Raw genomic sequence first — 72,089 nt, forward strand, 5'->3', positions numbered from 1 at the left:
TATCATAATTAACAAGCCACAGAAAACGTTTTGGTGATGATGAAAGGTCATCAGGTCATTCAAATGTTAGGCTCCTCCAGGGAGCATGAGAACTGTGGTGCAGAGATATCTTTATTATAAAAATGGCTAAGAGAGAGAGAGAGAGAGAGAGAGAGAGAGAGAGAGAGAGAGAGAGAGAGAGAGAGAGAGAGAGAGAGAGAGTACTGTATGTATTGTACCTGTCTTGTTTTCTCTCTCTAATCAGTTATTTGGTACATAAAATGTGTGTGTTTGGAAACACAAGGGAAGGTATTAAACTTATGTGGCTATTCTTTGTGTAAAATCAATACAAGGTGCTAAACTTTATTCAGTATTATTAACAATAAAATGCTTCTATCTGTTAACAGACCATCAGGCTTCAAACCATGTCAACATCACCATGTGGACAATCGCGCCATCATAGAATGAACGGTGTGCACTATAAGCACACTGAACACACACTGCAGGAAGAGAAACTCCTGTAGGATAACACACCTGACTAAGTATGAAAGGCCAATAAAATGCAGAATACACTCAAGAGGAATTTGAGATTTAGTCCTGAAATCAGTAGCCAAAGAATGTTATCCATTATTTTGTGTAGCCTAATGTCCAGGCAATGTCTAATGTTAAACATAGCTCTGTTACTCTGAGTGAGAGACACTCAGAAATGGATGTTCTATACAATGTCCAGCTGGTTGGAAATACTGTAGTAGTCAGCAGGACTTGGGAGGGTGCAGGGAAATATGAAGGGTGGGTGGGCAGACTGGTAGTCTTCCATAATGGCTAAAATGGTGTATCAAACACTTTCTGACTTTATTCTTGAAATGTGTAGCCAAATACCTACTAGTGTCACGGTCACTTTTCTGCCACTCCCTTCTCCCCAGCCTTATTGGTTCCTCTGAGATGATTCATGGGTTAAGTTCACCTGTGCCTGATCTTCTTAACGATCCTCAGACACTATTTATGCCCATGCTGACTGTATTTAGATGCTGGTCTATAGATTGTGTGTCAGGTTCGTTTTCAGATGTTTGTATGTATATTCAAATTGTTCTTGTGTTGTGTCCTACCTGGGTTTGAGTACTGAAAACTAGGGCAAATACAGTAGCCTTTTTTCCATTATACTGTAGTTCTCATTGCTCATTCTGTTGTAGTAACAGCAAATCAGTGAGATGAAAAATCAGCATAAAATAATTAGACCTAATTGCATGAATGTGTCTTTGAATTCTATTGAATTGAAGTATGACTGATGTGACACACTCAACAGTAACATTACAGCTATTTTTCTTCCCCTCTGAGTAGACAGTTGTAACCGGCAATCAGCGTGAGAAGATGGAAGAATACAGTACTGCACACATGAACCTAACATGTTAAGCACAATGTAACCTGGGTCACTGATTTGCTCTCATGGTGACATCATTGCAAGGCAAAGCAGAAATCTGTTTGACAAATCACACACAGCCACACCTCCTGGTCTACGTGGTCTACGTCCATAAACTCTTTCCACTCAAGAGACAAACTTGAAGATGATGGCCGCATCAAAGCTCATCCTGCATTTCATGTGGTTACTTATATTGGAAAAAGGTAAAATACCACAATTATTTTCCCTACAACCTTAACAATCAGCATTTATTCTTAAAATAATTTATTATACTGTATATTTCTGTTTGCAGCTGCTTTTGCTCAGTTATCAACCCTAGAACAGCAGAAGAATTTCATAATGGCCAATGTTGGGGACAACGTGACTTTGACCTGCTTGGACAAAAGGGACATCATGAGTCACTTCTACTGGTACAAGCAACGTCTTGGAGATAAACCTGAGATGTTAGTCTTATGGGACACGTTATCAAAGACAACTACTTTATCAGATAAAATTAAGAACAATCATCGCTTCTCCGTGGCCACAGAAGGAAGAACTCAACTCAACATCTCGATCTCGGATGTGCAATTGTCAGACTCTGCATGGTATTTCTGTGGGATAATGCTGCAATCTGATATTCAGTTCAAAGAAGGAATCGCGCTCCATGTTAATGGTTCCACGTCCAGCCCCCTCCTCAATGCTGCTAATTATTCCTGTGCCGTGGCAGAGACACTGCATGAGGGTAGGTAACATCACTTAATCTTATACTCACCACTTATGGTACTATTTCATACACTACTGTACGTTCTTTTTCATCGTAACCTGTACTTTTGCTAATATCCCCAGATTGAGACTAAACTCTTAAAGCTTTCAACTGGCAAACAACTTACAAATGTAAAATAAAATCTAAATCTCTACAGACAGGACAATGGTGTATTGCCTGGCCGTGGCCCTGGTCATTTCCATCATCCTGGTGATTGTCTTGTCTTCCATCCTCTACATGTGGAAACTGGAAACTTGTATTCATGGTGGTGGTAAGTGAGTTACATGACAGGAATGTTAAAGGAGTAGTTTATGCAAAACATTACTTATTTTCTATCAATTTCACACCCCATCAAGCCTTGAATTCATGGAGATTTTTTAGTTTTTGTCGCTTTCCTGAGCCAATAATTTGATGACTGAAGGAGTCTCCAGTAAGAGACTCAAAAAGTCTCCTACTGGAGGCTCCTATTGACCGATGACCCGGTCATCAAATTATTGGCTCAGGAGTGCGACAAAAGCAAAACAATCTCCATGAATTCAAGGCTTAAAGGAGAGATCCGGACATTTTAAGTGTTATCTTTGATGTGTCGCTAATCACTCACCATCATTGAAATGGACGTTGAGTTATTCCAGAGAGTGCCCTGTCGTGCAGTCTGGCGACCCCCTCCGTGGCATAACGGCAGCCCGTGTAAGAGTGAAAATCGTCTATTATAAGTTAGTTATTTCTCTACTACTGCTCATCGTGGAGTCTCATGATACTCGAACATGCACTGAAAGTCGCGCACGAGCTATCGTTCGTGCAGAACGAGACGACGCTGGTTGCTTGTTTCTCTCACAGAACCTGGCGTCTGTGGAAGAAACAAGCAACCAGCGTCGTCTAGTTCTGCACGAACGATAGCTCGTGCGCGACTTTCAGTGCATGTTTCAGAGTATCATGAGACTCCACAATGAGCAATAGTAGAGAAAAAACTAACTTTGCATCGGTTATAATAGACGATTTTCACTCTTACACGGGCTCCCATTATGCCACGGAGGGGGTCGCCAGACTGCACGACAGGGGACTCTCTGGAATAACTCAACGTCCATTTCAATGATGGTGAGTGATTAGCGACACATCAACACTTAAAATGTCCGGATCTCTCCTTTAATGGGGTGTGTAATTGATAGAAAGTAAGTCCGGTTTTGGGTGAACTACTCCTTTAATCGATTTATTCATTTTAGAGTGTCGATCAAATTATATTTTCTCGTTGTATTTGTGAATAAATAAAGGTATGGATATGTGATGAACAAATTATCACCTAGCAGTCGTTATCTAACCTCGGCATAGGCTGCATGCATAAGCCTGCCCTCGACACTTTATTATGAATGCCTGGGTCATAACAATCTATATGTATGTTTTGTTTTTAGGACAGTCAGTTGGCTCCTCAGTGTCTCCTACAAACACAGTGGTAGGTTTTATTTGTTTGTTTGTTTAACCCAATTTCTCTTCAAAAGCAGTCCCTGCCACAAAGTCCGCACCGGGCTCATGTTCTTGTCGTTTTCTTCCAGAACCAGGATGAAGACAACCTCCATTACGCTGCTCTGAGTCTGAAGAAGAAGAAGAGCAGACCAAGACCACAGAGGAACAACATGCAGGAGGAGACTGTGTATGCTGGAGTTAGAGTTAAATAGTGCTTCTATCTGCTATATGCTACTCTCTACTTTGCGGTCTCAGCATCTATACACTTATGACTGAGTTCCATAAAAAAGCAATTAAGATGTGCTTCTTCTATTAGGGGCCGTGTCCACAGAGAGTGTTTTTTGAGCGGAGGGGCGCTTTGTTGGATATCTAGTCATCTGCGTTATTAGCACAATTAGCTTAGCTGAAACAACGGTAGATAAGGGTTTCTCATGGTTGTGATAATGATTTAATGTCGGGTCGTAAATTGTCAGACCCGGTATTTTATATTATTTTTTTATCCAAGAGGATCAAAAGAGCAGTGTTCATCTTCAAAAGTTTAACTGTTTCCAGCTTGAGTGCCCAGTGTGCTCGGCGCTGGGAAGAGGAGCGCACCAGCGTGTCTTTACCATAGAAATGCATGGCAGACTGGCACTGACCGCTCAAAATGCGGTCTCTGTGGACACAGCCCCTAGAGCTTCACCTTGTGATAAAAATATCTTAATTTCTAAGTTTAAACAATGCATGCATTAATTTAGTAATTAATATACTGTATGGCTACACAAAATGAAAAATAAATTGATACCTTGATTTTGAGATCAACCTTTTATGTGTTGAATTAATTATTGTAAATGTTGATGCAGAGATGCAAGAATATTAGCTAAATGCACCTATAGTACGTGTGTGTGTGTGTGTGTGTGTGTGCGTGTGCGTGTGCGTGTGCGTGTGTGTGTGTGTGTGTGTGTGTCACTGGTATAATAGAATTTGTGAAAAAGACATTGTGTGTAGTCTGTGTACAATTGTCCTGGTGCTCACAAATAAATGGTTGTTTTATGTTTAATTATGTTTTTAGAGTTAGGCTTAAAAAGTAAGATTTTAAGCATAACGTTAATTAATCATTTGACGTGTCTAGGCTATACTGTTATATACCTTTATCATCATTCAGTCTGCGTTCCAGCTGGTACTCAGTCTTTACATCAGGAGAGTGGAGTCATAACAGCAATGGGTGGGGAGTCAGTGACTTATAACAGAGTGGTTCACTACCTCAGCCTGATGGCCTGAAAGTCTAATATCTCCCCCGAGCAATAGGGATATATATCCCTTTGGCTTTCCATGCGGGAGACTCGGGTTCGAAACCCTGGCGTTACACTTACAATGAGTTCTAAAATTATAACAAATTCTGGATATAATGGAGGTCACAATCGATGACCTTCACCTCTCGCATTCAAATGCATATTTCTGTGGGATGATAGACACCAGCATGGTTGTCAATGCATTTTAAATTTGAAGTGGTGGTTAATTATGGGTTATCACTGATTCTGCCTGTTGATCTACATTATAATATGAAAGTGCTGTTTTTGGAAGCTATAAAGGTCTTCAGTGCATGGCGTGAGCAGGTTATGTGTGAATGCACACATGATGCTGATAGCCTGCATGTTTCCTGCTTTAAAAAAAAGACACCACAAAGTGTGCTGCAGTGGTATTCAGTTGTTCATCACACGCAGGGAGGAACAAACGTGACAGACAAACCTTCCTTGTGAGGTGAAACACCTTGTATTGCACACCTTAGAAGTGTGCAATACATTGTGTGCGGTTTTCTCTTCTTCAAACAATTTCTACATCCACAATAAACCACATAAGTAGTACTGAACGGGCTACTAAGTGACGGCTAGGTGGTCAGTGACTTGTTGCATGGATGTTTCAGTATATCACATTTACCATGATAAATCAGCCTCACTAATTTGAAAACATTTAATCTTAAATGTCAGACGCAGTCAGATGCTGCAGACCAGGCTTCCTCTCCTGGCTGCACCTTAGTTTCCACCAACAGAAACTAAACCACTGTGACCACACAGAAGTCAGAACATAGAAGCTGGAGGCTCGGCTGGGGGCTCGCTGAGTTTGAAAGGTGTGAACTTTATTCGCATGCACATCCTACATATTCGATGTCTGCTGCTATGTCTTTATTGCAGTACAGAGTTGGTGATACTCAGCCTTTTTTCTTCTTTTTTTGAGTACACACTTTATGTTTAAATGTGATACTATGTTTTGATGTTTGATATGTTTCTCCTCTATTCTTCTTAATCATGTAATTTCCATTTGGGTAGCTTGCACAAAAATAAATTCACACACTCTTATACACCTGTAAACTTGTGATGTGACAAATTACATGAAATTGAAGTTGAACATTAATGACCAGGATAATATATGTATTGACACCGGAGATCTTAAGGTTGTTTTTTCTATCCTGTATCTGTGGGGGATATAATGGCTATAGTCTCCTATGGCTGTGACCTTTGTACACAGTCAGAACATACCTGATGCACAAACATTGTGAGCACACCACACTCTAATTATTAATCAACACTTTTATTAAATTATATTGCACTTTGGCCATATATTATTTATTATGAGAATTGTAAAATGATCTTGTCATTTATGTCCTTTGGATTTCATGCCTGCAATTAAGCATAAATCGAATGATGGGTAAACTGTAAAGACTCTTTTTATTGTATTCTTATTTTTATTTTAGAAGACATCTCTTTTACAAGAGAGGCTTGGCCAAGGTAGCAAATAAAAATCACCACATATTAAAATAAAACATATGCAACATGAAAATTGCGCACCACATCCTGTATGATACTGCCTGTAGTGACAAAGTCCTAATACTATAAGCATTATGGTGGCTGCTGATATGATCCATTGTTTAGACGTGTGCTCTTAAGAAACAATGTCAGTCATTTTCATACAGTTTATAATAACGTATAGCCTATTGTCCGTCACTCTCAATAACTTGAATATGAAGAATATTCAAACAAAATTCAGCCCAAAAACGTGAGCACAGTCAAAAATTGTTTGCTTCTACACCATCAGTATCACTTGCGCTTGATTGGCCTGTGGCATAATATGCCCTTTATAGTGACAAATACTGTAGATATATGCAGTACATTTAACATGGACCAAGGCCATGATCGACTTACTTTAGAGCTGAAATAAGAGCAACTGACAGTATTCTCATTAGCTGTCCAGAGCAGACTCACAGTCGACAGAAATTAACACAGAATAGTGCGATTGCTTACAGATATCACGTGTCTTTGTGTTGAGTATTTACTGTAATAAAAGGTGCTGTGATGTTTTAGACACTCTTAAAAAGTCACAGGAAAGTAAAGAAAAGGAAGTAATGTGTTTCAATCCCTGATCATAATGTACAAACATCTGCAGATTGAGAGGTTGCTGAGTGCAAGACTACAAAATGTCAAAAAGGAATGAGAGGATTAGAAAATGTTATATCACAGAAATGGTGAGCTGGTGTCTCTTGATCATTTTGGCCTCTGACTGATACACTGTAGCAAAAACAACTTCTGTGGCCATCATACATACATCTCCTTACACTAAACCAGGCCAAACTTTGACCTGACCAACAGTGTAATTGTTAAAGCCTGCGATCACACTATTGATGATTTGTTTCAAAATTAAGTGTGTCTGTGTGTGTATGTAGGCTACTGTATGTGTGTGTGTGTGTGTGTGTGTGTGTGTGTGTGTGTGTGTGTGTGTGTGTGTGTGTGTGTGTGTGTATGTGTATGTAGGCTACTGTATGTGTGTGTGTGTGTGTGTGTGTGTGTGTGTGTGTGTGTGTGTGTGTGTGTGTGTGTGCGTGATATTTTATTTAAATCAAATAAAATATCATAATTAACAAGCCACAGAAAGCCTTTAACACAGAAAACTTTTTGGTGATGATGAAAGGTCTTGAGGTCATTCAAATGTTGTCTCCTCCAAGGAGCATGAGCACTGTCAGTGGTGCAGAGCTGGGTCCTGTCATTATGGTTATTTTGGTAATGATAATGTAATGTGCTTGTTATTAAAAAAACATTGTAACGTTATTGCAAAATCAGAAATCGTCGCTGTCCGGCGAGAACCAGCTAACTCCAGTTTTCCGCTTTTGCATTTTTTTCCATACATCAGGGCCATTGAACACCCTGTGTGTTGATTAAAAAATGATTGAACCAATGAAAAGTATTAAAAAGTGCTTCTGACAAAACCAGCTAACTCCATTGGATCCTCAAACTTTCTGCTAAACCAGCTAAGTTCACCAAAGGGGGGTGGAGTTAGCTGGTTTAGCTAACTCCAGGCTCCACCCCCTTTTGACCTCAAACCTCATTGTGAGCTTGGAGGTCCATTCAGTTGTTCTTATCAATGATGAACAAAACCTCCTAACTCATTTCCTGAAAAATGAACATTTTGGAGTTAGCTGGTTGCTGCCGGACAGCAGAGAAATCTGCAGTCACTTTGATGCATGAACGGATTAAAGTGAAAATGGGCCCTGTGCACAAAATCTGTGACTGTGTGCAGATTGTGTACAGTAGTTTTGAGCACAAGTCTAGGCTCTAGTGTACTGTAAGTTAGCCAGATGAGATAATTAGACTCACCTGCTGCCACGGAGAGGCAGTCGAAAAAGAGAACGCACTTCCAAAGTGTCTACATTGTGACAAGCACGTGGCTTTCTTATCGTAAATATGAAGTTTTGCCAAATTATTGCGTTTAATCCAGGTCCGTTGTAACTTATTTTACTTGTCAAATGGCTTTTAACCTGTACCTGATCTTCTTAACGATCCCCAGACACTATTTATGCCCATGCTGACTGTATTTAGTTGGTGGTCTATAGTTTGTGTGTCAGGTTCGTTTTCAGATTTTTGTATGTATATTCAGGTTGTTCTTGTGATGTGTCCTAGCTGGGTTTGAGTACTGAAAACTAGGGAAAATACAGTAGCCTTATTTCCATTATACTGTAGTTCTCATTCTGTTGTAGTAACAGCAAATCCCAATATCAGTGAGATGAGAAATCAGCATAAAATAATTAGACCTAATTGCATGAATGTGTCTTTGAATTCTATTGAATTGAAGTATGACTGATGTGACACACTCAACAGTAACATTACAGATATTTTTCTTCCCTCTGAGTACACAGTTCTAACCGGCAATCAGCATGAGAAGATGGAAAAATACAGCAGCACACATGAACCTAACATCTTAAGCACAATGTAACCTGGGTCACTGAATTGTTGTTGATCTCTCATGATGACATCATTGCAAGGCAAAGCAAAAATCTGTTTGGCAAATCACACACAGCCACACCTCCTGGTCTACGTGGTCTACGTCCATAAACTCTTTCCACTCAAGAGACAAACTTGAAGATGATGGCCGCATCAAAGCTCATCCTGCATTTCATGTGGTTACTTCTAATGGAAAAAGGTAAAATACCACAATTATTTTCCCTACAAACATCCATTCTTAAAAGAAATGTATAATTTTTATATATTTATACTGTATATTTCTGTTTGCAGTTGCTTTTGCTCAGTTATCAATGCTGGAACAGCAGAAGAGTTTCATAATGGCTAATGTTGGACACCCCGTGACTTTGACCTGCTTGGACAAAAGTGACACCATGAATTACTTGTACTGGTTCAAGCAACGTCTTGGAGATAAACCTGAGATGTTAGTCTTATGGGAGACGTTATCAGATCAAACTATTTTGTCAGATAAAATTAAGGACGATCCTCGCTTCTCCGTGGCCACAGAAGGAAGAAGTCAACTCAACATCTCGATCTCCGATGTGCGATTGTCAGACTCTGCAATATATAACTGTGGGATGATGCTGAAATCTGATATTCAGTTCAAAGAATCAATCATGCTCCATGTTAATGGTTCCTCATCCAGCATCCAAGCGATTGTCCAGCAGCCGCCAAAGAAGTCGGTCCATCCAGGAGACTCTGTGACTCTGAACTGTACCGTCCTCAATGCTGCTAATTATTCCTGTGCCGTGGCAGATGAGGGTAGGTAATATCGCTTCATCTTATACTCGCCTCCTATGGTACTATTTAATCTATACTATTAGGTGTTTTCAATCGTAATCTCTACTTTTTCAAATATCTCCAGATTATTGATTATTGAAAATCATTTTTTCCTTACAATTACACACCCCATGAAGCCTTGAATTCATGGAGATTTCTTTGTTTTTGTCGCATTCCTAAGCCAATAATTTGATGATCGGTCAATAGGAGACTTTTTCAGTCTCCAACCAATCGAGACTCCGCCGGTCATCAAATTATTGGCTCATGCGACAAAAAACGTGAAAACAAAACCCCAAATCTCCATGAATTCAAGTCTTCATGGGGTGTGTAATTGATAGAAAATAAGATTGTTTTTGGTGAACTACTCCTTTAAAGCTTTCAAATGGCAAACAACTTAATATACTTAAAAAAGACATATATATATATATATATATATATATGTATATGTATAACAATAAGAGCTATAAATATAAATATTTTCTCATGCTAAATGTCTACAGACAGGACAATGGTGTATTGCCTGGCCGTGGCCCTGGTTATTTCCATCATCCTGGTGATTGTCTTGTCTTCCATCATCTTGTGGAAACTGGAACTATTTCATCATGGTGGTGAGTTATAGGTTTTATTCAATTAGAGTGTTGATCAAAAGCTATTTTATTGTTGTATTTGTGAATAAATAAGGCTATGGATATGTGATGAACAAACAGCGGTTGTTGTTGTGCTCGATATCTAACCTCGGCATAGGATGCATGCATAAGCCTGCCCGTGAGAAAGACACTCAATGATGAATGCATGGGTCATAATCTATGTGTATGTTTTGTTTTTAGGACAGTCAGTTGGCTCCTCAATGTCTCCTACAAACACAGTGGTAGGTTTTATTTATTTGTTTGTTTGTTGTCTCCGCCAGACCGAAAGGCATGGCGAGAGAGTATGTTTTACCCCCTGTCCGTCCGTACGTCTGTACGTCCGTCCGTCCGTGTGTCCTGTCCGTCCGTTAGCAGCTAATCTCCGGCACCGTTGGCCCGGTCGCTGCGAAACTGTGCACACACACTCCCTGGATGCCAATTCAGAACCTCTGCCCCTAATTTTTCACCTGTTTTTTTTTGGCCTGTTATAGCGCCACCAGGAGGCCGATTTGTGCAAAACATTTTTTTTTACATTACTCCTACAGATTTTATCCAAACGTCATGCAAATCGGTACACAGTATCTCTATAGTCATGTTATCAACCCGGATCTGTCCAATTTCCCATATTCCATCCTCATTGGCTAAGGTTGGCTTCCAAAGTTTGCAGGATTGGTCCGTTTTGAACAAAAGGCCTCAAATTATGCACGCAGCTTGCAATTTCCGTGAAATTTCACACGCACATTTCCACTAGGCCGAGGAAGAAATGGCACCCTTTTCACATTGGCCTGTTATAGCGCCACCAGCAGGTCTAATTTAGCAAAAGACATTTTTGGAACAAAATGCCTCAAATCATGAATGCAGTGTCCGATTGCCGTGAAAGGCCTAAGAATAAATGGCAGTCTTTTTCACATTGGCCTATTATAGCGCCACCAGGAGGCCACAATAACGTACCTGACATGGAAGAGACCTGTGCTCCGAGGAGCACTTTTTTCTAGTTTAACCTCATTTCTCTTCTAAAGAATTCTTCCCACCACGAAGTCCGCACTGGGGTCATGTTCTTGTCATTTTCCTCCAGAACCAGGATGAAGACAACCTCCATTACGCTGCTCTGAGTCTCAAGAAGAAGAGCAGACCAAGACCCCAGAGGAACAACATGCAGGAGGAGACTGTGTATGCTGGAGTTAGAGTTAAATAGTGCCTCTATCTACTATCTGTTACTCTCTTTGCTATCTCAGCATCTATACACTTTTGACTGAGATTCATAAAAAAGCTCTGACAAGTTAAGATCAGCTTCTTCTATTAGGGGCCGTGTCCACAGAGAGTGTATTTTGAGCGGACGGGCGTTTGGATAAAGATATCATGACGTCCATAGCGTACGCACACAGCCTCACAGCCTTAAATTGGCACGTTGTGTGTTCGAACCGATCAACTGTTGCTGTGCTCGGATATCTAGTCATCTGCGTTATTAGCACAAATAGTTTAGCTGAAACAACAGTAAATACTATTGGTATCAAAAAACGCTGGGCGTTGGGAGCATTGGGAGCACTGAAGCGCGATGCCCGGCGCTAGGAAGAGGAACGTTCCAGCTCATCTTTACCATAGTAATGCATGGTAGACTGCCACTGCCTGCTCAAAATGTGCTCTCTGTGGACACGGCCCCTTTGCTTAGAGCTTCACCTTGTGATAAAAAGAATGTCTAAGTTTAAACAATGCATTTAATAATTTAGCAATTAACTTTATGGCTGTTATATACTGTTATATACCTTTATCATCATTCAGTCTGCGTTCCAGCTGGCACTCAGTCAGTGTACAGTCCTACATCAGGACAGTGGAGTCATAACTACAGTACTTGTATCTCTTTCTGTCTCTCCTCTGTCTCTCCCTCTCTCTCTCTCTCTCTTCTTTCCCCCCGACACGGTCGAGGCAGAAGGCCGCCACCCTAGAGCCTAGGGTCTGCCTGACGTTTCTTCCAGTTAAGCGGGAATTTTTCGTTGCCACTGTCGCAAATTGCTTGCTCAGGGTGGGACTGTCGGGTCTCTGCTCTACATGTAAAGTGTCTTGAGACAACTTGTTGTGATTTGACACTTTAATAAAAATTTAATTGAATTGAAAATAACATGGGTGGGGAGTCAGTGACTTACCATGAGTTCCAAAATAAAAATTGTCTGGATAAAATGGAGGTCACAATCAATGACCTCCACCTGTCAGATTCAAAAGCATATTTCTGTAGAATGATGGTTGTCAATGCATTTTAAATTTGAAGTTGTGGTAACGTATGGGTTATCACTGGTTCTGCCTGTTGATCTACATTATAATGTGAAAGTGCTGTTTTTGGAAGCTATAAAGGTCTTCAGTGCATGGCGTGAGCAGGCTACTGTATGTGTGAATGCACACATGATGCTGATAGCCTGTTTCCTGCTTTAAAAAAAGACACCACAAAGTCTGCTGCAGTGGTATTCAGTTGTTCATCACACGCAGGGAAGAACAAACGTGACAAACCCTCCTTGTGAGGTGAAACACTGTTTTTGGTGAGGTGAAAAGTGCGGTTTTCTCTTCTTTTTTTATAAGGTCAAACAATTTCTACATCCACAATAAACCACATAAGTAGTACTGAACAAGCTACTAAGTGACGGCTAGGTGGTCAGTGACTTGTTGCATGGATGTTTCAGTATATCACATTTACCATGATAAATCAGCCTCACTAATTTGAAAACATTTCATCTTAAATGTCAGACGCAGTCAGATGCTGCAGACCAGGCTTCCTCTCCTGGCTGCACCTTAGTTTCCACCAACAGAAACTAAACCACTGTGACCACACAGAAGTCAGAACATAGAAGTTGGAGGCTGGGGGCTCGCTGAGTTTGAAAGGTGTGAACACTATTCGCATGCACATCCTACATATTCGATGTCTGCTGCTATGATGTCTTTATTGCAGTACAGAGTTGGTGGTACTCTGCCTTTTTTCTTCTTTTTTTGAGTACACACTTCATGTTTAAATTTGATACTACTCTGCTTCGATGTTTGATATGTTTCTCCGCTATTCTTCTTATTTATGTAATTTCTATTTGGGTAGCTTGCACAAAAATAAATTCACACACTCTTATATACCTGTAAACTTGTGATGTGACAAATAACATGACATTGAAGGATAACATATTTATAGACACCTGAGAGTCTTAAGGTAGTTTTTTTTATCCTGTATCTGTGGGGGATATAATGATTTTTATTGTATTTTTCTCTTTTACAAGAGAGGCTTGGCCAAGGTAGCAAATAAAAATCACCACATATTAAAATACAACATTATGCAACATGAAAATACTGCCTGTAGTGACAAAGTCCTAATACTATAAGCATTATGGTGGCTGCTGATAAGATCCATTGTTTAGACGTGTGCTCTTAAAAAACAATGTCAGTCATTTTCATACAGTTTATAATAACGCATAGCCTAAAATTGTCCGTCGCTCTCAATAACTTGAATTTGAAGAACATTCAAAGAAAATACAGCCCAGAAACGTGAACACAGTCAAAAATGGTTTGCTTCCTTCTACACCAGTATCACCTGTGCTGTGCTTGATTGGCCTGTGGCATAATATACCTATGTCCAGCCTTGGCCTTGACCAAATGCCCTTTATAGTGACAGAGTAAAATAATAGGACCAACATCAGTATAACTCTTACACTGGGTAAGGTACACATTATGTTTGAATGTTGTCTGAATCTTCTGTAGTGTACAGTATATTCTCAACAACAATCTGGGGATTGGACCTGAGAATGTACTTTCACTAGATAGTCATGTGTGAAGGTGATTGAAGTGCATCTGACATTAGTCCTGCACATCACCTCTATTATTATCAACTTCATGGTCATGTACAACCTCCCATCATTTACAGTTTTTAAGAATGGGGAAAAGAGTAGACATACATAGAAAGAAACAAAGGAAAACAGGCCAGAAGTGTCAAATATTCCTAATAGTTAATATAGGTTGGTGCATGGTTAAAAGAAGAGAATGGAAATGGGATGAGACTTAAAATAGTAGATATAGTAACTGATATACATTATCAGTGATGGAAGAAGTACTCACATGTTTTACTTAAGTAAAAGTATAAATACTGCAATGTAGAAATACTCTGTTGCAAGTAAAATTCCAGTATTCAAAATGTACTTGAGTAAAAGTACAAAAGTATTGGCCTCAAAATATACTTAAAGTACCTAAAATAAAAGTACTCATTGTGCAGAATGTTCCATTTCACAAGTTCAAAGTGTATAAAAGTCTTTTGAAAATACAAGCTCACAATGCGTTGCATCGCAACCCATTGTGAGCTTGTAGATCGAGCTTGTAGATCGCTTGTAGATCGTCTATAAGTAACTATAGTGACTAAAGTTTTCAAATAATTATAGTGGAGTAAAAGTATAATATTTGCCTCTAAGATGCAGTTGAGTAGAAGTAAAATACTGAAGAAATACTGAAGAAAGTTAAAAAAAAACCTCAAAATTGTACTTAAGTAAAGTAGGCTACTTGAGTAAATGTACTTAGTTACTTTACACCCCTGTAGTGTACATATGTCTCATAGTTTAAAGAGCAATATGAAGCTGTATCTGATATAGTAATATATCCTGCAGATCAAGTCTATGAAGCTGTACAAGTGGAGTCACTGCTACCTGCAGGTCTATTCTAAAAATAACCTGGACAGGAAGTGTACGGATGCCACAGCAGAGGCCAGTTACCATGCAGCACTTCTTCCTCATCATGCTCACCAACCTGCACAATGGGTGCTGCAATGGTGTAAAGTAACTAAGTACATTTACTTCAAGTGCTGTATTTTTACTTCACTGGATTATTTCCAGTTTTCAGTACTTTTACTTCTACTCCACTACATCACAGAGGCAAATATTTTTCTCCACTACAATCATTTGAAAACTTTAGTTACTAGTTACTTTGTAGATTTAGATTTTGATTACAAAACATACATTAACCACTTCAGCCCTATATACATTTCAGCCATTTGAATATAGCAGATCTACAAGCTCACAATGTGTCACCATGCGAAGCATTGTGAGCTTGTAGATCTGCTATATTCAAAAGATGTTTTATACATTAGAAAACTGAAATGGGTTCTCCTGCATGAGTATGACTTTTAGTACTTTAAGAATATTTTGACGCCAATATTTTTTTACTTTTACTCAAGTAAATATTGAATTATTGTAACAGAGTATTTGTACAGTATTGATACTTTTACTTACAGTAAGTTAAAAATGTTAGTACTTTTCCCACCACTGCCTGTGGTCCTTATTGCACCACCTAAATCTGCTGCCACCTGCTGGTAGCTGAATGAAATTGCCACTTCATGAAATGTACATGCACACAGGGTCACAGAGAATGTTTTATCCACAAGTTTCCTAGGGCGTTATGGGCATCAATTCCTGTCGATTTGATCAGGTATCAGGGATCAAATCGACAGGAAGTGATGCCCACAACGCCCTAGGAAACTTGTGGATAGACAAATACATAACTTAAATGCCTCAAACACTAACTTTTTTGTATATTTACCAATTTAAATTGAAATGAGTTGTCAAATTGTGTTTATCACAGTACATGCACAACATATGAACTATTTTTTTCAACAACGTAATTTTATTTATTTTTATTTGTATTGATCTTATTTTTTTCCCGGTACGAATACCATTCAGAACAGCTTGCATATTTACAGTGGTGGAAGAAGTACTCACATGTTTTACTTAAGTAAAATAATCAATACAACAATGTAGGAAGTACAAAGTGGATTAAAAGTACAATATTTGCCTCTGAGATGTAGTGGAGTAGAAGTAAAATTACTGAAAACTGGAAATACTCCAGTAAAGGAAAAAATACCTCAAAATTGTACTTGAGTACATGTACTTGGTTACTTTACACCACAGCGTATTATTTACATATAACGGACAAGAGACACTAGTTGCCACTGCCAGTACTAAACTGGTTGCCAGATAACCAACTAGCCAATCACAGCGCGACTGGCAGCGCCACGCTCGTCCCTCTGGGCAATGGCATCTTATGGGACCTTTAAACCTCGGGAAAATAGCCGATCTACAAACTCACAAAGCGTGGCGAACGCAACGCGTTGTGGGCTTGTAGATTGGCTATTTTCCGGCCGCGTGACGTCGTCGTGCCATCAGGCTCTGAGACTCCTCCTAGTGTTGCCATGTCCGCTTATTATAAGCGACTTTTTCTGTAAAGGTTTTTGCAAATATTAGTAGTTTTTTGGGTTGGTTTCATACATAAAAGAATAAAAAAGAACTTCCTGTTTTTCCTTTCTACTTACGGTTTGTCGGATTGCCTTGAAACTTCACCCACACATACACTCTCTGAGGCGTGTGTGGGCGAAGTTGCTCTTATAAGCGCATAGCGCCCTGAACATCTAGTAGGTTTAAAGTGCTCAATATTGTGGCCCGTAATGGCTTCTTTTGAGCTTAGATAGGTCCCCATTTCAATGTAAACGTATGTTTTCTCATGCCAGCGATGAAGCTCCTTTGAATTTGAATGTGCTTATTTCTCTAACAAAATCTGGCAACGCTGACTCCTCCTCTTTCTCCGTCACGTGACGCATAGAAAAGCCTCCGGACCAAAACACTGTGTGGATCCCAGAAGCAGAACAACAGCATCAACAACAACAACAACACGCCAGACCAGAAGAAATACCAGTGAAAGAACGCCAACTTTAGACACGTTAGGGTCGTCAGATCATTAGCAGAACATAGCTGCCATACCCTGTCCGTCAGACAGGCCGTTTCAATGCATCACAGGGCAGAGGAAAGAAGATCATGGACGCGTACGACTTGTTTACAAGTTGCAAGAAGGGCGACGTTTCTAGAGTCAGGTAGGAAAGTAGACGTTGTGATGACGGGCTTGTGGTTTTTATCCGTATGTATGTATGCACCCTAAATGCATGATGCATCTAATAACATCATGTTTAGATTACTTGGTGCATGGTCAATCATCACACGTGCACGTGAACTTGGCCTTGGTCTGCTGGACATTTGCAACTATAAAGCTAGCTAAACTATTTAAATGTTATTATGGGGGAAATGAGCTCTTAATTAACCTTTAATCCAATGATGATGACACACATCAGCCAATGGAAACAGAGATATCCTGCATCATGATCAGATCAATGTTCCTGATCACTGCCATCAGCTTCAAAGTAGGTCAACTAACTCACACACAGCAGAGGTCTGCTAGCTGTTAAAGGGATATTTCACTTTAATCAAAGATTTGGGTCATTTTATCGTCTACTCAGGTATTTGTGAGCCCCCCAGACAGTTTTTAAGTTGCTTGATTCAGTATTTAGATATTTGACATTCATTTTTGGTATTCATTTTATCAGACCCTTCCTATACAAACCCATTATAACTTCAAACTCCATTTTTAACATGTTAGATCATGAATGATCAAAAACACCCGTCCTTGGTTCTGGTGACTCACCCTGCCCTCCTAATATGTGAGGGGCCGTGTTCTTTCGATTACTTTTTCATTTACTTAATTTAATGTTTTTTATTGTATTATTATTATTATTATTATTTTCAAAAAATAATATTAAAAATAAATGAAAAAGTAATTGAAAAAAATATGGTCTCCTCACGTATTGGAAGGACAATATCAGTCACCAGAACCAAGGACGGGTGTTTCTGATGAATCTAACATGGTTAAAATGGAGTTTGAAGTTACAATGGGTTCGTATAGGAAGGGGGCGTGTCTGACAAAATGAATATCAATTATCTAAATACTGAATCAAGCAACTTAAAAACTCACAAAAGCCTGAGTAGACGATAAAATGACCCAAAAATGTTTTGAAAGTGAAATATCCCATTAACGTTAGCCAAGCAGTGGTGGAAAAAGTAGGCCTATACTCACATTTTTTACTTAGGTAAAAGTATCAATACTGCAATGTAGAAATGCTCTGTTAAAAGTAAAAGTCCCGGAATTCAAAATTTACTTGAGTAGAAGTAAAAAAGTATTGGCATCAAAATGTACTTCTTCAAGTACCAAAAATAGAAAGTGCTCATTATGCAGAATGTCCCATTTCATAAAATGTATATAAAATCTTTTGAAAATAGCAAATCTACAAGCTCACAATGCGTTGCATGGCGACACATTGTGTGCTTGTAGATCTGCTATTTTCAAATGGCCGAAATATGGGGGTTGAAGTGGATAATGTTTGTTTTGTAATAATAATCAAAATCTACAAAGTAACTTGTAACTAAAGCTGTCAAATAATTGTAGTGGAGTAAAAGTATAATACTTGCCTCTGAGATGTAGTGGAGTAGAAGTAAAAGTACTGAACATTGTAAAAACTCATTAGCCAAGTAAACAAGTTTGTCAAATATGGGGCAAAAGTTGTTACATAGCCATGTAAACATCTCAACTTACTAGACCAGTGGTTCTCAAACTGTGGGTCGGGACCCCCAGGGGTGTCCCCACATTTATTTATTTATTTATTTATGTTTGGGGGGGGACAGTAAATGAGACCTTTTTAATAAAATTAAAAAAAGGCAAAAGCTGATCTACAAGTTCAAGCGTTTTGATATTTTCACAATATTTATCTGTTGAACCGAGTCAAGCTAAAATGTATTGCCTCAACTCCTACAATTCTAAGTGCTTGTCAGGGTGGGGGGGGGGGGGGTCCCCTGTTCAAGTATTTTCAAATATGATTATTTTGGGGGGGTCCCCAGTTCAAATATGATTCTTTTGGGGGAGGTCCCCAGTTCAAATAATGATTTTATATATATATATATATATATATATATATATATATATATATATATATATATATATATATATATGTGTCACAGGTAGATTGGCATTCCAGGTAGATTGGAAGTGGAGCGCTTGTTTTTAGGCTCGGGACGGGGCTGCGATGCGAGGAGAACGACAACATGAATATACATACATACTGGCTTCAGTGGCGCACTTCGATAATCATTGGACTCCCCATCCACTATCACTGGGAGTCTGGGTTTGACTCCCGCTCGGGACATTACTTTTTCAAACAACCGCGGACTCTTTTTTTTCGCCGATAAAGTATAGTTTTGGACCATGACGGAGGCGCTCCGACTAAGGAGACCTTGAGGCCAAGGAGTCGCGCCCGAGCGCCTCCAGGCGCGAGTGCCCGCGACGACCGGCCGATGGTCTCCTAGTCGACTAAGCGCCGTCCGAGTTATGTACCGATAGGCACAGAATAGTAAATGATGTTGTGGGGACTGCGTTTGCCCCGCTATGGTTTGCCCCAACTGCCACTCACTGCACTAACATAGCCCGCCAGCCCCGCCTCCTCAGTCTCGCCCCCTTGTTCGCGGGTGTGTGCGCGCGCGCGTGCATGTGCGCGTATGCGTGCATGTGCGCGTATGCGTGTGTGCGTGCTCGTTTGTGTGCGTGTGCATGCGTGCGTGTGTGGTGTGGGACTCATGTGTGGCTTGCATTGCCCTCTGGCGTTGGTTCTACAGAATTGCCTGGGGGGCGGACGGGCGGTGAAAACAAGCGCTTATTTTCCATTCTACCTGGAATGCCAATCTACCTGTAACATATATATATATATATATGTGTGTTAATGCCAATAATAGTTTTATTTTTGCTTCCTCGTTAGGTATCTTGTCGAACAGAGAGATGTGGACCTCAATCTAAAAGATAATTGGGACAGTACCCCGTTGTAAGTACAATATGTTCAATTAAGGACATTCTCTGGTCCTCACATGTAGCGTCATTAGATTACCCTGATGGTTATCATTTGAAATGTAACCATGTATTTCCTCCAGGTATTATGCTTGCCTCTGTGGCCATGAGGAACTGGTCCAGTATCTGTTGGCTACTGGTAAGTTTGTTTTTCTAATTACTTCCTTGTTTGGCATGTAACTGTAACTGCATAAAAAGTACACCAGTGCTGGTGCCAGGCACAACACATCGGGAAAGCACCTGTGTCATCTTAGAGTTCTTTGGCTATTCTATCTACAAGCTCATAGCCGCGCTATGAGCTTGTATATCTGCTATTTTTTTTAAATCATGAAAATGTGTGCAAATCTTTGAATATATTTATTTTTCAAAGCGAACATTTTTAATCAAATCTTTGCTTCTGGGGGTCCCTGGAACAAAATATTTTGAGATGGGGGAGCAGAGCCAAGTACATTTTGGGGGTCCTTGACATTAAAAAGTTTAAAGCACCACTGATATAGTAGCAACATAAGATTTTTTCAGAAAACTGATAGGATTTAGAAGACAGTTTTAGAATCGGCCTCAGGTCTTAATGGCTTAAACACATGAACCCTAGTGTCCCTTTTTTGGGGCAAACATTTGGTGAAAATGGCAGATCTACAAGCTCACAACGTGTCGTGAGCTTGTACCTTGTAGGGCTGTTTGCTGCAAAGAGCTTTGGTATAGAGCAAAAACAGGAAGGGGCCTAGTTTAGAGCCCTGGGGCACTCTGGTCAACTATGTTTGGTATGCATGGTTTAAATAGTTTTCAAACAGAGCAAATACACACTTTGGACGTCGATCCAGTTTGGGGGAAAACATAAAAAACAAAACAAATAAACCTGATCTTCAGTTTGACCTTTCATGTTTGCTTCAGGTCAGAGGTCATGTTGCCAGATTAAAGACTATTGTCAGTAATTGTGAGTCTATCTAAAACTGTTTTAGTGTTATAGTGGAAAATATGTCATTGTGACTGATGAGCTTGCCTTGAACTTCCAAAACTTTGTACCCTACTGAGCTCTCCAATAGATAGGGTGGAATAGCTCAGACATAGAACAAATATTTTCTTCTTAGTTTCGAGTAAATTGCAGTATTTATGACAACGTTATGGCTGAAAAAGATTTAGACCTTTTTTGTAACCTTTTGATTTTGACCCTTGTAGCCCCAAAAATGTATCAGGTTTTCTAGGGACCATTTGCTGACCTGTCCTGAAAGTTTCATGTCATTTTGTGCTGGTATTTTCCTATAATAAATCTGCTGACAACAAGCAGGCATTCAAACCGGACAAAAACAATACCGGGACCATATTCAGGAAACGGCTGCATGTAGTAAAAGACCTCTCATTCTTCAAATAATGGACATTGAAATATGATCACAAGATACTGCAGTTAGGGCTGTCACGATTACAGATTTAAGTTGCCGATGATTAATTGTCACTCAAATAATTGCGATTAATGATTTAATTGTGTGTGTGGCCATTGAACGTTGGAACATTAACAAAACAACAATTTTATGCATGTAAAAAAAGCTGATCTACAAGCAACGCGTCACAAACGCGTTGTAAGCTTGCGTTGTAAGCTTGTAGATCTGCTACAGTATTTCTGCTTTTTTAACATTTGAACATGTATGACAATTTCAACATGGAAACGATTATGCAAAAATAATTGCGACAATCTCAAATAATTGCGGCAATCTCAAATAATTGCGATTAGACGATTATGTAATAATTGTGACAGGCCTAACTGTAGTGTAGCATGGTAAACCCTCCCTCCGGAAATCTCATTTCCATTTGATTCCAGGAGTGAGTCTGGCCTGATCGCCCATTCTGCAATAGTGGCTGTGGGCTGGAGTTGGGCGGGAGTAATACCGTTGACTGACAACCCCTTCAGCCAATGATCGTTTTTCCCCTTCAGCCAATTGCAGTGCATTTTTACCACCTCCGCGACTAATGTGACGCAACGGGACTTTTGAGATGGCCATGCCCAAAATAGGTTGCCTTATTCGGATACATGCGTGTCACTGCCCGCCCCTGCCGGTTCTCTGAATTTTTATTTTTAAATAGGCTCTGTCATGATTAATCGACCACATATATGAAGTTAAACAACTAAATTCTATCCAAACGATATCTTATAAGTAAATTCCGTGCCTCAAAAAATAAGTTTGAGAGCTTTTTGAAGTTCTAAAACAGCGGAGAAAACTGCCCACAGAAACAATGGCTGCCGTTCGTGTTTGGTCGGCTGCACTCAGGCTGCACTCGGGTCCATTCGGGCTCACTCGAACTCGCCACCTGATTGGCCAGCTTTTGCTGTCAATCACAGAACGATGAGCGACGACACTGATAGGCTCGGTTTTTTGGTAATGCGCTAGAAACGCCCATACAAGCCTTCAGGCCAGACTCACTCCTGGAATCAAATGGAAATTAGATTTCCGGAGGGAGGGTTTACCAGGCTAACTGTAGTGTACTATGGCTGAAGTTTTTCTTTTCACATTCTTTGTTTTCAGGTTCCAAGTGTGAAGCCAACACATTTGACGGGGAAAGGTGTATGTATGGTTCCCTGAGTGACTCCATCCGACGCCTGCTCAAGGAGTACAAGTGCATCACGACCCAAACCATGCAACGTGACTATATTGACTACTTCATGCACACGTAAGGATCCAGTGGCTGGCGTCTACGCATGGGAAATGTAATTAAAGTTGCACTTAAAGGGACATTTTACTTTCAAACATGTTTGGGGTCATTTACATCTACTCAGGCTATTGTGAGCACCCCGGACAGTTTTTAAGTTGCTTGATTCAGTATTTTATTCGTTTTATCAGACACGCCACCTTCCTATACAAACCCATTGTAACTTCAAACTCCATTTTAACCATGATAGATTCCTCGAAAACACCCGTCCTTGCTTCTGGTGACTCATACTGCCCTCCTAATACGTGAGGGGCCATGTTTTTTTGATTACTTATTTCATTAATTTCACTTTTTTTAATTGTATTTTAATTTTTAACACATTGAATGCCAGTCGCGTAGATCTACGCAAACCTATTTAAAGCCGCAGCGTGCCAGTCGCGTAGATCTACGCGAACCGCCGATTCCCATTGAAATTGCCCCAGGTGCACTTTCCGAATTGTTTTGATCCATTTCCGTTTCCGGTCGGAAACAGAATTATTCGGGTTCCGTTTTTTTCGATCGTATCCGCTTCCTGTCTGGGATCCTGTTTAAAACTCGATTTTCTCGGTTGTTGTTTTTCTCCTCGCTGATCACTGTTTAGCGTTGATCGGCTGTATCTTCAAGATGGCGGCTCGCATTTGGAAACTGTTTTCGCTGGCCGTTTCTCACGGATCCGCTGTGTGTTTAGAACCAAATGAACGCGCACTTTTAACTTATTTAGCGAGGTCTGTGGCGACATGAAAAAAACAAAAAAACAACAATAAAACGCTGGCACTGGTGAGTACATTATGAGATTAAACTCTGGCATGGAATGTGTTAATTTCCCCCAAAAATGTAAAAAAGTAATTAAAAAGTAATTGAAAAAACACGGTCACTTACTCATTGGACAATATCAGTCACCAGAACCAAGGACGGGTGTTTTCGAGGAATCTATCAAGATTAAAACAGAGTTTGAAGTTACAATGGGTTTGTATAGGAAGAAAATGATGATGAGAAAATGGTCTGGGGTGCTCACATAACCCTGAGTAGATGTTAAAACAACCCCAAACATGTTTGAAAGTGAAATATCCCTTTTACCCATTAAATCTTTATCTTCATATAATTGGTCCTTAAAGGGGGCCGATATATCCTAATACTCATTATAAGATGTCATGGCACAATTTTCACTGGCTATTTACTCTGCGTCTCATTGGTGGACTGTGGACAGTTCAGAAACCTGCCTACCAATGGCATCATTGATGGGGATTCCAAGCAAATAGAAACTACCTCCTTTCTCTTCCTGGAAAGGTAGCGTGCTGAAAGAGAAGACATTGTTCTTGCACTAATAAAAAAAATCTTGTTTGAAATGACCAAACCTGTCTACTGATGATGTCACTGGTAGGCAGGTTTCTGAAATGTCCACAACCCTCCTGAGACACAGAGTGGGTAGACAGAAATGGTGATCTTATAACGATAGCGAGTACCAATTATATGAAGATGAGGTTAAACATTTCTAAACCCATTTTCTGAGCTTTGATACTTTGCTCATGCTGTGTGCTTACGTTCATGTGGCTTTTTTGATGTATCAGGTTACTTGAGCAGGGTCAGTTCAGTGATGTCAAGTTTCTGGTTCATGGAGAGACGTTTCGGGCTCACCGCTGTGTTCTCAGCGCACGCTCAGAGTACTTCACCGCTATGTTTGAAACTAAATGGAAAGGAAAGGACATGATCACCCTGAAGCATCCTTTGGTAAGGAACTAGCCTACACTAGCTCTGTGGTTATTTGCTTGTACTTTGTATTCCCATTAGATTAACATGGCTAATATTTTGCCGTTTTGATTTCAGATCAACTCTGCAGCCTTTGGGGGCATCCTGCAGTATTTCTATACAGGTGAGTGTGCGTGAACGCTGACATTATGTTCTGTCACATCTTGTTATTCTATTATTAAGACTTTCCCAGTAAAACTGCATTCTGTATTTGTTAGTACCATAAAGCCATATGTGGTTGGAAATTGAAGACTTGTGATGCCAATAAATGTCTTATAAATAAATAAATACAATTATAAATATTGTTAGATATCCAATCACTCCTGATTGGATAAAATTGGTATCCTGACCTGAACATGTATTTTCTGCTTCTAAACATTACTGAACATTCTATAGCAGTGGTAGGAAACAGGTGGCCCGTGGGCCAGAACTGGCCCGCCAGTGATAATATCTGGCCCGCAAATGATTTTGTAAATAATTTACTATAGCTGACTGATAGTCCAGGTAGGATATGGACAGCAATATCTGTGCATTGATGAAACCGGGTAGGATGAACAAATAGTGAAAACACAACATTCAAAGAATGAAAATAGAACAGTCACCATCCTCTCTCACGTTTAAAAAACAAACCAAAACGGCTTTGTTTGTCTCCATTCTAAGAGACCTTGAACCATGAAAGAGTTCTTGTTGGAAAAGGAGTATGACTCTCTTGTCTCCAGATAAAAATGTTCCTTTGAAACTTTTTCAAGGATGGGGCCGGCACAAAATGATTACACAAGCATGTCTGTATGCACCTGTAACATTTGATTCCACGTGCATTTCTATCAATTGTTATACCACACACATATTTATTTTATTTGTTAACTTTTATAACAATGTAGTTATATAGCTATATAAGGTGGTTCGTTCCAGGTTCTATAGACGGTGAATCTATATGGGGTCTGAAGGGGTCCGCGATGTTTCGCGCGGCTCCCAACACTCCCAGGGGTTCCGCGAGAGGGTCCGTGGACCCCCAGGGGGTCCCTCATGTATTATTTTTTTTCATTACTTAATACATACAGACGGAGGGACTAACAAACGCAAAGCCCCGTAGCCCCCCAAGACTCTAGTTTTATATATTTTACTTAACAAAAGCATATCAATTGCACCTCCTTTAACTCATTGACTGCCAGAGTTAAAACCTCGTTCATAGCAGCCCTTGCCAGCGATTTTCGTGTTTTTTTGTTTCGTTATTTTGTTATTTAATTCACATCTAGAAAGTCTACCTTGACACTTGAATCGTTTTGATCGTTCCACCACCAGAGAGCAGCACATACCAAGCTTGATCGCCTCTCGATCACACTCGCCCCCTCCCAGACCCACTCACACAGTGAAACACATGAACCGGAAGTGAAATGTCTCAAATGTCTGTTATCGGCGAAAATTACTTTGTGATACAAACGGGGATGACTGTTCGTCACCCAGACCATAGATTATAGGAGGGGAGGTCTCCGATCGCTTTTCATAGCGTGTGAAAAACCGTTTGTTTCCCTATTATGGTCGAAAATGACTGGGGGGAAAAATGTAAAACCGAAAACGGAACCCAAGTCATGGAACCGGATGCAGTGGTGGTTGAAGTAAGTGGAACCCGAAACTTAGCCTGATTCATAACAGAATAGCGTGATCAGAGCATAAAGATCAATAAAGACGTTAGATCGCATTAATGCGATCCTGGCGGCCAAGCGCGCTATTTATTAGATCGCGTTAATGCGATAATGGCGGCCAATGAGTTAATGGAAAAAATGGTCTATGTTTATGTACAATATATGGCTAAAGCTGTGAGTAGTTAGGATACTTCAGGTAGGATACTTTATTGGCAGTGTAAAAAAAGTCGACAGTGTCATTCATTAAAAAACGTGAAAAAAAGCAGTAGCTTGTTTCCATTGTGGTCCAATGTAGGTAGGTACTGTAGGATACTTTATTTAGGAGTACATAGTGAAATGTATTAAAAGGTGGCATGGTCCTTTTAAATTGACCCATAGGACGGATGGATATTGATGTTTTCTCAATGTTTGACTCGTAGGACGGATGGACATTGACGTGAGCCTTGTGGAGGACTGCAAACGGCTGGCTAAACAGTGCAAGATGGGAGACCTCATTGAAGACCTGGAGATTAAGTGTAAACAGGTGTATGAATTTGGTAAGTCACGCCTTTTGCACATGTTTACAGTTGAAACATAGGTGAACTTTCAAAATACACCAAAAGATGCATCCTGTTGACACACGCACACGCACACGCACACGCACACGCACACACACTCGCACTCGCACTCACACAGAAGTCTGCTTAATTTGAACCACTTGAACCCTCGGCCTATTGTCCCTATTCTAGGGTGACTATTCTTCAAAAATAGATCTACAAGCTCACAACGTTGCATCGTGAACTTGTAGATGTAGATTGGCTATTTTCGGTGAAGAGATTTGGTGCAGAGGAAAAAAAGGAGGGGGCCTAGTATAAACCCCTGGGGAACTTTGGTCAAAACAGTATATATAGGCCAGGGTTTAAGAGCTCCTCCGTGTTATGAAATAATGACTCATTAGAGCACTGGTGGGCTAAAGGTGGCCCGTGGGCCAGATAATATCAGGACAGGCATATTCGCTTGTAAATAATTTAGAAGTTCTGCCAGACACAGACAGTCCCACATTTAGGCTATAATGTCCAAATCAAGAGTCAACCTGTACTGAAAATGATATCTTTAAAACAAAAGTGTGTTTCTCTCCGAAGAGACCTTGAGCAATCTAAGGGCTCCTGTTCTATGAAAGAGCTCGTTTATTATCTCTGTTTGAAAAGGAGTATGACTGCCTCTAGATAAAAGATTTTTTTTTTTTACTTTTTAATTAACTAAAATGTTCTTACATTCAAGGATGTAGCCTGCACAATATGATCACAATAGTATTTCTATCTGCACATGTAACATACAATATCACACAAATATTTATTTATTAACTTCTATAGCAATACATTTAGTTTTGTATATAAGGCTTTCTCTCACATGTTCCAGTTCTTAAATTAGCCATAAATGATGTTCTGGCCCACCATCTAATGGCTCGGATGGCTCAATCTTACTTGCGACCCCTGCATTAGAGCAGTGGTTCTCAACCAGTGGCCCGGGGACCACCAGTGGTCCTTGAGGGGGTTCCAGGGGGTCCCCAGACAAATAAATAGTTGGGGACCAAATTGACCCTAGTCTGTCTGTAACTCTGAGAGTGTACAAATGGGGTCCATTTGGTTCCATTTGTACACTCTCAGAGTTAAATGAACACTAATGATGATGATACAGTGTAGATTGGGACCCCCAAGAAATCAAAATGGTTGAGTCCCTGGCATATCTTTTCAAATGGGGGTCCGTGTATATCTAAAATCGTAACTTTTCAGGAAATGGAAAAACAGAACCAGTGTTCCAATGTAGCTTTATTTAGTCACAAGCTCTTGCTAATACTTTTCCTTTTGTTCAATATTTATAAAACCCACTGAAAGACTTAACCACCTTCAGTGGTGAGCTTGAAGATAGGAGATTGTTTCTTCCCGACAGCAACGATCGACAATTTTCCTGCTAATTGAAGCCTGCTATCTCCCTGTCTTCTCCTTCCAGTGTCTAATAAACCAGGAACCTGTGTGAAGGTGCTTACCCTGGAACCCCATAACTCTCAGCTACAAGAAGAGATTGCCCAGCTAGCAGATTGTGCACTTCCTGCACAGTTAAGAGTAAGAATATGACAAAAAAAAACGATGATCGATTCTCATTTTATAAATGTTTTTGTAAACCGTTTTTTGGGGGAATTCACTATATTCTATCATGGCTCTTGTGTGAATGTGACTCCAGGTGGGATTTGGTGAGCTTCCCTTTGATGGAATTGACAACTTCCCTAGTTATCATGACATCTGCTTCAGAGTTAGTGGTTATAACTTCCTGTGTCACAAGGTAAGGCACTACACAGTAAAATGCTTAGTGTGCATTTAAGAGTGTCCGTTTGGTTCCATTTGTACTCTCTTAGCAGTTTAAAGAAGTGTAAATTATGTTTTTTATAAAAGAAAGGCGGGGGGGGGGGGGGGGTTCTGGAAAATTTCTTCTAGTGCATGTACAGGATACATGTTTATCCTGTGTATCCTGTATTATGGGTTCTCTCTCCTGATTGGATAAACTTGCTATCCCGACCTGCAAAAGTATTTTCTGTTTACTAAAGAGACGGGGAGACAGTTATTGAACAAACACGCTACTATAGCAATGATTAATGTTGGAATATAAAGCTATTTAACAACTATTTTAACAAAAGAAAATCACTTACTGTACTGCACTTTACATTGAACACTACTGTGTACAGACCTCACATTCACTTTTTAAATGTCATCGGCCAGCTTCATTTGTCCTGTGAAGTTGAGTATTTGTGTGTGTGTGTGTGTCTACGTGTCCCTGCATGTTCAGGCGTTTTTCTGCGGACGCAGTGACTACTTCAAAGCCCTGCTGGAGGACCACTTCAGTGAAGGAGAAACGTTGCCGTCCCAGCCCAGCACGCCGGTGCTCACCCTGCACAACATCTCCCATGAAATCTTCATTCGCATTCTCTACTACATCTACAGTGACGACACAGAGGTGTGTTCAGTCAAATGGACTCCCTGTTATTAGGGGACTGTTTGGTAACACTTGCTACAGTGTTATAAGCTGATCATAATACATAATAAGTATGTTCATAATGCATCATAGAATGTTCATAATGCATCATAGACATGGGATGCATAGCAAGTGTTACCGACTGTTTTTGTAGGTTTTTGTTGTTGTATTGTTTTCCACAAAGGACACATTATTAACCATTCGAACCCTAGCGCCTCTATTCCGGGGTGAAAATGGGGCAACAATGGCCGATCTACAAGCTCACAACAGCTGAGCTTGTAGATCGGCTATTTTTGACAAAGAGATTCGGTGTAGAGGGAAATATTTGGATGTAATGGACCGGTTGTGTTTTTATTTTTTTTTATGTCCAGTTAACTCCAGAGAACGTGTTTGACGTCCTGTGCATGGCTGACATGTACCTGCTGCCGGGCCTGAAGCGCCTGTGTGGGAAGACTCTGGCCAAGACCATATGCCAGGACAACGTGCTGCAGATCTGGAAGGTGGCCAAGCTCTTCCTCTTGTCTCGTCTGGAGGACCAGTGCGCAGAGTTCATGGCCAAGATCATCGAGGGGGTAATTATAATTATAACCAGTGATGGAAGAAGTACTCACATGTGTTACTTAACACATTGGGTGCCAAAACAGTGATTTACCGTGTTTTCAAAGTGTAGCGCTTGGGTGCTGAACACAGGAAAAAAGGTGTTTTCAATGTTTTAGTTTTTTTTAGTTGTTTTTCACAAGGGTGGGGCTAGCGCAACTTTGGAACCACGCACGGTGCCTCTTAAATGGAAGGGACAGATGGATCACCGTGCCAAAAAACCTGGCTTCCGTCCGCTCCCATTCTATCTCCTTGATAAGAACCTCCGGATCTCTGTAACTTTTTACAGTGGTGAAAACGAGTCATTTTCATTCACTCCGCAATGGCGGCTCACGTGAGAGATGTTATTGTTCCAGGCGTTAGCCTGGACCATCCACCATCGTACACGCATCCATTGTTTACATCCGGGTGCTCGTCGTGGAGTCTGCAGCTCTAAACAGCGTAGCGTTACAAACGGTGAGATCTCTGGCACTAAACATACACTGTTTTAATAAAACTCTGGCACCGAATGTGTTAAGTACAAGTATCAATAGTATCAAGTAAAAGTCTGGTATTCAAAATTTACTTGAGTGAAATTCTAGTATAGTATAAAGCCTGGGGCACTCTAGTCAACTATATAGTCAGGGTTTAAGTGGTTAAAGGGATAGTTCACCCAAAAACCTTTTTTCTGTCGATTACTCACCCCATGGAGACCTGAATTCATTGATATTTTTGGGCGGTGAAACCGCCCCTATAAGTGAGATTTGGAAAAATGTACATTTTCCTGCGCTGTGATCTGGGCCCAGGAAATTAGTAGAATTATCCTGCGCTGTGATTGGCCAATCACAGTCTATTCAGGACTGTGATTGGCCAGTGTCACATGACACATGTGCATAGCCCTATATAAGCAACCATAACTTGAAAAAAAACCAAAAATTTGTTTTTTTCAAGTTATGGTTTCGTCCATCATAAAGAGTGTTTCAATAAATGTATTTATCTTTTGTACATGATTGGTTGACTCCATTCAGTATTGTGATTAGCTAGCAAGACACCGCCCACTTCACACAGGGTGTGATTTTTTTGTTCTTTCAGCATTCCTAAACCAATAATTTGATGACCAGCGGACTGGTAACAGCGGTTCCGGTAGGAGACACAAAGGAGACTCTTTGTGTGTCCTACCGGAACCGCTGCCGGTCATCATTATTGGCTTAGGAATGTGACAAAGACTAAAAACTATCCATGAATTCAAGTGCATCAGCCTTTATTGAAGTCGTTGCCAATTCCCCATGTGCACTGTGGTCCCTGATGACACACACACACACACACACACACACACACACACACACACACACACACACACACACACACACACACACACACACACACACACACACACACACACACACACACACACACACACACACACACACACACACACACAGCGACGTGTTGTGAGCTTGTAGATCTGCTATTTTCACTATTTTTTTCCCTCCAATTAATGGATTTTCTTTTTTTTATTAAATTGTTTTAATGGAATTCTTTTTTAACATTTCTTTTTTAATCTTTTGAAAATCTTTTGAAATAATAATGTTTGGGAAACCGTGCCTCCTCCGATCACCAGCCAGCCAATGCTTTGGACATGATCTCTCGCTGGCTTCCCACCCGCCAACACCAACAAGCTGCCAAACTGTGTCTGCTAGAGCGCCCGGCCAAGCCGGAGGCACCGCTGCCAGGAACCCAAGCCAGGTCAATTAAATGGACAAAATGAAATTATAAACAAGGCAATTTTTTGCCTTGTAAAAGTTAATGACTTAAAACTCATGTTTGTGACCCAGCTAGTGGTTTCACACAACAACTGTCTTGTGTGATACAGTACTGGTCTGCTAGGGATATTGTAAAATTTGACTGTTAATTTAACTTGTTGATTGTAGGCTACAAATGGACCCAAATGGACCCTTACATGTTATTTGTAACTCTGAGAGTGTACAGATGTGGACTCTCACGGGCCAATTTGGTTACATTTGTACACTCTGAGTTAAAGTTAGGGCCACGGATAAGGGACAACTTTTTTTATTTACATACTAGTCCATATCTAAACAACATCATCAGTTTCTTGTTTTCATACAAATAAATGGAAATGACTTAAAATGAGACGTTATGAAAAGGTGACCCCTAGTGGTAGCAGAATGGAAGTGCACAGTAATCTCAGACATCAGAAGTGGAGGAAGCTGCTGTTCTGCTGCACTATATTGACAGTACATATATTGCCTATAAATGAACCGTGTAAATGTGTAGCATTTAAAACCAGATATATTTGCAATGCTTTGGAAGCCTCTACTGTAAAAGGTTAAATTAAATGCATATTTATGATTATAAATAGCCTTGTTTATAGGAGTTTAGGGGAGTTTATCAGGGTGGAGTCCTGACATCACAAAACTGCTCCACTGAATGTTGGGGGTGGGGCAGATTTAGCTGTTCAAAAAGCTTTATTCCAACATTTATAAAACATATTTATTTATGAAAATGTGGGGGTGGGATTATAAATGATACTTATAGTATCATTTGCCATAATTGTAATTTTCTAGCATTTAAAATGATCTGTTGCCCTGACATAGACCACAGCATCCGTATTCTGGGGAAAACCTTCGCAGAAACTAGCAGATCTACCAGCTTGTCGATCGGCTATTTTCATGGAAGACAAAATTACTGTGTAGGTCAAATAGTTTGAGGGAAATGTAAAGCAGTGATTCTGATTTGGTTCCAGGGGGTCCACAGCAAAATTAGTAAATATAGCATCACAATCATTTTAACCACTTTATCTATTTATATGATGGCTATTCAAAAATTGCAGATCTACAAGCTCACAGCTTGTGCATTCAGATGGGGGGGGGGGGTCCTTGACATGAAAAAGTTTTGAGAAGCACTGATGTAAAGGTGTCTGAAACATGTCTGTCCGTCCCTCCCTCACACAGCTGGTGGAGAACCCAGAGTTTGAAACATGTCCTCCTTGTCTGTGTGTCTGTCCCTCCCTCCCTCACACAGCTGGTGGAGAACCCGGAGTTCGCCGAGATGATCCGAGAGGACGCGGCGGCCGTGGAGAACCGCCACAAGACGGACTCCATCCCGCTGGTGGACGACATCCGCTTCCACATCGCCAGCGACGTGCAGACGTACAGCGCCATCGAGGAGGCCGACCAGAAGCTGGTCGCCCTGGAGACGCTTCTGGCCAACATCGACCTGGAATGCTGAATGTGCTTTTAGTTTGTTAACCCCCATTCAGACCGGGGAACGCATCTTTGTGTCATTTTAAGATTTCTTTGGGCTATTCAAAAATAGCAGATCTACAAGCTCGTCCCTGTCCCGAACGGCCTTTTCCCATGTTGTTGATGCGCAAGAGGGCGGGTGGGGAGAGAGTCAGCGCACTGAAGTCAAGGCACAGACTACTGTGTTGTTGACGGACAACGGATGCACGCTTATGAGAAACAACAAAAATAAAACCTAGCAAAACAGTTGCGTGCATTAGCGCAAGATGAGGATAAAGGAAACATTGTCTAAATGTCCAGTTTGCTAATTCACAACTACTGTGCCAGATAATCCCCACACCAAGAGAGTAAAAAAATAAAAAACGTTTCAGTCATTATTCAGTCCGACTTCACTGTAGCCTTTTCATAAATTATATTTGTATTTAGGCTGTCCTGAAAGTTTATAATATTTAGAGAAATTTAAAGTTTCAAATACAAAAGTAGTAGTAGTTGTGAATTAGCAAACTGGACATTTAGACTGAATGTTTCCTTTATCCTCATCTTGCGCTAATGCACGCAACTGTTTTGCCAGGTTTTATTTTTGTTGTTTCTCATAAGCGTGCATCTGTTGTCCGTCAACAACACAGTAGTCTGTGCCTTGACTTCAGTGCGCTGACTCTCTCCCCACCGCCCCTTGCGCATCAACAACATGGGAAAAGGCCATTCGCGTCCCTGTCGTATGACGACACCCTTAACACGCTGAAGTATGCCAACAGGGCCAAGGAGATAAAGACCTCGCTGAAGAGCAATGTTGTCACCCTGGACAGTCACATTGGCCAGTATGGATTGATATGTGAAAAACAGCGACAAGAGATTGACGAGTTGACCCGCGGACCCTCATCTCAAAATATTTAGTTCTAGGGACCCCCCAGAAGCAAAGATTTGAGTAAAAAAAAAAGAAGCAGATCTACAAGCTCTTTGCGCGGCTATGAGCTTGTAGATCTGCTATATTTTTAATAGCCAAAGAAATAAAAAAAATTACAGATGTGTTCCCGGTGTTCCGGCCAGTTATACTTATTGTTTTTTGCCCCTGATTTTCTCATCAGCCCAGTAGGGGTGCAACAGTTAATCAATCTAAATGATTTAATCGATTATATAAAAAAACGTTTTCTTTTCTCTTTTTTACCCATAAGACCTGAGGCCGATTCTACAACTGCCTTCCAAATCGGTAGTTCGCACACGCAAGATTTTTCAAAAATAGCAGATGTACAAGCTGGCTGTACGAGCTTGTAGATCTGCTATTTTTGAATAGCCAACGCTAAAATCTAAAATGAAACTGACGCTTTCCCGGTTTGATGAAATTTTTGGGGGCTTTTCTGCCTATAGTGATAGAGTCGAGATTTGACGCGAAACAGGGAAAGAGTGGGTATTGACATGCAGCAAAGGTAAATCGGGAATCGAACCTAGGACGTCAGAGCCTAGATCACAACGCCACGTTGTGGAGCTTTTAGTTTCGGCTGTTTTCGCTATTTTATCGCACGATACAGTTGTATGGCTAAGTGTAAAACAGAGCTTGGTCAGACTAATCGATTTAGTCCATTATTGAAAAAATACATGTCTTTTGTTGATATATAAAAATATATAAGTGCGTCTCGATTATTTGTTAATTCTGAAAAGTAATTGGTTGAACATTTTGGTAAGAAAATAATGGATAGTTGCAGCCCTACAACTCTGTAAGGGTGCGTGGCTCAAAGTCTTTATGCCACAGCTCAGCAGTGAGGCGTGGTTAGCAGGTCCACTGTCGTGGTTGATTCAAGGTGAGCTTGTCAGCAGAGATAATGGAACGTCACTTTTGGCCAAATACCATCTAAAGGGGAGCTTAAAACATCGAACTTAACACCCAGAATGAATGAAACCACAGGTTGGCATATAGGCAAACATTAAACCGCTTTGAAAATGCTACAAATACTGGAGGCGGGCTGTAAATAAGCACTGTTTGTAATATAAATGTTTTTTGTTTGTTTTGGAAGTCCTTCGAAAGAGTTAGGTGTCTGAAGAGATCGGGTGAGAGTAATCTTCCATGGTAAGAGCCGGTAGGATAATGAGAAGCGATGAGGAAAATGTAGTTTTACTTTATATTGTATGTTTTCTATGTTTTAGTTCATTTAGGTCTACAGTATATATTTTTCAAAAGGGTTGACTTTGTTAGAGCCGAGACTTTATTTTAGAGGGAGCCATTTATGTTCGCTGCTGATACCTTTTTTTAAAAAGATTATTCCTAGACCAGATGTTCCCAAAACGTACAAATATACATTTATGAATGACTCACTTAAGCCCTATTTTAAAATGTACAACCTCAGTTTGTCGCATTGTGAGCTTGTAGATCTGCTACTTTCACTAATTGTTTTCTGAACATGTTTTGAAAAATCTTTTTTGAAGAAATTGGGGGGAAAAGTAGGAAAGAAAAACTGGCCCTATGTTTGGGAACACTTATCCTAGGGAAATGGATCTTGGACATAAAATATCAAATCATTTTATAGTCTAATGTTTATACAAGATGGGTAATGATTAAATTGAGTACCTATTATATCATCCAGTTTGCATTATGAGTGCATGAATGCAGTTCATAGTATGGCAGATAGAATGGAGACTAGCTACCTACGTCGAGTAGCTTCCATCTTAAACATAATAACCTGAAAATAGCTTAGCCTGATAGGGTAGTTTTGAGCATTGCTGTGGTTTTCAAATCGTACCCACGGTGTGTGTATATTGTGAATATTCAGCACTTTAATTTTCTTTTTCACGGAAACGGACAAAGGCATCGTTAACATGTGATAATTATCAATTGACTATATAGTAGTCATTTGTATAATCCTCCAGAGTGACATAAGATTCCACAATAATATCACAAGTCACCTAATATAATATAATGACAGACAACAGAAAAACAGTTGAATACAAAATAAATATGTTTTCTGCTGGGCCTTATTTGGATACTCTTCTACGATTCACCGCACTTCACAAGTATAACATTCCTGTGCTGTGTAGAGCAGTGGTTCTCAACCTGTGCGTCGGGACCCCCAGGTGGGTCCCCCATGATCTTTTTGGGGGTCCCCAGATGACAGTGAAGTACAGTAAATTTAAGGACTAAAGACCTTTTTAATACCTTGCCTCCAAAGAAGGAAAAAATAACATAACATAACAAAAGTAATCAACAAACTATACTATAAAAACTGGTCAAACATTTGGCCAAATTGTCAAATGATATAAGAGGCAAAAATTGTGAAATTGTGAAAATAGCCGATCTACAATCTCAAAACGAGGCGTTGTGAGCTAGTAGATCGGCTATTTTCACAATATTTATCTGTGGAACCGAGTCAAACTAAATGTAATGCCTCAACTCCTTCAGGGGGTCCCCAGTTCAAATATGATTATTTTAGGGTGTCGCGACATGAAAAGGTTGAGAACCACTGGTGTAGAGGCTGGGTGGCATGGACAGAATCTAATAATCTCCATTATTTTGACCAAATACCTTTATCGATATGGTGATGATAATATGGTATTGTGACGATAATAATGCATTATCATAATAATATAACAATAATGATAATAGCAAAATAGCCGATACAAACTGGTTGTAGATTGGATATTATTGCAATTTAATCTTTATAATAAGTTTAAATAGGGCTTAAATGATTGAGCCCTCCTTATGCCATATTATACGATATCCAAAATATAAAACGATATCTAGTCTCATCATGATATCGATATGTCATTCATATTGTATAGCCACACTTGCTTTACTCTAAAATATGAATGAACTGTGTTCATGCCCTAAATGTAAATGAATGTCCTGCTACTCTGGGAAACTACCACCATTTATGTCTGTTATGAAGTGTCATTTAACTTGGAGGACAGTGGATATGAGCATTATGTTTTTTCATAAATGTTTGTGACCCAAATAAAAAATGAATACATGCATAATGTCTGGAGCCAGTATTTGAATTTACAAAGTAAACCTTTTTGAAAATCAAACGTTAAGATAACTCTTTTCAATATCCATCCAATATGTGATTTCAGAATACTGTAGTTTTTTTTAGAAAATAAAATCTATATTATTTATATAAGTAATAGGTATTACTTTAAAAGTTTTGTTTATTCTTACATATTTTCCTTTTTTTTAAAGAATGTTTCTCGGTGGGTGGACAGAAGTAGAGAAGAGATAAATTGATGTTTGCATAGATAGTTTATAAATAAGGGTGGGACATAACATAATGTTAACACTGATTTTGATGTCATAGCGCCTTGAAGAGAGAAATGTGTGCAGGAAAGAACATCCCAGTCTTAAGCCCCAACTTAAACTGTACATCACAGACCTTACACTGACAATATTACCTCTCGAAATCAACCCTAAAAGTCCTCGTCATGAGCGGTGGAAGCAGGTAAGGCTGACTAAGAGTGCTCTGGTAAAACGTTTACACAATAACATTACATTACTGACAATATTATGGGAAACTACCTGCACAAATCACCATTGTTAGGCCACGGTTCTCATTGCGTGACGTCAGACCAGAGCTCAGACTGACTATATAAGGTGTTGTAGTAAATACCTCTAATATGTAATCTTTCTAAAGGCAAGGAAGATGTCACAAATAGCGTATAACAGCTTGTGGGCGAAAGCCATGGAGGCTTTGGGCGTACTCCTGACTGATGAGGAGCCGGTTCAACAGGAGGTTAAGGGAATCGATTATTTCCCGACAATGGCCAGATTTTACATCCGTTATGTGCAAGCCTTTAGGGGCCTGGAGGAGGCCTATGACCAGATCGTCCACCCCCAGAAGAGGCTGCTCCTACGTGAGATCCTGGACGGAGTGATAGGGAGAGTGTTGGAGCTCAAGAATGAAATGGTGGAGGTTGAGTTCTCAGAGTTCCACTACCTGGATCATATTCTACAAGAGCTGAAGCTCTCACCCGCAGAGCTCGAGATCCCCATCCCTCACTATTTCATTGTCGAACACAGAAAGGAAATTGCAGAGCGACAGGGGATGGTCACGGACATTCTCAAAGAGATAGAAGCAAAAAAGGAAGCAGAAAGGGAAGCAATAAGGAGGGCGGAGGAAGAAGCTGAAGAGAACAGGAACTCGGATGAGGAAGAGGAGGTGAGGTATAGGCCACCAGAGAATGATGATGAGGAGATCCAGAAGGATGAGGAGAAGCCAAAGGAGGACGAGGAGAACGAGAACGGTAAGGAAAAGCAGATGTCTAAGAAGGAGAAAGAGAGGGAGAAGCAGGCGAAGCTGAAGGAGAAGGAGAAGGAGAGGCTGCAGAAGCAGATGGAAAAGGAGCGGCAGGAGAAGGAGGATAAGGAGAGGCAGAGGAGGGCCAACATGGACCGCGGGGAGGCCGCCCAGAATGCGTCTGCGGTCAGCATTCAGTCCTTGTGGAAAGGTTGCATGGACAGGAAGGCGACGAAGAAGCTCCGGGAGGAAGAGCTGAAGTTTCTGGGCATGATGGACTCGGGGCTCGAGCATCCCGCCCCCGAGGACAACACTACCCTCCAGGCCACCAAGGCCCGAAGGCGGGTTAAACAGCAGGTGCACGAGAAGCAGTACGAGATAGCCATAGTGACCATCACGGACGACATGTGGAAAGTGGAGGCCGTCACGATGGCCGCGGCCATGAAAGAGGAGATCCGCCAGTGGATCAACGAACTCTTTGTAGAAAAAGGATCTTATCCGGACCTCCCCAGCGAGGACGACGGAGGCTCGGCTCTCATCGTGGCGGAGAAACAGAAAGCAGAGGAGCTCGCCGCGGGATTGGAAGACGACGATGCCAGCAAGAAGGAGAAGGAGCCAAAGAAGAAGGAGGAGGGGAAAAAGGGGGATAAAAAGGGAAAGGGAGAGGACGAGGAGAAGCCTCAGGTAGTGCATCTGAAACCGTCCATGTTTCTGGACGACATAGAGGTGGCGCACAAGATGTTTGCGGACGTGTGGCACAAACGTGACGAGTCAAAGAACTTCATCCAAAGGCATGACGATGAATTGATCAGGGAGATGCAGCGGAAAGTGGTCGAGCCGGAGCTAAGACTACAGGTGGATGAACAGATGAGGACGGAGTTGGAAGAAATGAAGAAAGCAGAGGAGGAGCGTAAAGCCGCGGAAGCCAAGGGGAAAAAGGGCGCCAAGGGGGGCAAGGGTAAGAAAGGTGGTAAGAAAGGGGGGAAGAAAGGTGGGAAGGGTAAGAAAGGTGACAAGAAAGGAGGGAAGGGTGGGAAAAAGAAGAAAGAGGAAATTGACATCACGGCCGACAGGACTCTGGACTCTCTTTGTCAGGAACTGGTGGAGTGTGGCTTGTTAAAAAGGGCAGAACCTTGTAAGATGCGTGATTACCTTGGCGACTACAGCTACCTCGGGCACACATTGAGACAAGAAGACGTTGAGGTCATGCCTTCCCTGTCTGACGTGCGGCAAGTCATAACTTTGTTCGCTATCTTACCTTTAGGCTCCCAGTTGGTCCATGAGAAGGCTCCTCTGATTAAAGCCATACTGCTGGCAGGGCCAACGGGCGTAGGTAAGAAGACGTTGGTCCATATCGTTTGCCAAGAGGTAGGTGCCAACCTATTTGACCTGTCGCCGGCGAATATAGTTGGGAAGTACCCGGGCCAGGAAGGCCTCACCATGATGCTTCACATCGTCTTTAAAGTTGCCAAACTCATGCAGCCTTCAGTGGTGTGGATTGGAGATGCAGATAAGATGTTTAACAAGAAAGTTCCCAAGGAGGACAAAGAGTTAGACGTCAAACGCTTGAAGAAAGACTTACCCAAGGTCCTCAAGGCGCTCAAAGCGGGGGAACGTGTTCTAGTCCTGGGGACATCAAGGGATCCGACGAACACTGACATCAAGACAGTAACTAAGGTATACAATAAAATTCTATGCATACCAAAGCCTGACTATTCCTCGAGATACCTACTTTGGAAACAGCTAATCAGGAAACAAGGAGGTGAGGTGACCAGTGCCCTGGACCTCAGTGCCCTGTCCAAGATCTCTGACGGCTACACCCCGGGTCTTATGTTGCAGGTGATCGGCAGCATCCTGACCGAAGACCGCATCTTGCAGCTGGCCAAGAAACCACTGACTGCTGAGGAGTTTGTTGAGCCCTTGTCCAAGATTGAGCCGGTCACTCAAGCTGAAACGGCCCTCAAGGGCTGGGATGCAAAGACTCCTCTGGGAAAGAAACGGGCTAAGGTTGCCAAAGAAAAGGAAGAAGCGGCAGCAGAGAAACAGAAAGGAAAGAAATAAGATTGTGATTCTTACCCAAATTAAATGAATTCAATTGCGATGGACTCCATTTATTTCTAAATTATTTTTTACTGACCAACCTAGTCAATGGCTGTATTTTCACCGTGTCAATTACTGTTATTTTTTAATAGATCCTTATTTTTATTTATTTACGGACACCAAGCTAGTTAACGGTTGTATTTGCGTCATATAATTCACATCATTTGTATCACACGTGGGCCGCTACTAATGCAATAGTCTTCCAGAGTTTCTTTCAATTAAATTGCATATACATTTAAATGTATTCATTTATCCTGAAGGTCCAGATGGGATGGTTTTATTCCAATTGTCACTACTTTGAGTGTTTATTGTATTGACAAAGCTTGGCTTGTGAAGAATTAATCCACAACATTCACTTACAAAGGTTAATGGTAAAATATCTATTTATACATTGTTGTTTATTCTTTATTGTGTTTACTTAGGCTAATTAAGTAGTATTGTAAATTGTTTTAGACTTGTCTGAGACTATAGGACTAAAAGGAATATAAGAACATAGAATTGTAAGATTATAAATCAATGGATTAAGCTGATGTTGGTAGAGCCCAACTCTCTTATCAAAGTTGTGAGACACAGTTAAGCTAGCCGTTGTGATGCGATGCATTGTAGAACTTGTTACTTTAAGTTTGGGGAATATTTCATATTTTGCTAGCCTTAATGTTTAAACTGAAAAGATGAAGCTATCTTGTTAAAGACTTATGATAAATTTGGCTCTTTTAATTACTTTCTTCTAGATTAAAAAATTGAAGATACTGTATATACTCTTGCACATAGTGGCATTTGTGGTCTTTTAATGACGCTCCTAAATACCTGTGTTCAGCGGTAACAAAGTACATTTGTTTGTACTTAATTACCGTCCTTTTTTTATTTGGGAAACTCAACATTTCCCTTAATGCACCAGTAGGCAAATTAGCGTTGGTAGGCAATGGTTTGTGTAGTGTGTGACGTCAGACCACACATCTGACAGCCTATATAAGGAGGAGTGTTGTATGGAAAGAACTGTATGATTGTACCTAGAGTCATTCGGACAGGGGTCTGTCCTCTATAGCCTTGCTGACTTTAGTTTTGATCTTCAAACAGATTTCCAACCAAACAGCAAGGAATCGACATTCACCAAGGTCACAGCGTGACCATATGGAGGGTTCGGAGGACAATGTGATCGATTTCTCGGCACTGGAGAGAGAGCTGTCGTCTGCGGTGGAGGCTGACCGGAGGCACAGCAGAGAGAATGACGCCAAACTTCGAGCCGTGAGCCAGAGAACGCAATCCTATGAAGAGTTCAGAGACATCGTTTTGGCCAGCAACCTGAAGCCTCTGGCGAAGGCTGACAAGAGGGGAACTTCTCGCACACCACCCTGGAACCCTCTGGTCTCAACTAGCGACAGATTGAATCCACAAGTCTCCATTGGCAACACACACAAACCGGTAGCCTCACCAGCAGCAACAGCAGCAGCAGACGCGCCAGGTCCAACAAGCTCAGCAGATTGCACAACCGGTGCAGGCCCGGCGATTTCTGCCACCACAGCTGCAGGCCCTCCAGCAGCAAGTCATTATTTGGGATCCTACGATTCTGCAACATGAGTGTGACGGGGACGAATGCAGCAACAGCAACCTTGACTCCTGCATGCTCATCGGTGGTGTAAAGTAACTAAGTACATTTACTCAAGTACTGTACTTAGGTAAAATTTTGAGGTACTTTTACTTTTCTGGAGTATTTCCAATTGTCTATACTTTTACTTCTACATCTCAGAGGCAAATATTGTACTTTTACTCCACTATAATTATTTGAAAACTTTACTTGTTACTTTGCAGATATAAGTTTTAAATTACATTATAAAACATCAATTAACCAGTTTAGCCCTATTTTATACCTAGGCTATTTGAAAATAGCCGATCTACAAGCTCAGATGCGACGCGTTGTGAGCTTGTAGATGTGCTATTTTCAAACATTTTAGTACTTTTACTTTTGGTACTTTAAGTACATTTTGATACCAATACTTTAGTACTTTTACTCAAGTGAATTTTGTATTCCGGACTTTTACTTGAGACAGAGTACTTCTACATTGCAGTATTAATACTTTTACTTAAGTAAAACATTTGAGTACTTTTTCCACCACTGATGGTCATCACACCATTCAAGGCCAGGTCCTGCAGAGTTAGCCCATGGTGCTCAGTATGTCACCCAGCAGCCCCAGCAAGCAGATCCTGCTTCAGCAGAGCAGATGCAGCAGCCTGGTGGCATGCAGCGCCTGTCATATAGGCGCTTCGAGCTTGTAGATCTGCTATCTTATTTATTTTTTTATCGTGAAAATGTGTGTAAATCTTTGAATATATATGTTTTTTAAAGTGAACATTTTTAACTCAAATCTTTGCTTCTGGGGATTCCACAAATGTATTCTAAATCCTAACAGTTCCTTTTTTTTGTTTGTTTTTTTGTCTGTTGCTATAACTTTTTTCATGTCAAGGACATATTTCTCCGCGGACCCCCTTCTGAAAATATTTTGTTCCAGGGACCCCCAGAAGCAAAGATTTGAGTTAAAAATGTATATATATATATATTCAAAGATTTGCACACATTTTCACGATTTGTTTAAAAAAAAAATAGAAGATCTACAAGCTCATGAACTTGTATATCTGCTATAAATGAATAGCCAAAGAAATCTTAAAATGACACATGCATTCCCTGTCTTAATGGATTAACCCGCTGCAGGGAGGCTTTCCCCAGCAGACGGGAGGCATCATTCAGCCACGACAGAACGCCCTCACCCTGGTGAAACAAGGTAGATAGACCTTAGCAACAGCCATGACAGCTCACCATGGTCAGGCAAACGGCTCACATTTCAACAGGCCTAGGGGTTGCTGACGAACAAACAACAGCCACAAGGCCAGCCCCAGTCCCCCACTATGCTACAGGTGGACAAAGCAGTGACACCTCAAAAAAGGATGAGGAGGATGTACGTACAGTGGTGGAAAGTAACTAAGTACAATTTTGAGGTATTTGTACTTTCCTTGAGTATTTCCAATTTCCAATACCTTAATTTACTTCTACTCCACTACATCTCGGACCCAAATATTGTAATATTGTACTCCACTACATTTATTTGACAACTTTAGTTACTAGTTACTTTGTAGATTTTGATTATTATTAAAACATACATTAACCACTTCAGCCCCTATATACATTTCGTCCATTTGAAAATAGCCGATCTACAAGCTCACAATGCGTCGCGATGCGACGTATTGTGAGCTTTTAGATCTGCTATTTTCAAAAGATTTTTATACATTTGAAAACTTGAAATGGGACATTCTGCATACTTTTACTTTAAGTACATTTTGATACCAATACTTTTGTAATTTTTTATTCTAGACTTTTACTTGTAACGGAGTATCTTTACATTGCAGTATTGATACTTTTACTTTTACTTACTTTTTCCACCACTACGTATGATGGAGATGAAAACAAAGATGGAGGCAACGAGGGACAAAAGGAGGAGGAGCCGCTGAACAGTGGGGATGACGTGAGTGACAAAGAGGACTAAGAGCTGTTACAAATGCAAAGGAATGTAGTGGTGTGCCAGTCAGTATGGCAATATCCACAAGTACAAATGGAATGAATCTGAATGGGCGAGACTATGCCTTTCTTCAAGGCCATCCGGGATGGTGAAACACAAATAGTGGCAGGGATTTGATAACTCAGGATAAGGAATAATATCGAAATAATAACGTTTTTGTTTCTTCCCTTTTTAGGTTTTTTATTGAGAGCCAGAAATTTCTTTTTTACCTTTCTTCTCCTAATTTTGTCATTATGCCAATTCATCCTCCACAGCTTGTTCTGTGTATTGCCACTGCAATTGTACCGTACTGGCCCACCTGCCTTTGAGGAGCCCCATTGAGAGGACCTAGCGCCTCCATTCTACTCTTCAGCAGCTGACAGGTGCGGCCCCAGCCCGTAGGAGTTGCTGATGCAAATATTGTCCTCCCTGCACGGATATATATATATATATATATAGCACACACTTTTAACTACTAGACCTTTTAATTAGATACATAGACACCTTTAAGTGCAATCAGCAGGTTGAAGACACACTGAACTATTAGACTGATTTACGGGTTGAAGACACACTGAACTTTTAGACTGATTTACAGGTTGATAATCTCTCAAGAACAGCTTCTGCACTGCATTGGAATCTGTCGGGGAGGTTCGTCATAACATGTGCGCATGGGCGTGCCTTCAGATCAGGAAGCAGGCCGCGCTTTACCCAATCAAATGTAGTGGGCGGGATTCACGTGTCCGTCGATCCTTCCCCCCTCGAAACAAACCGAAACTAATTTAACAATAGCGTCCGCAGAGCAGACAAAACCACGGAAAGATATTCACATTTTAACTTACTCTTTCATCATAGAAACAAGTGGGCTTATAACCAATACGATCCATGTTCTCTGGGAGAAGTGGTGTTAGTGTTCCGTGTAGAAATATTGTTAGTGGGAATGAAAACATAGTCGCACCAACCGGAAGTGATGCGCTGAAGGCATACAACAAACACCGGTTTCCTTGCGCTCTGGCGTTACGTTTTCTTCCGCCCAGAGCCAACAGACATAGAACAAACAGCAGAGGGCGCTGTTTTTCATTTTCAGTTGGCGATGGGTTCCCAGATTGACAGGTTGAAGACACACTGAACTATTAGACTTTTATAAAAAGAAGAAAATAACGCATGAATGATTTAACTTTAGCTTTTAAATGCAATAGAAATAATCCTATGAGCCTTTTATTACAATGTATATAGGGCTAGATAATTTAGTGATACAACTCATGGTTAAAAGGGGAAATATATTAAAATGGTGTGAAAATAGCCGATCTACAAGCTCACAATGTGCGACACATTGTGAGCTTGTAGATCTGCTATTTTCAAAAGATTTGTATTAATTTTACACATCTGAAAACTTGTGAAATGGGACATTCTGCATAATGAGTATTTTTGGTACATTTTGATACCAATACTTTTACTCAAGTAAATTTGGAATTCTGGACTTTTACTTGTAACAGAGTATTTCTATAGTGCAGCATTGATACTTTTACTTAAGTAGTAGTTTCCACCACTGGTTAGCATTAGCAACAGGCTTTGGACGTAGTGGTTTCACAACACTAAACTGACTGAATTCTCTTTGCTTCAGGATCATAGGACTCCAATAAGAGTGTCTCACTCTTATGTGTTATTATGGACATAATCTACAATAAATGATGATTCTGTGTGTTTTTCATACCAGTTGTAGTTCTTCACAGCTTGTTCTCAGCAACCAAAACAAACCACCTGGAAGGAAGTGAACATTACAGAAAGCAGTTTCTGAATATATAGAGAAGGCGCCCTCTGGTGGGAAAAACATGCTATGACACCTGTAAAGTTTCCAGTAGCCCTATGACTCATATGGGTATAAATGACCATAACAATGATAAGATCAGAAAATCAGAATATAGAGCTTTAACATAAGGTAGGGTAAGTGATTTGTTTTGGTTAAAACAATTTTTTTGTTAAAAGGTTAAAGCACTATATTATGATAGTAATCATTGCTATCGAGTGTTTGTTCAGTAACAGGAGTCTCCAGCTCTTTATTAAACAGAAAATACAATGTCAGGTAGGTGGCAAATTCAGCCAATCAGGAGAGAGTACCCATTTATCAGCTTAATTTTTTATAGCGTTCCAGTTCCAATTCTGTCTGCTCATTTCTTTTGTGTCACCACGTCTGAGTTCTCGATCCTGACCTGAAAATGCAGTTTCTGTTCATTAAAGAGGTGGAGAGACATGTCTCCATATACATTCATATTCAGATTAAGTAATCTTTAAAGATTAGTTAAAAGGTTGAAGCTCTATATAGTGATACATACTGAGACAGGATGATGCCTGTATAATACATGTAACAATTTAATGTGAGAGTCCAAATATAAACGCCAACACAATGAGTAGGGCACAGCAGGGAATCGAACCCCGTCCCAGTAAAACCAGGAGCTCCATGCCTGCGCCTTTGTTGTGTTTTTTTGTGGGGTTTTTTAACGCGAACAACGCGGCGCAAATTAAACACGACGCAAAACCCCTAGCAGCAGCAAAAGGAATAAAAACATGCTTCTTACCTTGAACACCAAGCTTCACTGCATAGAAGCAGCTCTTCAACAAGCAGCATAGAGTTCCTACCTTATGTTTTCTTCTGGTGACCTTTCTTCTTTGACATTATATCCTGAAAAGACAGAGGCACAGTTGTGTCCAGTTGTGTAGGCCTACATGACCATGGTCACATTTAGGAAAACATGTATGCACCCTTGTGGATGTAGCTTTGCCAGCCCCACCCACACTTCTAATTACCAGTGGTGGAAAAATAAAGTATCACCAAATTGTAACCAAATGGACCCTTACTGGTCTAACTCTGAGAGTGTACACATTGTAGCCAAATGGACCCTTGCATTTGTTCACTGGTCTAAAAGGAATCAAATGGACCCCAACAGGTCCATTTGGTTCCAGTTGTACACTGTCAGAGTTGAAATGTAAACGTTTAAGAACCATTGGTTTAGATGATGTGGTGTATTCAAGACTGAAGGCCACAACAAATATGAAATATGATATAAATGCATTGTTTCAGTAAAGTAAGGAGGAAGCCGGAAAAGTACTAGGGTTAAAAAATAGCACTCTAAATCAAGGAGACTGAGGCACACAGCAAGAAAAGAAGCACAGTTAGAGTCAAGTTAAAATAAGGCAGTGAGACCTTTTTGCTATGAACAGGTGCCCCATAGGAAGATTCCCTTTGAAGCTGTGACCACTATTGTAAAATATCTGCTTTGGGATGCAAGGTAAATATGGAATCCCCAGAGTCATGAGGACAGCTGACTTTGGGGGAGCAGAACCAGTTGCTATGATTTGACCTGTTCAAAGTATTTTAAATCTCTAGATAACTTGGCTAAAATTATAAAGTACAAATAATTAAACTTAATGTGAAAATACAATGATATTCTGATATAAAACCCAGAACCTGTTGAATATACATAAGACGCACTGTATCAAGGATTTCTACTCTTACTGCTTTAACAAGAACTGGACTAAAGATCACAGAGCAAAGAATCAATGAGGTTTACATACTAAAATAGTAACCAATGGACATTCTTTAAGTTTCTTTTCATAGAACTACATGCTAGTATAAATAAGTCACGGTGGATAAATGTTTATTTACGCTAAAAGCTCCAAAATGAACCTGTATTTTAAATAAGACTGTATGAGTGTAAGTTTGGTTTGCAATGATTTAATGAAGTAACTTTTGGTCTCATTCTAATGTGTGTGAAATATTGAATGTAGATAATTGAAAGAAGATTTGTGTAACTAATGAAATCAAGTAACAAATGTACTGATTATGATACAGGCTTAAGACTGAATAAGGTTGGGCCTGGGGCCTGTTCCTCAAAAGGTGAATTAAAAAAGCCTGGCCTTAAGCCAAATCCAGGCTTGACAAAGTCGGGTCCGAAAAGCCTCGTTTATTCCGTTCCTCAGACGCCAAGCCAGGCTGAAAAGGAGCAACTTTGTCGAGCTAGGCTATGTCAAGACAGGCTGTGTCCAGCCAGGATAATAAAGCCAGGCTGAATGGGCGGGGATTCGCCGGCGACGTATTTCTATAAAAGACCATGAACTCGAGCACAGATTCCTTGAACTTGACCAATCACGGAGTCCAAAACCAGAGCAGCGTTCTTCTCTGTGGCTGAATAGCAGCACTGCAGCAGCTCATGAAATCATACAAGGAAGTAAAATGTATTTAAGCAAGAAAGGAAACGCGACCGCAATAAATAGATCCAGGGAGAAAGCATGGCAAAGTTGTGTGTGTGTGTGTGTGTGTGTGTGTGTGTGTGTGTGTGTGTGTGTGTGTGTGTGTGTGTGTGTGTGTGTGTGTGTGTGTGTGTGTGTGTGTGTGTGTGTGTGTGTGTGTGTGTGTGTGTGTGTGTGTGTGTGTGTGTGTGTGTGTGTGTGTGTGTGTGTGTGTGTGTGTGTGTGTGTGTGTGTGTGTGTGTGTGTGTGTCTGTGTCTGTGTCTGTGTCTGTGTCTGTGGCAGGCAGGCAGGCAGGCAGGCAGGCAGGCAGGCAGGCAGGCAACGGGACGGGGGCCACAACGGGACGGGGGGGGTTGACCGCGACGGGATGAGCGGGACGGGACGAGACACGCAATAAATAACCCCACATTTGCAAGACCACTTTGGTAGAGGTTTGGGTTGTGTAGTTACCTTGCCATCATGATGTAACTCCAAAGGTGGACAAGAAATTAAAAATAATTTCTCCATTGACTAGAAATTGATAATTTAAAATATGCTCCTCATTGACTTACAAAGAGGTTCCTTTAAACCCTTAACTAATAATTTTTATATATATATATATATATATATATATATATATATATATATATATATATATATATATATATATATATATATATATATATATATATATATATATATATATATATATAAATTATTAGTTACGGGTATATGTGTGTGTATGTATGTGTCAGACATTTTTTATAATATTTTAAAAAAAATGTAATATATGATCAAACATCTAACAACAAGATGAACTATAGTGTTAACTATAACAGAGTGACAATTACATATCACATGAGTCATTGTGAAACAATTATGATTATGATTCATGGTCACACACTATTTCAGTAATTAATTTGATTATATCTTATTGTATTTATTTCATTTTATTTGAATGCAGGGTCATTAAAATGAGTCCATATACAAACACATGTTTTGAATTAACTGTGGAAAAACTTGAAGAACAAGGCACTAGATTAAGTAAGCTTGGCTGTTAGCCTGCTCCTGACCAGGCTAACTTCACAGCTAAATTGCCATAGTAACTAAGCTAGGCTTGCTTCAATTCTCTTTTGAGGAATCGGATAAGGCTAAACTTAGCCAGGGTGAACTGGCTAAACTAATCTTCAAGATAATTCACCTTTTGAGGAACCGACTCAGCTCTAATCCTGGCTAAATTAAGCCAGGATAGGTGGAAAAGCCAGGCTTTAGCTCTAATTCACCTTTTGAGGAACAGGCCCCTGGATACTAAGTTGCAGCTGGGTGATTATTCTGTCACTGAACGGCGGGTGTTAGATCCTGCCCCGGAGACAGTAGAATGTGTAGGCTATATAGGCTCCAACCAAGCTCAGTTAAGTGCCCAGTACAACTTTGACTCTCATTTGTTCGCCTTTTTGACAATAAAGTGATTGTCGAAACGACTCCTCCGGACTCCTCGAAAACTTGTGTGATTTTTCCCACCGGGAAACACCTCCTTTTCCGTCTTTCAAACGGGCTTATTCACGACAATGACACTATGAGCCATTGGAAATAGAATACAGAGAGACAGTGTAGTGTCTCAGTAAACTATAGGATCATAGAATACAGAGAGACGGTGTAGTGTCTCAGTAAACTATAGGATCATAAGAATGCAGAGAGACAGTGTAGTGTCTCAGTAAACTATAGGATCATAGAATACAGAGAGACAGTGTAGTGTCTCAGTAAACTATAGGATCATAGAATGCAGAGAGACAGTGTAGTGTCTCAGTAAACTATAGGATCATAGAATGCAGAGAGACAGTAGTGTCTCAGTAAACTATAGGATCATAGAATGCAGAGAGACAGTGTAGTGTCTCAGTAAACTATAGGATCATAGAATGCAGAGAGACAGTGTAGTGTCTCAGTAAACTATAGGATCATAGAATAGAGAGACAGTGTAGTGTCTCAGTAAACTATAGGATCATAGAATAGAGAGACAGTGTAGTGTCTCAGTAAACTATAGGATCAGAGAATACAGAGAGACAGTATAGTGTCTCAGTAAACTATAGGATCATAGAATACAGAGAGACAGTGTAGCGATTTGAGCTAAAAAGCATTATTTTACACTTTGGCTATTCAAAAATAGCAGATATACAAGCTCATAACACGGCACTCTTGTATATCTGCTATTTTTGAATAGCCAAAAGAGATCTAAAATGACACGGATGCGTTCCGGGTTGAATGGATTAATGTACGTATATTTAAAGTAGCTTTGAACATAGCCCTAGAATGTCGATGATCTTACATACATTTCATGTATTTCAAATACACAGCCATAGAGCGGTAGCACAGTGATCTGTTCGGCAGAAAAGTGCTCTAAGCTGCGCCTGTACTCACCCAATAATTAATTCCTAGGACTTGGAGTCAGATATTGTTTCATATCCATTTGAAAGTTCTGCCAGAAAACGTTTGTTTAGTAAAATATCTCCACTCTTCCACAAGCTGCACACGGACAACATTCTGCACGGGCGAGGAGCCCGACTTGAGTGAAGGACAGAATTTATCAAAACTTCCTCTGATCACCATAAACGTCATCACAAATTGACAGGGAAGCACAAACGAATGGGGCACACAATTGACAGGTGCGTTGTGATTGGTGCGGGGTAATGAATCACACCACCTGCCAATTGTGTGCCCCAAACATTTGTGCTTCCCAAAGGAAGTTTAAATATATTCAGTCCTGCACTCATTCCAGGCCCCTCGCCCCTGACAGTAAGTCGTCCGTGTGCAGCTCATGGAAAAGTGGAGATATTTTACTAAACACACGTTTTCTGGCAGAACTTTCAAATGGAAACTAGAGGACAATATCTGAAAACGAACTAACGTCAAGCGACGCCCGGCACAAGCATCTCACAAAGCCCTGCCTGTCACTCAAGGAGTCTGACAGAGACCTACGGTAGAGAAGCCAAAAACGATGCCTCCTCTGGATTCAGAAAGTCCTGTGCCTCCTACTCAGGCCTGTCTCTGGATTGTTCTATTCTCGGGATCTGTAAGCCCCTCCCAATTGTCGTTTGGCACGTTCCATCAAGGGGTCATCTGAAGCTCGCACCCCAAAATCCAGGAGCATTTGGTCAATCGTTCCCCGAGTTATGCTACCGACAGAGATTCTGTACACAGATTTTTTTTTATGATGATGATGATGATGATGATGTTACCTGTGCGATGCCCGATGGAATGCATGTCCCTCCAGTTATGCAATACCCATTGGGCCTCATGCAGCAACCGTTCTTAAGAGGAAATTTCTTCTTAAACCCACACAAAAAGAAGTTTTTAAGAAGATTTTGGTATACTCCAATGTTTTCTTAGCTGTGATCTGTTCTCAGGTAAGAACAGAATCTACACACACTGAAGAGCACTCTTAGGGTGGCCTTTGAGTTCTTAAGTGTGACATGTTTGTGCAAAAAATAATTAATTCTCGAAGTTTCTTCAATTCTACAGTTGTATAATATAGAATTTAAATTACAATAATATTTTTATCATATCTTGAGCAAAAAAGGTTCTCAAAAGTGTGGTCTGGGGACCGCCAGGGGTCCTTGAGGGAGTTCCAGGGGGTCCACAGCAAACGAGGAACAGTTTAATCACTTTAACCCTATTTTATACTTTGTTTGAAAATAGCGCGTCCCATTACTGGCCATTTTGAGCTTGTAGATCGGCTATTTTCGAAACATTTTGATAAATCTTGAAAACATTTCCCTAGCAGAAAATATTTTCAGGTGGGGGTGTGCAGCCAAATGCATGTCAATGTGGGGGTCCTTGACATGAACATGTTTGAGAACAACTGCTTTAGAGTTTTCAACGGGTCTGCAATTACAATCTAACCCAAACGGACCCGGTTGAGTTGAAGCCCAAGCCCCATACCCACCCCATAACCCCCCACCCAACCCACCCTCATCGCCCCCCCACATCCCCACCCCCATATCCCCGACATTCGCCACACCCCCATTTTCCAGTCCCCTTCCTACCTGAAAGCCCCACTACACCCACCCGTCATACCCATCCCCATACCCCCCACATAGCCTCCTACACCCCTCCTTGCACCACCATATCACGCACCACACCCCTATTTCCACCCCATTACATACCAAGCAGCTGCTACCTTAAAGACCCTCCATATCCACCCACCAGCTTTCAGTAATAAAATGTTTTATATCCACTACTAACGCTACTCCTGAACTTGAAATATGGATAACATATTTAACAGCTAATTTCAGCAAATGTACATTGATGTCTAGTGGTGATATGTTGATTAATGTGAGAGAAATAATAAAAAACATTCATTAATTAATTCAATAATTTGTTGTTCACTTCAGAAGTACCTCCACAGAACTATTAATTTTAATTTTATGTTTGGAGTCTGGTGTTCCACCATCTTTAGACTTATAGTTTAGGTATTCTTTACTTCATTCTCTCAATTTTATTCTGTGTGCAGCAATCACACACAGGTGTGACTGCAGGCAGAGCCATGCAATCATGCCTTATGTGGGGATTGGTGGGGCGGCTCCCTATGGTAATTAGGATTAACTGGCACACCCCTTCAAGTTACGAGGATTGGGATTCATCATCATCAGGAACATAGTTACGAACAATTCTGCCTTTTAAGAACATTTCATGAATCTGACTCAACTTCTCTTAGGAATTCACTTAGGAAGAAATGTAAGAGGAAACATTAGGAACTTATTGCTGCATGAGGCCCATTGTTCTTAATCCTCTATGGCACAGTGGTTCTCAAACTTCTTCATGTCAAGGACCCCCAAATAATTAAACACTTAATAGCCCGCAGACCCCCATTTTAAAAGATATGCCAGGGACCCTGATAAGAGAAGATTTTTACGGCTCTGACAGTGAATTTCAACCATTTTAATTTCAGGGACCCCCAGTTTTTGACATGCATTAGGCTACCCAATTTATATAGTAAAATCAATGTTAATGTAACTGAGAGTGTACAAATGGAACCAAATGGACCCGTTAGGGTCCATTTGGTTCCATTTGTACACTCTCAGAGTTACATACCCATAACGGTCCATTTGGTCCCTAACTACCCTAGCCTGGCATGGCCAGACTAATATCACCGCGTAGACATTAGTCTGGAATCTCTGTGTGGAACTTACATTTCCAAGGGGCCAGACGTAATCTGCCAAGGGCTTTTTCTTTTTGCAATGGCAGATTCGTCTGGAACCAGGCTATAACTACCCATATTTACCTGTGGAACCCGTGGAACTCCCTCAAGGACCCCTAGGGGTCCTCGGACCCCACTTTGAGAACCAATGCTTTATGACATCAGAGATCTTCATATATGGGTATTTATGGGTTTATGTATTTATGGGAAACCGCTGATCCGGCCGATTCCCCACCAGGCAAACGATACACGTGCCAGGTTAGGTTCTCGCAATACACGGGTAGTTATGTCAGTTATTATGCAATACTGTACCTGTTTCATCAGTTGTCAGTGTACTTAGGGAAACCCATTAATTATCGTTGCACTTGGAGGCCCGTCTATGACGTCAGCTCTAGCAGTGATCAAGTGAATGGGGAAGCCATGTATTTAAAGGGACGGCCCTGTTGAGAGCACGCTGTGATTATTACGTAAAAGTATGGCTGATTAGAAACACTTATTCAATGGCTGATTAGAAACACTTATTCAATCGGCAGTCTGACAGACAGCTGATTACAGCTGGGGTGTGTACAGTATGACTCCCATGTCCTACGTGAACTAACGCCACGCTGACGAACTGACGAAAACGAAATAAAAACGAAATAAAAACTAAGACTAAATATATTGACAATTTAGTCAACAAATAAAAACTAGACTAAAATGTTAGGGAGGGACTAGTGGAGAGGAGATCCAGTAGAACTAAAAGACAAGTCATTTTATGTTTGGTTGCGCTTGGTGTCGCGTTCTGAAAATAGCAGATCTACAAGCTCACAAGGCGTCGCAGCGCGAGGCGTTGTGAGCTTGTAGATCGGCTATTTTCAGCATGTAACCAAGTGTAAAATCAGCCATCAAGGCACCGCCAAAATACACTTTAGTCGACTAAATCAACTGTAGATTTAGTCGACTATATCTTATGATATTTAGTCGACTAAAATTAGACAAAAACTAAAACATTTCAGATGACTAAAATATGACTAAAACTAAATGGAATTTTATTCAAAAGACTATGACTAAAACTACCTGAACCACCTGAACTCTTGCCATGATGAGGACCACTCACTCCCTTTCGCGCTATCAGAGTCTCCTCTCTGTTGTCAGACATTATAGTGAGGGGAAACTAACTCACTGTCACCTGTTTAACAGCAGTGGTGGAAAGTAACTAAGTACATTTAGGCTACTAGGTGCATAATGAGTAGCCTACTTTCTACTTTTGGTATTTTAAGTAGGCCTACATTGTGATACCAATTTTTGCACTTTTACACATGTACATTTTGAATTCCGGACTTTTAATTGTAATTTTAATGAGTATTTCTATAGCCTATTGCAGTGATACTTTTACCCAAGCAAAAACATTTGAGTACTTTTTTCCGCTACTGTGATGTGTTCAGTGCAGGATACCAGCGCTTACATTCTATAGTCTTATTATAGCCTGGTCCTTGAAATGAAAAACTTTACACAGTGCGTCTGCACAAACTAAAAGCCACAGCACCTGCTATGACCAGTGCCAAAAAAGACCTGCTTTCCAACAAGCTCTTCAGCCAGGCTTCAACCAAGGTCACACTTTAATAACAACACTTGACACATTGCTAATTACGGTCTAATCAACCCGTTTCTTTGCTCAATCAGCACAACACACTCATACCCTTTGACGCATGATGACATCCTTGAGTCAATTATTTGGGGGCACAGTTATGTGACGCGTTTCTTCCTTTTTTTTGTGCAAGCGACACCGTCGTACTACGGAGTATACATTCGGCTTGTAGACTAGACCAGGTCTATTTCACGAAAGCGGAATTAAATTATCCTGGTTTGAAAGGCAAATCCAGGTTTGACAAGCCTGCGCTGTTCAGCCTGGTTTATTCAGTTCCACGAACACCAAGCCGGGCTGAGAAGGAGAGGTTTGTCGAGCCAGGATCGTTAAACCAGGCTGAATGTGAGTTCACGTATTCCTATAAAAGACCATGAAAGTCGATAGCAGAATCCTTGAACTTGACCAATCATGGAGCCCAAAACCAGAGCGGCGTTCTTCTCTGTGGCTGAACAGCAGCACTGCAGCAGCTCATGGAATCATAAAAGGAAGTAAAATGTATAATAAGCAAGAAAGGAAACACGGCCGCAATAAATATAGATCCAGGGAGAAAGAGTGGCAAAGTATTGCCGACAAATTAAATGCACAAGTTGTCCAAAAATATGCAATTAATTTATATACAAATCCATAAATATATAATTCAGTTAGGCTTGAACATAAGGAGTTTAAGTGAATGTTGGAATTATAATTATAAACACTTAGAATAATTTTCTAATTTCTAATTTCTAAAATCGAATATCTACAAGTGAAAAGCTTGCCTTTTGGCGGCAGGGGGTCCACGGGGGTCAACGGGGGGGCGGGGGTCAACGGGGGTCCGGGAGTACCCGGCCCCCCGTGTACTCCCGGACCCCCGTTGACCCACAACAGAGGTCCGGGGTATACGGGGGTCCGGAGGTCCACGGGGGTCCGGGGGTCCACGGGGGTCCGGAGGTACACAGGGGGCCGGGGGTACACGGGGGTCCGGGGGTCCACGGGGACGGGGGTCCACGGGGGCGGGGGTCCATGGGGGGCCGGGGACCCCCGGCCGCCATAAGACAAAATCATTTCAGGCTTGTAGATCTTCGATTTTCGCATAAGAATTGAATAAGTGTGGAAAAATTTATTGGTTTATGATTGGAGTCATTGGACTAACAGCTATTTCACAAAACTTGAAGAACAAGGCACTGGATTAATAAAGCTTGGCTGTTAGCCTGGTCCGGACCAGGCTAACTTCACAGCTAAATTGCCATGGTAACTAAGGCAGGATTGCTTCAATTTTCTTTCGTGAAACCGGATCATGGATAAACATATCCAGGTTTACTGGCTAAGTTAATCTGCCGAGCTAACTCAGCTTTCGTGAAACCGATTCCTGGATAATTTAAGCCAGGATAGCCGATTAAACCCGGTTTAAACCCGGTTTATCCCTAATCCAGGTTTCGTGAAATAGACCCCAGGGGTCTTCAACGTTTTCAGGCCAAGGACCCCCTAGCTGAGAGAGAGATGAAGCAGGGACCCCCTCTATATTGTAAAAAAAATGTGTTTCAGATTCAACTTTTTTTGTTTATTTGGTCTGCTCTTTTTCCCCTCTCCACCAAACACCTCTTTGCCAAAAATAGCCGATCTACAAGCTCACAATGCCTTGCAGCGGGAGGCATTGTGAGCTTGTAGATCTGCAATTTTTTGGCTAAAGTTCTCCTCAGAATAGGGATGCTAGGGTTCAAGTGGTTAAGGTAAAACAAATAATCATATCACACAAAGATTTGGCGGACCCCCTGTAGTAACTCTGAGGACCCCCTAGGGGTCCCAGACCCCCTGTTGAAGACCCCTGGACTAGACCTCAAGTGAAAGTTATTGGGCTGTAACTTGTGCTAATAGCAGACATGATTAGCTCGTGTTTCCTACATCAGACAAGACTACAAATTTAACAGGCTGTACAGTGTCTTTTGGCTGATACAGGGTCACTTTAATTTGACTGAATGAATGCATGCGTTCTTCTATGCGCACAGCTGTAGTGAAAAAAGTACTCCAACTTTTTACTTAAGTAAAAGTAACAACACCACAATACAACACAATAATTTTTACTCTGTTACAAGTACAAATTCGATATTCAAAATTTACTTGAGTAAAAGTATAAAAGTATTGGCATCAATGTACTTAAAGTACCAAAAGTAAAAGTACTCATTGTGCAGAAATGTCCCATAGAAATGTCTCTTAGAAATCTTTTGAAAGTAGCATATCTACAAGCTCACAACGCATCATGCATTGTGAGCTTGTAAATCGGCAATTTTCAAATAGCCGAAGTATATATATAGGGCTGAAGAGGTTAACGTATGTTTTGTAATAATAATACAAATCTGCAAAGTAACTAAACTAGCCTATTCAAATAATTGTAGAGGAGTAAAACTAAGTACAGTAGCCTACAATATTTGCCTCTGAGATATAGTGGAGTAGCTTATAAAAGTAAACGTATAGAACATTGGAAATACTCTAGTAAGTAAAAATACCTAAAAAAGTACAGTAGCCTACTTGAGTAAATGTAATACTTTACACCTATGATGCGCACAGACCCGAATGACGTCGCTTCATATCCCAGCGACGCAGACGTGTCCGCGATAATAGTTAATGAAACTTATGTACACAGTTACTAAAGAACTCGCTGCTGCTCGGTAGATGATCAGCTGCTCCCGTGGGAGGAAGGAGAGAGACGGTAAAAAAAAAAAAAAAAAAAACACGAACGAGAGATCAGATGGATCTGATGTCTACTTTTTGGAACGAAACGGCCACGCACGGCGAGGCGGCAGACGCGACCACGGACGCGATATTCCTCGCGTTCAACTGCGCGATCCTGAGTTTAACCCTGGTCCTGGGTTTACCCGGGAACCTGCTGGTGTGCTGGGTGGTGTACAGGACCAAGAGCCTTCAGAACTCCAACAACGCGCTGCTGGTCAGCCTGGCCGCCAGTGACCTGTTGAAGTGCTCCGTGGACACGCCGCTGTTGCTCTTCTCTCTCCTGCGCTACGGCCAGGAGGGCTCGGTGTCGCCGGCCCTGTGCGCCCTGCAGCAGTTCATCTACGCGCTGTGCAGCTGCGTCCAGCTGCTCACGCTGGTCGGCATCAGCGTGGAGCGCTTCCAGGCCATCGCCCACCCGTTCATGCAGACCGAGCGACGCAAGGCTAGGATCCGCCTGTGGATCCTCTCCATCTGGGCGTGCGGGCTCGTCCTGGCCGTGGTCTCGCTGACCCTCTCCAAACAGGCCGTCTTTTACATGCTCTGCCGTCGGCTGGTGTGGGGCCAGTTCCGCGAGTCTCACGCCGATTACACGGACCCGTTCGGGGCTTACGTGCTGGTGCCGGTGTGGGGCTGTTCCCTGACTATGATCATCGTCCATTACCTGAGGATATTCCGGATCGTGAGGCAGCACAGCAAAAAGGTGTTTGACAGCGGGATCCAGCTGAGGCCGACGGTGGCGGGACACGTGTGGAGCTGGCTCAACCTCACAGCCGGTGGTGGAAAAAGTACTATATATTTTTTTTTACTTAAGTTAAAGTATCAATACTGCAATGTAGAAGTAGGCTACTCTGTTACAGGTAAATGTCTGGAATTAAACATTTACTTGAGTAAAAGTACAAAAGTATTGGAATCAAAATGTACTTAAGGAACCAAAAGTAAAAGTACTCATTATGCAGACTGCCCCATTTAAAGTTTTCAAAATGTATAAAAATCTTTTATAAATAGCTGATCTTCAAGCTCACAACGCGTTGTGAGCTTGAAGATTGGCTATTTTCAAATAGCCAAAGTATATATATATAGGGCTGAAGTTGTGTATGTTTTGTAATAATAATCAAAATCTACAAAGTAACTAAAGTTTTCAAATAATATAGTGGAGTAAAAGTTACAATAGTTGCCTCTTGAGATGTAGTGGAGTAGAAGTAGCCTAAAAGTACCGAAAATTGGAAAATAGTGAAAAAATACCTCAAAATTGTACTTAAGTACAGTACTTGAGTGAATGTAGGCTACTTAGTTACTTTACACCACTGCTCACAGCTTCAGGACCGAGGACAGTTCCAGCCTCTTCAGCACCCCGGACAGCTCCCGCCAACTCTTCTCTCCCCGCCGCCGCCGTGGTGGGCTCGTCCAGCGGGCAGCAGTGCCCGGTCATCACCGTGGCAGAGGCGGCCAGTCCTCCCCCCAGGGAAAAGAACAGATCATCTCTAAAAAGATCCGCCACGGTGGCATCATGTCCTCCTGAGATCGTGGGGGCGGTGTGTCTCTTGACGCCCCACGCGAGGGAACGGGGAAAGAAACGCATGGAGGGGAAGTTGGCCAAGCGTTTTGGGTACATCATCATCGCGTTCACGCTCTTCTGGATGCCAATGGTGGTGACTTTGCTGATCAACATCATCTCAGGGCACGGGCCTGACTTGGTGAGTATTATTGCACTATATAGCAGCATGCCAATATAATAATCACCTAATCAAAGCAATGTACTATTATCATATCTTTGATGTAACGCAGAAACGTTACTTCTAATGAAATGCATCCAATGTACTTATTTACAAACTTTTAGTACGTTTCATTGGTTAATTATGCATAAAAGACAGAGTTAACCAGTTTCACTTTCATACGTTTTCACAAGTAGCAAAATGCAGATCTACATGCTCACAATGAGCTTGTAGATCTGCTGTTTTCACTACTTTTGGGCAACACTGTTGTATGACAAAGTAGGGTATTAAAAAAACACATTGAAATACGGAGATACAAGGTTTTTACCCCACATCAAAGATATAATGGATTTTATAACATATCCTAGTGGTTCTCAGCCTGTGGGTCGGGTCCCCACATGATTTTTTTTTTTTTGGTGGGGGGGGGGGGGGGTCCCCAGTGATACCTCCCAAAAAAAATAATTAAAAAGAAAGAAAGAAAAGAAAAAGACCATAACTGCATCAAAAGTAATCAACAAAATATACTATAAAAACTGGTCAAACATTGAAAATAGCCGATCTACAATCTCCCAACGCCTAAGGTGTTGGGAGCTTGTAGATCGGCTATTTTCACAATATTTAGAGAGAACATTCCAAGCGCTTGTCAGGGTGAGGGGGTCCCCAGTTCAAATATGATTATTTGTGTGTGGGGGCGGGGGGGTTGGGGGGGGTCACGGCCTGAAAAGGTTGAGAACCACAGTCCTATAACATATAACATATCCCCCTCCTGTTCCCTCTGCACGGTGTTGCCACAGTTCTTCATGGAGCTGGAGACGTCAGCGATGGTCCTGACCTGCGTGCCAGCTGCGGTGGACCCCCTCATCTACACCATGGTCACTCGACAGTTCCGCTCCGAGTTCAGTAAGATCCTGTCCTCCACCCCTGGGTGTCCACTGAGACTGAAGGGCTGAGGAGATGGCAGCAGATACTTGAGGCCGACTGCTTGAGCCTGAGTCAGACTTCATCGTACGACGATGTCGAGTGGCGAAAAATACACCATCTACAAGATCACAACAACGTGTAGCGGGTGTCAGCTAGATCTGCTTTTTTTTCTCCGGTGTGTGTGACACCGTCGTATGACAGGGCATTAGGCACTAGCCTGTTGGAATACAAGAACGCTCGCCCCAAAACACGCTCGCCCTGGTTCAAATCCGGCGACCTCGGAACGGTCGCGACCAGGTATTCCTAAAACTATGTCTAAACCTAAACTTATTCCTAAACCTAACCTTATTCCTAAACGTAACCTCAGTAAAACTATGTCTAAACCTAACCTTATTCCTAATCTTAATCTCAGTAAAACTATGTCTAAACCTAACCTAATTCCTAACCTTAACCTCAGTAAAACAAATTGGGGCGGTCTGTGGAAAAAATGGGGGCAAGCGAGTTTTGGGGCGAGTCTTCCGGTTAACGCCTGCTGACCACTCTTACTCTGAAGGATGATGACTGCTCTTGACACACACACACACACACACACACACACACACACACACACACGCACACGCACACGCACAGTCAGACACACACACACACACACACACACACAGTCAGACACAGACTCGGAAGCATTTGGAAAGTAGAGCCCACAGGTTTTGAATTTGTGGCAGATATAGATGTTTTTTTATCAGGCGTTTCACAGTCGGGACACAAGACAAGGTCATAAATAATATCCAACACCTGATGAGATACGCACAGCAGTAGTCTCAAACAACGACAGAAGGCAGAGGAGGGGAAAGCAAAAAGAGTGAAAGAGAAACTGACTGCTCGCGCGCGGAGGGGAAAAAGACAATCAAAGAGCGTAAACAACAAAGAGAGAAAGAGAGACAGAGAGAGACCCAACACAATCACAGATCTGTTTTAGTCGCCTGTAAGGAAAACACAATCATTTGACACTTTGCGCAGACTTGTCGACGTAGTCACCTGAATCGTCTCTCACACAATCCGACCTCCATCTCGAAACAGTACATCTAGGAATGAATCAGATATCGTTCTTTTGACAAAATCTAAAAAAAAAGAAAGACCCCACAACAAAACAGTGAACCTCGTTTCCGCCACTATTTACATCATATCCTTGCTACAGCATTAGCACGTCCAACAGATTTAAAAGCCTGATTATGTGTCAGACGATGCTGTGAATATGAAGTCAATATGTGAGCAACCCCTTTCGTTTCAAGTTCACAGAAAACTCTACCCTGTCTGTCTGTGCTTATTTTCTTGTATTACCCGAGGTGAATTTGCCTACAGTTTCAACTAAATACTAATACTGGGTCTAGGCATCGGTTGTCACTTTATACAGTACTAAATGACCAGTGTCATAGTGCTAGGTCACTACTAGTAATACCATAGAGGTAACAACCTCCTGATCCAACTCAATGTTGAACATTTTTGGCTTTTTTATTTTTTATTTTATTATTGGGGGGTGGGGGTCTGGTACAATACCCTGGATCAGCAAGAACTACTTCACAAAATAATAGGATAATTAGACCCCAGGGTCCCGTGTCCTGTCTGTGTAATCTAAAGCAGGGTCTTCAACATTTTGAAGTCCAAGGACCCCTTAGCTGAGAGAGGGATGAAGCAGGAACCCCACAATACATATTTTATAAAATTGTGTTGCAGATTTAACTATTTCATAGAAAACTTCATAGACAGCATTATCATGTTGGATTCATGTTAATGTTTCAGACATTTAACCACTTAAAACCATCAATACTTAGTAAACTTGACATTTCACTCCGTACTTTTTTCCCTCCCCACCAAACATCTTGGCCAAAAATAGCCGATCTACAAGCTCACAACGCCTCGCGCTGCGAGGCGTTGTGAGCTTTTTGGCTAAGGTTCTCCTCAGAATAGGAATGCTAGGGTTCAAGTGGTTAATGTAAAAAAAAACATCATATCACACAAAGATTTGGCGGCCCCCTGTAGTAGTACCTCTGAGGACCCCTTAGGGGTTCCTGGACCCCCTGTTGAAGACCCCTGCTCTAAAGAAATATGTAATTTTCTATATGGATGGAGCAAGGACTGGCAACCCCTATCTGCGAGGTTGCCTGTTTTATTTTATTATTTTCTTTTTTGATTTGAACTTTGGAACACAATTGTGCACTTTTCCTTAGCTGCTTAGGTTGCCCCACCTTGCTGTAGCGATACCCTGGTCTCGTTCACTTGAGTCACACGAGTCTAAATGCTGTTTCTGGAGCTGCTGAACTGATGATCGTGACAGAATGGAAACAAGACCAATTGAGAGGAATATAAACTATGTCATTAATTATAGCTGGGTGCTAGTCACTTAAACCTAGAGTCCCCCAGGGGTCTATACTTGGTCCCGTCACCTTTTTCCCTCTATACAAAATCACTGCGCCTGAAAATAGCCGATCTCTCGTAGATCTGATATTTTCAGGTTCACTTTATTTTCACTGAACGTTCACCCATTATGACATGACCCAGAATAGGGATGCTAGGGTTAAGTGGCCAGGGCCTATAGCATCCCAGATGTTAGTGGTCTGTCTTAGATCAGTGGTTCTCAACCTGTGGGTGGGTCATAGCTTGTAGATCTGCTATTTTTGAAAAATCGTGAACATTTGTGAAAATCTTTTAATATATGTATATTTTTAAAGCAAACACTTTTAACTAAAATCTTTGCTTCTGGAGGTCCCGGAACAAAATATTTTGAGATGGGGGTCCGCGGCCAAATACATATCATTTTGGGGGTCCTTGACATGAAAAAGTTTGAGAACCACTGATATAGAAACATACGTTTTTCAGAAAACTGTTAGGATTTAGAAGACATTTGTAGAATCGGCCTCAGGTCTTAATGGGTTAAAGAAAAAATACCATCGCATTCGTTCCACATACACTTCTTCATATTGTTATTATCAATACAACGTTCTGGCCAATTATTTGGGGGCCGACTTGCAGTATCCTCCCGGCCCACAGGTTGGTAAAAAGCTGATCTATAGAGTAATGGATGGCTTCTACGGTGTCCTCTCCTCCATGTCCTTTTGCGGACACAGAGGACAAGACGTCCCTGCTTCAAGTTCACCAGAGAGTCAAACTAAAACGACGATTGAAAAACAAAAAAGTAAAACCCAACAGCGATAAATTCCTTGAAAACCACAGAGTGGGACAAAAAAGTACATACATCAAGTTTCCTCTAATCACAAAGAGTACACATACTTAAAAAGAAAAAGAAAAGAAAAATGCCCGAGTTGTAAGAGAGGAACAAACGTTGACGACTAAAACGACTACTGAAAGCATACTGCTGTTCCAGTGGTGGAAAGTAGCTAAGTACATTTACTTAAGTACTTGTACTTAAGTACAATTTTGAGGTATTTGTACTTACTTGAGTATTTCCAATACTTTTACTTCTACTCCACTACATCTCAGAGGCAAATATTGTTCTTTTACTACAATTATTTGAAAGCTTAAGTTACTAGTTACTTTTCAGATATAAATGATGATATTATGAAACATACATTAACCACTTTAGCCCTATTTTATACATAGGCTATTTTCAAACATTTTAGTACTTTTACTTTTGGTACTTTAAGTACATTTTGATGCCAATACCTTTGTACTTTTACTTGTAACAGATTTCTATACTGCAGTATTGGTACTTTTACTTAAGTAAAGAACTTTTACTGTACTTTTTCCACCACTGTGCTGTTCACACAGGAGGGGGGGGGGGATTACAACAGGACAACAACGAGAGAGCGAGAGAGGTAGAGAGAGAAACGTCGAGAAAAGGAGAGAGAGGAGAGGAGACAGAAGAAAGAGGACAGCTTCACTGGTTCTGCCCGACGATGGCCAAATATTACAAAATATTCTATTAACAATATTCACAAAGAACCCAGAGGCTCAGAACAGATCCGTGTCAGAAATTCTCAGCAAATTGCCTTGTGCTTCTAGTTAAACTGTGGTGTATTGAGTTGAAAAATGTACCTCATTTGGTTTGTCTGTCTGTTTGTTTTTGTTTGTTTGTTAGACAAAGTGAGTTATTTTGAGTTCTGTTGAGCTATAAGAGGGAACAGAGAAGAGAAGGGAAGGGTAATTAAGCATTTGAAAAAGAAAAAAAGAAAATACAAACAAATGGTTCTCTTTTTTACCCAAACAAAACAGGCACATATTGTGTAAAAAGGCTCTGCTATAGCTGAGAATTTTGGACAGAAATGTGTACGGTGAACCCTTCAGAGTGGCAGCTAGTCAAATATACTGTATACAAGCCATAGAGACTTCCAGAAGAATTCAAACAGGTTTCTGATTTATACACACACACACACGCTCGCACGCTCGCTCGCACGCACGCACACACACACACACACACACACACACACACACACACACACACACAGACACACATACACACACACACACGCTCGCACGCACACACACGCTCGCACGCACACACACGTCCTACCGATAAGCACAAAATTCAACACACTCATTCCAATACACACACACACACACACACTCACAAATATCAAACTCACTAGATACAGACACCTCTACACCTTGTATCGTCTTTAAAAGAATAATATTGCACCTGAAAAGGAATAAGTGGTATACTCATGAATAGATAAAACGGACCAAAATGACACAAAAACAATAACATAAGGGCAAATCAACTCATTGCAAAAAGAGAAAAAAAAGTTTGATAATTCTATCAGTCGTCTCTCTCACGTTTTTGATCCATTTCTTTTTCATTTAAATCACGGCTGAAAAGATGGTACAGGACAAACTGAACTTCAAATCATAGAAAGGTGCACTGTGCACAGTGACGTATTGAAGCCCTGTTATACTTGGTTTGCGCATATGTGTCGTGCGCCGTCAATAGCCGATCTACAAGCTCGCAACGCGCCATGATGTGAGCTTGTAGATCAGCTATTTCCTGGTGCGCGACGCTGAACGTGCAAAACCAAGTATAGATCAAGGATTCACTTTTACTCTGGTATCAGGTCTCTGGTGCTTTGGAAATGCACTGTCACACACAAGCCCTCCATCTAAAATGACACGCACGCTTGCACATCACACACACACATACGCACGCACGCACACGCACGCACACATACGCACAGACTGTTATCTAAAAGCCATCCTCTGTCTGTACAGTGAGTCCATGTCGTTACAGTACATGTCCAGCAGAGGGCAGGCTCCACTGTGGCCTGACTGGGACTCTTTTAAAAAGCCTTCCACCGACTTCACTGTCGTTCCCCAGTCCGTCCGTCCATCCGTCCGTCCGTCCGTCCGTCCTGTCCATCACAATGAGTCTTTATCCTTCGTTCTTGGTCCTTTCTTTTTTTTTCATTATGTCGTCATCCTGCCTGCGCCGCAGGCCTCACAGTGCCGACACCTTCACAATGTTCTGAGGGGCGGGGCAGGGGGCGGGGAGCGGATGGTGGTGGCCGTCGCCCTCCGGGGTGGTGGCCGGCGGCGTGGGGATGCTGATGATGGCCGTGGTGATCTGACCGCCGCCCTGGCAGTTGTGTGGTGTGGCGTCGTCCATGCGACTGTTGAGACTGGAGCGACTGCGAGGGAGAGAGAAGGAGAGAGAGAGAGAGGGACAGAGAGAGAGGCAGGCAGGCAGACAGAGACATAGAGTCAAGACATTTCTTCTTAAGTCAGACCCCTCAATCAACAACACATAGAGTGCACAATCTTGAGTATTAAGTTAACTCTGAGAGGGAGTACAAATGTAACTAAATGAACCTGTGTGCCCCTTTGAGACTGGAGTGACTGCGAGCGAGACGGAGAGAGAATGAGAGAGAGAGAGACATAGAGAGTCAAGACATTTCTTCTTAAGTCAAACCCCTCAATAAACAACACAGTGTTAAAACTTGAGTATTAAGTTGACTCTGAGGGAGTGCAAATGTAACCAAATGGACCCCTCAAAGTCTGGCATGTTTAGCCCAAGGTCTATGACTCACCGTATCTTGGTACATGACATTTTTATGTTATGTTCTGATTTGTTTATGTATGATAGTTTTTTCATAAAAGCCCTCTGGGCTTCCCTTCTCTCCCAGGACTGTTTATCACTATCCACTGTGGATTGATACATGTTGTTGACTACATTTATTTGTATACATAAATTCATACACCATGCAAATCCCGGGCAGTCCAAGTGCAGAGAACCAAGTAAGACCCTAAATATTCTTTGTTTTTTAGTTATTTATTCCTAATCTCTGTATGTTACTACCTGTACCTGTACTCCCTCCTATTAGTTTTTTAGTTATTTATTCCTAATCTCTGTATGTTACTACCTGTACCTGTACTCCCTCCTATTAGTGATAGTTTTTTTTTTATTTGATTGTAAGTGTAGATGTATCACTTTACCACTATCTGTATCTGTCCTTTGTTTCATATTGCTGCTATGACAACTGAATATCCCTCACAGGATATTACTACCTGCCTACTTACAGTAGGCAGGTAGTTACAGCATGTAGGTAGGTAGGTTGGTTGGTTGGTAGGTAGGTAGGTAGGTACAGTAGGTATGGTAGGTAGGTATGAAGGGAGGTAGGTGGGTAGGTTGGTCAGACCTATCAGTCTATACCAGGGGTGGGCAACATTTTCGGGCACACGATCACTTTGCTGTTTTCCTCCCAGGCTAACATGATCACCCTGTGCCAGTCAGTGAAAGCCACCGTTGCTTTTACGTCATACTAAATAGCAAGCGGTAGGCAACCTTAGGCACGGGTGTGGAGGGTGATCACTGGTACACTGGCATAAGTGTGAGAGATGTTTTTTCTTTTAAAACTAAATATTAAAAAAAAAAGTTTAGTCAGTTAAATTAAGTCCACTCACATCTATATGGAAATGACATCCTGCACATAATTCTACATTAATTCAAACTGATAACTCTGACTGGGGAGGGAGTCTGGGAGATAGTCTAATGATCATTACATCCTGATGTAAAAGAAAATATTTCAAAAGAAGAAGAAAAAAAGTAAAGGTTGTATAGCCTATCAAAATCTGATGTGGTGTCATAATCAAACTTCATATGGCACACTGACTATCAAGAAAATGAAAACATGGCACTTCATGTCAAAAAGGTTGCCGACCCCTGCTATATAGGATGCTAATTTGAATAATACAAGCATAGAATAAGTCAATAAATGAATAATAATCCTAACAAAGAAGGTCCCAAAAATTTCATATGAAGATTAAAGGTAATTCTCTAGGGAGAACAATCAAACAACATCAAACAATAATGATTGTTTCTGATCAAGTCAATTGATCACCTCAATAGCCCAATCTGATCACCCTGGTAGATAAAGAGGAGGAGAGGAGGTCGCCCTTCAATAGTTGATACTGTGTTTTTTTCTATACCTATATCGTCTCTGTCGGGTGGAAACCTCATATGTCCAAAACTCGTACTTTTCAGGATTCAAATTCAAAAACAGCCAAAAAGAAACAGCAGATCTACAAGCTGTTTCTCGCCGCGTTCGCGTTGGCGCCGCGTTTCGAGCTTGCGGATCTGCTACTTTTGAGGCTTATGTGTGAAGCTGTAGTGTGATCAAGTAGGGCGTTAATTTATGAAAAAACACCAAAAGTTAAAATACGGAGATAAGAGGTTTCGGCCACGACAGCATATAACGATATCTAAAACCAACAATAAAACGACATGTTACCTGGCGCTGAGTGGTTGGATGTGGATGGTGCTGAGCTCCTGTAAGCCGTGTGGGTGTGAGTGCATGTACGTGGGCGGGCCGCTGGCGTTGGGTAAGTGGGAGTGGTGCTTCTTGCCGCGGCGGGTACAGCAGGTCCCCGTCACGCCGTCCTGACTGGAGAGGGAGGGGCTTCGGCTGGACGGGTAGTTGTGCAGCGAGGCCTCTAGGTAGCTCTGTTTGTAGCAACTCTCGTCCACAAATTCGTGGTTCTGTACGCGAGAACACATGCGCCCGCGCACAGTCGCACACGAACACGCACACGCACACACACACACACACACACACACACACACACACACACACACACAGAAAACATATGTGATATATTTATTTTTGTTTCTGGGTATTAATCAAATCAATGTTTTCTAAGAAGTGAATGTGATATTGTTTATTGAGGTTTTTAGTGTCGTATAATCCCATAAGGGATTCATTGCCAGGATGTAGGAAACTTCGAGAGATATACAAAGAGTCACAAACTGAAGTCATAAGCTTCAGCCTATACCTTTTCGGTCAGAACTGTGGTTTATTTTTTCATTTCTGTATTACCCTATGGAATTGTAAATATTATGTTACTACACAAATGACCTAAATAAACTAAGCAAATTGTCTACATTTTCTGGATCACATCCTGGGTCTCCAGAGCACGTAGACGTCCAGTTTTGTATGGGTGTGTGTGGTTGCATGTGTGTATGTGTCTTATTCTTATGTTCTACGAAATTGTACTTGAGTAAGCTAAATGTACTTAGTGTAGTTACTTTGCACCACTGTGTGCGTGTGTGCGTGCGCGTGCGTGCGTGCGTGGGTGGTGTATTGCTGTGTGTGTGTAAGGCAACATTTACATAATACTTTGCTCTGAGTTGTGACAGACTGAAATGGACAGTTCCTTCACTTTCTCCCAGTTCAGCATAGTTCGCCAGATGAACTGGCCTATGGAAATCACATGCCCTTGGGGCCTATACTATACATTCAGTGCACTGTATGTTATGCTACAGTGGACTGCCCTGCACATGGTTGATGTTTTGTTGAATACATAGCTGTCAATTAGCATCACCTCGTGAGCCACAGCTCTTGAATGTATGGCAGACATACCGTATAGCATAATTTATCATTTTTATGTTACACAATGCACTGGATTTCTAAATAATTGCATTAAAGATGACACACAATGGAGATATTATTATTATTATTATTATTGCATGGTTAATCAGAAAATAAGATATTCTAGCCTAGTGTGTAAAGTAATAAAATATAAAAAATACATTTATACTTCTATATTAGGGCTGCAACTACCGATTCATCTATCACATGCATTTTTGATTAATTGAATAATCAAATTGGTTGTTTCTTTTATTTTTTATATATCAATGAATTGATTAATCAGATAAGCCCAATTGCATACTTTGTTACATAAGGATTGCATGCATAAATAGTGAAAATAACAAAATAACATCTATAAGCTCAAAAACACGTTGCAACGATTCACTGTTGCACATCGACTATATATCGTCTCTGTCGGGTGGAAACCTCATATGTCCAAAACTGTTACTTTTCAGGATTTACATTCAAAAGTAGCAGATCTACAAGCTCAAAACAAGCTTTCAAGCTTGTGGATCTGCTACTTTTGATGCTTTTGTGTGACGCTGCAGTATGATCAAGTAGGGCATTAATTTATGAAAAAAGACAACGTTTAAATATGGAGATAAGAGGTTTCTGCCCGTTAGCAACGATATATGTGTGTACATAACAATATATATATATATATATATATATATATATATATATATATATAGAGAGAGAGAGAGAAGAGAGAGAGAGAGAGAGAGAGAGAGAGAGAGAGAGAGAGAGAGAGAGAGAGAGAGAGAGAGAGAGAGAGAGAGAGAGAGAGAGAGACAACATGTGTGCATGTGTTGTGTTTGTTCCTCACAGTGGTTTTCTCCAGGCAGTGCAGCAGATGGTGGTGTTGGCTCTCCAATAGGGAGGTTGACTTGCTTAGCCTCTGTTCCTCCTCAATGCAAGTCTGTAACAGCGCACACACACACACACACACACACACACACACACACACACACACACACACACACACACACACACACACACACACACACAGTCAGGCAAATATACAGAAATCTGTAAATATGCACATAAACGTCTGAATGCGAAGCTAAAGGTGTATGTTTCTAGGTCAGTGGTTCTCAAACCTTTTCATGTCAAGGACCACCAAAATGATATGTATTTGGCCACGGACCCCCCCACCCCCATCTCAAAATATGTTGTTCCAGGGACCGCCCCAGAAGCAAAGATTTGAGTTACAAATGTTCGCTTTAAAAAAATATATATATTCAAAGATTTGCACACATTTTCACGATTTTTCAAATATAGCAGATCTACAAGCTCATAGCGCGGCACTCGGTGCCGCGCTATGAGCTTGTAGATCTGCTATATTTGAATAGCCAAAGTGTAAAAGGTTAAAGTGGTTAAAAGATATTGTGACGCTATATTAACACATTTTGCTGGGGACCCCCTGGACCCCTAGGGGTCCCCGGACCCCACTTTGAGAACCAATGTTCTAGGTAGACAGCGATGGGTGCACGGTGTGCGGTGCGGCTGACAGCCGGCTCACTTCCCGACAAGGGCGTACCGTCATAGAGGCCAATGGGGCCATGGCCCGGTCTGGAAAACTCTGCTCCCCTATTTTTTTATATAAAAAAAATAAATAAAAAAAAACGTCTTTTTTTTCCCTCTACCGGCGCAGTAGCTCCGCAGCCTCGGCCCACCCCACCGTTCCCATTGTCAAGCGGCCCCAGCCAGACATGCTAATTGCCTCTAATAAACAAGTCGTGATCTCTGTGGCTGTGCTACATGTTCTGCAGGTTTTGGCTCTGCCGTCTGCCCTTATTGAAATGAAGGGTCGCTATGCTGTGTCCCTCGACTCCCTCGTCCTGTGTGCACTAACAGTCACTGCATGCACTGAATACCAGTGGTGGAAAAAGTACTCAATTTTTTTACTTAAACAAAAGTATCAATTCTGCGATGTAAAAATACTCTGTTACAAGTAAAAGTAAGGTATTCAAAATGTACTTGAGTAAAAGTAGAAAAGTATTGGTATCAAAATGCATTTAAAGTACCAAAAGTAAAAGTAGGCTACTCATTATGCAGAAGGTCCCATTTCACAAGTTTTCAAATGTGAAAAAAAAGTTTTCTAACCCTTGATACTTTTACTTAAGTAAAACATTTGAGGATGGAACACACTGAGGGATGGGTAGAGTGTTGTTAATGTTGTTTTATGGTCATTTAATGAATTAATTAAGCAAAAAAAATCGCGGAAGGGAAGGGGGGAGTCATTAAGAATCTTGCCCGGTCCACGTTAGAACCCACCGTACACGCCTGCTTCCCGATGAGAGGAAGAGGTTGATCTCGCGAGGAAGGAGACAAAAGGAGACAGACAGGAACAGAGTTTACTACAGCTAGACAGATGTGTCTAGCTGTGTTTTATATTTACTTGTTTGCTTGTTCATTATAGAATCAAAGTTAAATGTTCTTTTCATATATTGAAATTGATTGAAGTTATAAAAGAATATGTCATGAGTTTCTTTTTATTGGTTTGCTTACAAGTTTCTCAAACAGAATTTTGTATCAAATGGAAGGTTTTCAAATTGATTTCACTTTGCACTTCTTGACAAAATCGGTTAAAACATTGATAATCGGTGGTCTAGCACTCTCCAAAATTGGGATCGGCATGGGACCCAAAAACCTGGCATCGGTCGTGGGCTCTAGCTTTGACTAGTTGTTATCGTTCAGTATCGAGTAACGTTCTTCGGTCATCATGTCACAGGCAGACATATTGGACATTAAGCACTCTGACCCCCGAAAAGCCACGTCTGAAAAGATCAGCGGAGCCGCGGCCGCATCAGTTCACGGCAGAAGGGAGAATTGCGACACAGCCCAGTTCACACAGAAAGATACACAACGGTGATATGAAAAGTATCCATCGTGACATGTCGTCAGTCCCCCGTCCCCCCCGGTCTCTGTGATTACATACGGTGGCTGCAGGCAATCACTAGTTAACCCTTTCAATCCGGGAACGCATCTGTTGTCATTTTAGATTTTTTTGCTATATAGCCTATAACCACTATTTTATACTTTGGCTATTCAAAAATAGCAGATCT

At 41.2% G+C, this 72,089-nt stretch overlaps 4 protein-coding genes across 4 annotated transcripts in view; 3 read left to right on the top strand and 1 right to left on the bottom strand.

Annotated features, from left to right (window-relative positions):
* The first annotated feature begins 16,875 nt into the window (after positions 1-16,875).
* Positions 16,876-36,881, top strand: abtb1 (ankyrin repeat and BTB (POZ) domain containing 1). The gene is made up of 12 exons (XM_080444586.1): positions 16,876-17,140; positions 19,904-19,966; positions 20,073-20,128; positions 22,506-22,650; positions 24,237-24,396; positions 24,493-24,538; positions 26,477-26,593; positions 28,047-28,159; positions 28,278-28,376; positions 28,878-29,045; positions 29,435-29,635; positions 32,682-36,881. The coding sequence occupies exons 1-12, from the start codon at positions 17,085-17,087 to the stop codon at positions 32,886-32,888; spliced, it is 1,431 nt and encodes a 476-aa protein (XP_080300712.1). The 5' UTR covers positions 16,876-17,084; the 3' UTR covers positions 32,889-36,881.
* A 682-nt stretch (positions 36,882-37,563) lies between these two features.
* LOC308097459 (dynein regulatory complex protein 11-like) lies at positions 37,564-40,179 on the top strand (the record flags this gene model as incomplete). The annotated part of the gene is made up of 1 exon (XM_080445218.1): positions 37,564-40,179. The coding sequence occupies one exon, from the start codon at positions 37,564-37,566 to the stop codon at positions 40,177-40,179; it is 2,616 nt and encodes an 871-aa protein (XP_080301344.1).
* A 17,355-nt stretch (positions 40,180-57,534) lies between these two features.
* LOC308096362 (5-hydroxytryptamine receptor 2B-like) lies at positions 57,535-60,180 on the top strand (the record flags this gene model as incomplete). The annotated part of the gene is made up of 3 exons (XM_080443786.1): positions 57,535-58,303; positions 58,878-59,212; positions 60,025-60,180. 3 exons carry the CDS (start codon positions 57,535-57,537, stop codon positions 60,178-60,180), a joined length of 1,260 nt encoding a protein of 419 aa, XP_080299912.1.
* A 5,414-nt stretch (positions 60,181-65,594) lies between these two features.
* The window catches only part of LOC308097025 (A-type voltage-gated potassium channel KCND3-like), a gene marked incomplete at both ends in the record, with an annotated part of 270,707 nt that continues 264,212 nt past the window's right edge, over positions 65,595-72,089 (bottom strand). Inside the window, 3 exons of the mRNA XM_080444585.1 lie at positions 65,595-65,784; positions 67,885-68,132; positions 69,848-69,940. Coding sequence (XP_080300711.1) covers positions 65,595-65,784; positions 67,885-68,132; positions 69,848-69,940 — 531 coding nt within the window. The remainder of the gene's footprint in view (positions 65,785-67,884; positions 68,133-69,847; positions 69,941-72,089) is intronic.

This window comes from Gymnoscopelus braueri (genome assembly GCF_963280865.1).
Source record: "Gymnoscopelus braueri genome assembly, chromosome: 12".
Lineage (NCBI taxonomy): Eukaryota > Metazoa > Chordata > Actinopteri > Myctophiformes > Myctophidae > Gymnoscopelus > Gymnoscopelus braueri.

Bases quoted from the DNA above. Each gene is read 5' to 3' on its own strand.
- abtb1 (XM_080444586.1), top strand. From the start codon at position 17,085: ATGGACGCGTACGACTTGTTTACAAGTTGCAAGAAGGGCGACGTTTCT. The intron at 20,129-22,505 runs GTAAGTTTGTTT...CTTTGTTTTCAG, and splicing joins CCAGTATCTGTTGGCTACTG to GTTCCAAGTGTGAAGCCAAC. The intron at 22,651-24,236 runs GTAAGGATCCAG...TTGATGTATCAG, and splicing joins ATTGACTACTTCATGCACAC to GTTACTTGAGCAGGGTCAGT.